The sequence below is a fragment of the Bubalus bubalis genome, chromosome 9, assembly GCF_019923935.1.
Source record: "Bubalus bubalis isolate 160015118507 breed Murrah chromosome 9, NDDB_SH_1, whole genome shotgun sequence".
In the NCBI taxonomy this organism is placed as follows: domain Eukaryota; kingdom Metazoa; phylum Chordata; class Mammalia; order Artiodactyla; family Bovidae; genus Bubalus; species Bubalus bubalis.
This window is the reverse complement of record NC_059165.1, coordinates 48,944,405-49,016,493: the sequence shown is the minus strand read 5'-3', so window position 1 is coordinate 49,016,493 and position 72,089 is coordinate 48,944,405. Positions and strand designations below refer to the sequence as shown.

The 72,089-nt window shown below is 39.1% G+C and overlaps 1 protein-coding gene across 7 annotated transcripts; it reads right to left on the bottom strand.

Moving 5' to 3' along the window:
- Window positions 1-30,535: 30,535 nt before the first annotated feature.
- Window positions 30,536-63,822, bottom strand: ZNF300 (zinc finger protein 300). 7 transcript variants are annotated; one of them, XM_044947439.2, is made up of 8 exons: window positions 62,549-63,822; window positions 43,414-43,728; window positions 40,084-40,457; window positions 39,492-39,525; window positions 38,613-38,656; window positions 33,901-34,027; window positions 33,535-33,657; window positions 30,536-32,407 (listed from the first exon to the last, which is right to left on the bottom strand). In XM_044947439.2, exons 3-8 carry the CDS (start codon window positions 40,102-40,104, stop codon window positions 30,828-30,830), a joined length of 1,929 nt encoding a protein of 642 aa, XP_044803374.2. In that variant the 5' UTR covers window positions 40,105-40,457; window positions 43,414-43,728; window positions 62,549-63,822; the 3' UTR covers window positions 30,536-30,827. The 7 variants fall into 7 exon arrangements, with proteins under 7 accessions (XP_044803374.2, XP_025148182.3, XP_044803377.2 ...); XM_025292397.3 differs by having other exon boundaries at window positions 40,193-40,457; window positions 62,549-63,821; XM_044947442.2 differs by having other exon boundaries at window positions 39,328-39,525; window positions 40,193-40,457; window positions 62,549-63,820.
- Window positions 63,823-72,089: the final 8,267 nt, after the last annotated feature.

The following is a 72,089-nucleotide window of genomic DNA, read 5'->3' as shown; positions in this document are numbered from 1 at the left end:
TCACAATAGCCACTATATTCGGAGGCCAGCATCAGCAGGTCTGATTCACCGAGATTTCTGGCTAACAATGCGGGAAGACACCATGACCACAAAGAAGTTATAAGAAGTTATAAATTAACCTATCAAAATTACTGGGTGATTTAGTCTTTACATAGTTGCTATTTTATCATAGAATCCATCTCATTTCTGACATCTCAACTAATGTTCACTAACTCTTACAATATTATCTCTAAGCTCCCAGGCCAACCTTTTCTCTAACAACCACCTTTTCAGCCACAGACAATCCTAGGTCATCTTCTCTGCCCCTACAGAATATGCAATATTAAGTAACATTTAATACACTTAATGGGCTTCCCAAGTAGCTCGAACGGTAAAGAATCTGCCTGCAATGTGGGAGACCTGGGTTCAATTCCTGGGTCAGGAAGATCCCCTGGAGAAGGATATGGCACCCACTCCAGTATTCTTGCCTGGAGAATTCCATGGGCAGAGGAGCCAGGTGGGCTACAGTCCATGGAGTTGCAAAGAGTCAGACACCACTGAGTAACACTTTCACTTTCACTACACTTAATACCTGCAGCTACCTAAATCCTTTTCTCCAACACAGAATGAAGAAATTGTTATTCAAGTAATTCAGCAGAATTGACAGAACTGTTCTAAATTTGGGGGACATCTCCAAGAACAGTGATGAGAGAGTGACTTAGAGTACTAGGATCAAAACCAGGGTAACAATAACTACTGGAGAGGAAATGTAGAAAGGGAACCCTCTTGCAGTGTTGGTGGAATGTAAATTAATACCACCACTATGGAGAATAGTATGGAGATTCCTTGCAAAACCAAGCATAAAACTACCCTATGATCCAGCAATCCCACTACTGGGCATATACCCTGAGAAAACCATACTTTAAAAAAACACATGTACCCAGTGATCATTGCAGCACTATTTAAAATAGCCAGAACATGGAAGCAACGCAGATGCCCATCGACAGATGAAGATAAAGATGATGTGGTACATGTATACAATGGAATATTACTCAGCCATAAAAGGAACACATTTGAGTCAGTTCTAGTGAGGTGGATGCACCTACAGTCTGTTATACAGAGTGAAGGAAGTAAGAGAAAAACAGCTACTGTATATTAACACATATATTAGGAATCCAGAAAAATGGTACTGATGAAACTATTTGCAAGACGGGAATAGAGATGCGGATAAAGAGAACAGAGGGCTTCCCTGATAGCTCAGTTGGTAAAGAATCTGCCTGCAATGAAGGAGACCCTGGTTTGATTCCTGGGTTGGGAAGATCTGCTGGAGAAGGGATAGGCTACCCACTCCAGTATTCTTGGGTTTCCCCTGTGGCTCAGCTGGTAAAGAATCAGCCTGCAATGCGGGAGACCTGGGTTCGATCCCTGGGTTGGGAAGATCCCCTGGAGAAGGGAAAGCCTCCAGTACTCTGGCCTGGAGAATTCCATGGACTGTATAGTCCATGGGGTCGCAAAGAGTTGGACACAACTGAGCAACTTTCACCTCACTTAAGAGAACAGACTTGTGGACACAGCAGGGGAAAGAGCGGGTGGGACGAATTGAGAGTGTAGCACTGAAACACACACATTACCATTTGTAAAACAGATAGTAGAAAATTGCTGTATAACACAGGGAGTTCAACCTGGTGCTCTGCGATAACCCAGAGGGGTGGGATGGGGTGGGAGGTGGGAGGGAGGTTCAAGAGGGAGGAGATATATGTATACATATGGCTGATTCACATTGTTATATGGCAGAAATCTATACAATATTGTAAAAAAATTATCCTCCAATTAAATTAAAAAAAAAAAAAACCAGGGTAGTAGGAATTCTTGTTATTTTCCTTCAAATAATATGAATTACTGTTCATGTTTCTTCAAGAAGAGCTGATATACAACTTCAGTGTGTTCTAGGCATAATGTCAAATTTTAGGATTTTCTTAAAGGTATACAATTTTATAAAATGCATCAACATATAAATCTACTGAAAGAATACTAAAACAAAATATATATGCTCTATAAATGAAAAATTTTATTACAAGATAAAAATAATTGAGTAAATAGGTGTGTGTGATATATTACATAATTTTAGGTTCCATTGCAAAACGGTAACATGGGTACCCTTGTTCAAAACTCAAAGAAAAGATTACTGAAAATTCTAAAATATAAAGATTTTACCTTTAAAATGTTTATTACTTAGAAAATATAATAGAGGTAATAGTGATATATTAGAACATAAATTTTTAAGTTGTAAAAACTATTTAGACATAATTTATATAAAATAATGAATAAAATACTATACTCTTGTGACTTTAGCATTGATTTTTTTGGCTTATCTTTCTGCAAATTTATTAGGTCATCACAATTTATAGCTTTAGCAACTTAACTTTCACATGGGTATAACTGAAAGCAATATGAGGTACTTTTAGTGAATGTAAGATTGTACCTGATTTTTTAAAGTATCTAACTTTGAAAACAATCTTTCTGCTACTGGAACTGTTACTGGAGCTGTGATTATTTTTTTGGTGGTGACAACCCTGAAACATATTTCTGATAAACTATTTTGAAGGATAAACTGTAGTTCATGTAAAGTTGTTAAGTCTGACATAACACTTTTTCTGGAAAGATTTAACTCTTTATACAAGTGAGTTTCTTGTCTGAATTGAAAGGTTATGCAATGGAAATTTAATGAACTACAAGGAAAAATTAATTTTCAAGGTGCCTTCTGAATAATTGGTTTATGCAAAGTTTCATATAAAAATAGTGCTTTTTTCTGTTAAATTGTGTGATCTTTAAATTTAATTTCTATCTTTAAGCCTATGGGTACTCGCTTGTAATGACTCAGCAATTTCCAAAACCAGAATGATACTAATAACTTTCTGATATGTTTTATTGCAATGTCTATGTATATGATGTTATTTTATAATAATTTACTGACACAGTTTACAGGGTGGGCATCTGCAGTACCTGTCCCAGTGCTCAGCCCAAGAGGTAATCATTGCAAACACTTAGGGATGAGGTCTGGAAGCAAACAGCCTACCACCCAGGTCCTGTGCTGTCCCATTTGAAAGCTGTGCCCCCTGTACTCTCTTGGGGCTGTGCCCACGGCCACTTCTGCTGCTGCTTTGGGGCCTCCCATCTTAGGGCCCCTGCACATATACAGACACAACCACTAGGCCAGGTACTCAGGGACAGTGTACCTGCCTTGCTCACTGGCTGCAATCAGCAACCACCATTTATTGCTGCTCACGACTCTGTGGATTAGCTGGGCTCACCTGAATAGTTTTTCTCTGTGTGGTGTGAACTGTGGCTGCAGTCATAAGGCTCAACTGGTCTGGAATATCCACGATGGCTCACTGGAGGTTCAACTGATTTGGAATGTCCCCGATGGTGGCAGTTGGTCTATGCTGTTGGCTGGAATCTCAGGTGAGGCTGTCATTTGGTGCACTCTGCTTCTCCTCCATGTGGCCTCTCCAGGTGGCTCACATAGGTTTCCTTAAAAGTATTGTAGTTTCAGGATAATCATACATCTTCCTTATGGTGGCTGGACCCTGGGCCCTGGCAGTACACAATTGGAAGCTGTTAGGACTTCTTAAGGCTTAGGACAGGAGTTAGTCCAAATGTACTTCTGTAGTATTCTACTATTTAAACAAGTCACAAGACCAGTTTAAATTCAAGAGGAGGGGACTAAATGAGGCAAACTCTAGGAGTTGTTCATTAGTGGCTATCAGTGTAAGAGACAACCACAGCCAACCAGTCTTTCTCTTTCAAAATGGGGAATGTTCACTGTGGTTGGTCTGTCTCTGTTCTTTTATTGAATGCTGGGAGGCAGGTAAGTTGTAATTTTTAGTTCACAGGTCTCTGAATTAAGAGAAGGTATATCTGACACTTATATAGAAACTATGATGAAATCTTGAACCTTCAGCCTTAGGCCAAAAAGATGGAAATTTTGGTTGCCTCCTTTTGGGAGGGGGTGAGGATATTTTGCATGCTAAGTTAAAGGAGGTAATACTTGTGGCCATACAAGTGGACCACACAAATTTAATTATTTTTCAAAAATTTTCTATCTTATCAGAGCCTTTGAACATTGCTATATTATGAGTATTATTACATTAAAAATTACCCAAAACTCATGATTAAAAAAAAATACAGGTTTGCTATTTCATAGATTTTGTAGCTCAGAAGTCCAGGAACAATTTAACTGGATCCTTTGCTTCAGTGTTTCTCATAGATTGTAAGGAAGTTGTCAGTCAAGGCTGGGGTTCATTGAATGTTCAACTAGACAAGGATGTACTTCCAAGCTTACTTGTACTTCCAATTCATTTTTTCACCAGTTTTCTTCCTTGTTGGCTGTCAGGTAGACCCTCACTCAGTTCCCTGTCATGTGGCACTCTCTCCACAGTGCAGCTCTCAGCATGAGCAGAGTACTTCATCAAAATTAACAAGGAAGAACTTCTACTAGTACCAGATTTTCATCTTTGTTACATAATAACAGAAGCGACACCCTGTCACCTTTGCCATAGTCTATGTTAGAGGCAAGTCACAGATCCTGTGACCACACTCAAGGGAATCGCACAAAGGATGACCATATAAGTGTTGGTATAAACGGGGACTGTCTTCAAGTCTGTCTGCCACATGAAGTCCCTCACTGAGGGATAATTAGACTTTTGTACCATTTAAGACCTGAACATACGACTTATTTCAGCTAATGGATGTGAATTATGTGCTCCTTTGAAGAAGGTCTTTAAGAATCATCTTTTACCACTTTCTCTTTTTTTTCCTTCCCTCTAAGACGAGCAATATCCCAGATAACCCATCAACCTGCATCCTGGAGCTGATACACTCTAGGTATGTAAATGGAATAAGAAATAAACTCTTTGTTGCAAATCACTAAGATTTTGGGGGAGGTGTTTATCTGCAACATAACTTAGTTGAAACTGACTGACACAGCTGATCCAAGAGAGACATCCCTGGGGGTGAAGCATCCTCTGGCTAGCAACAGGGGAGAGCTACTACTTCCCAAGACCAGGAGGGATGTGGGAAGTGGGGGAGGGACAGAAAGCGTGAACACATTGGCCTGCTCTCTGATCTTGGACTAAGGCTGCCCCTTGACAGAAAAGGACTGAAAGTCAGAGCCTAGCAAACGTTAAATAACCCTTCTGGGACAGATGAAGGAAGGAAGAATAATTTATAGGGGAGCTGAGAGGAAATGACCAGAGAGGAAAAAGGAAAACCAAAGAGTGGTGGGATGGAAAAGAGTGATAATGGAATGAATATGCAATCACACTGAAAGACTCTTCTCAGGGTTGCATTAATTTAAGGTTAGTAGTGTCTATCAGATTTGGAAAACAGATTCTTACATGTGATACAAAAAGAGAGATATGTAATTGCCATGAAACAGAGTATGGTGATATGATGTATTGAAATGACTAGTCAATAGTAAAGTTGTAGAAAGGAGTTCTAGACCACCTTTGAAAAAAATTTGGGAAGAGATGCAATGATTACCCTTGGATAATTCTGAGATTGGAGAGAAAAATAAAATGATTGGTTTGCAGACAATTTTGTGTGTTAGAAGATGCAACATGAATGAATTCCATTCATGAATACCTCTTTTTTTCTGGAAGAATCAAAGTAGGCTATCTGCTAGATAAGGTAGAAATAATGTCTCAGAATTTAAATTGAAGAGCAAGTATGATGAAAGTAGGTTACTGTGACACGTGCAAAGTTGGGAAGATGTACTCAAGAAATGTGATGTCAGAATACAAAATAACAAATGTGGAGCAGTAGGGTAAAAAATAGTATTTGGAGGGTAGCCACAAGAGTGGGAAGCCGAAGGTGAATTGAGACATGAGACAAAGATCATTGAAACTAAGCAGAAAGATAAGGATTCAGATTCACTTTCACCAACACTGATATTAGTAATGCTAGTATTATTAATAATATCAAATACTACTGAATGCTGGCTCTGATGCCAGGCACTATGCAAAGAGATTGACATTTATTATTTAAGTCTTCGTAATGTCTATAAAATTAATATTATCCCCATTTTACAAATAGTGATAGTGAAAGTAGCTCAGTCATGCCTGACTCTTTGCGACCCCATGGACTAGGCGGTCCATGGAATTCTCCAGGCCAGAGTACTGGAGTTGGGTAGTCTTTCCCTTCTCCAGGGGATCTTCCCAGTCCAGGTAGTGAACCCAGGTCTCCCACATTGCAGGTGATTTTACAAATGAAGACACTGAAATTCAGAGACATGACATAATTTACCCAAAGTCATAAAGATAGAAAATAAATGATTTGATGACATGTCTGTTTGATTGTAAAGCCTAGATATGAAGTGTTAACACTATCCTTTCTAACATTAGCTTACTTTGGGTGAAACGGGTATACTGGGCTAGTTTAGGAATGACAGAAAACTTGTTGATGGAAATAATGCAAATATTAATTTTATAGTCTTAAATAATAAATGTTAATCTTTCTGCATACTGCCTGGCATCAGAGCCAGCATTCAGTAGTATTTGATATTAATAATACTAGCATTACTAATATCAGTGTTGTTGAAAGTGAATCTGAATCCTTATCTTTCTGCTCATTTTCAATGATCTTTGTCTCAATTCACCTTCAGCTTCCCACTCTTGTGCCTACCCTCCAAATACTATCTTTTAGCCTACTGCTCCACATTTGTCATTTTATAGTCTGCTTTCAGAACTTTCTTTAAACTCTCTTGCAGTGCACGTCTGTTGGTGATAAATTATTTCAGCTTTTGTAGTTCTGAAGACATTTTCATTTAACAATTGTTTTTTAAAATATATTTCTAATGGGCCAAGATTTCTATATGGACAGTTTTCTTTTTTTTAGTAATGTAAAGAAGTTACTCTATTGTCTTCTGGTTTGCACTATTTCCACCGACAAGGTTTCTGTCATTCCTAAACTTGCTCATCAGTATATAACACATTTTTATTCTCTTTCACAGTCATTCTGCCTATATATCCAATGTTCTTTTCTCTCTGTTGAATACACCTAAGTTAGTTCTTATTGCCAGTCATGCAAGATTGATAAAACAACCCAACACTATAAAGCCATTCAAAGAAAGCATTTCTATTATCCCCAAACTCTTCCAGTTGTATATATTAAATATGTACAGCTTTTTTTTTTTGAGTCATACACCAATAAACTGGTCTTAGGGGAAAAAACACTATTTTTCATTTCTCTTTTGCAAAGAAGTAATATCTCATTAATACTTACCCTAGATCAGTATCAAGGGGGGAGTATCAAGAAAGACAGGATATAAGGGAAGAGAAATGTATTGATGGCAACTTTTATGCCACTTATAAGGTAAATAACAGTTGACCTTATTTAATAAAACTGTCATTTTGGGAGTAGTCACACTATCAACACTATTTTACAAATTAAGAAAGCTGGACCCTGAAAGATTGAATGATCTATTCAGGGTACACACCCAGTGACTTGCAGAGCTATGATTTGAACCCAGCTGTGCTGATGGAAACACTTAAGCCCATAACTCTTCTCCAAAGGTTACTGTGGGCTCTAAGGACAGGTAATGGGTTCACAAGTCACTGCTACCAAATCCCCTGATTCATAGAAAGCCTCTGCCTTGCTCACCCTCTGCCTTTTTCATCTCCCTAATTCTCTTATTTTCGCATAGCACCTGTCTGGTCTAAGAAAAGAACTCTCCTATCTCCTGCATGAGTGCTGTCAAGAATCCTGACTCCCCACAAGGAGTCTGAAGGGTCAAGTTTCAACCAAACATTCAATACAGAGAAAAGGACTAACTAGGACTTTGTACAAGTGTAGCAACAACCACATGTAGAGTAACAAGCTGGACCAGCTGGAGATAGGACACTGCTACTCATTTAACCTCTCCTGGCCTCAGTTTCCTCTGGGTCTTCTGAGAAATGCAGAAGAAAGCAATACACCCTAATGTGTTGTGGATTCAAATCTGTCTCTGCGCTTTAACATTTGTGACCCTAGGCAAGTCCCTCCTCTCAGAGTCTCATGCCTTTGCACACTGTTCTGAGCCACAAGTGAAAGGTATCAGGAGTGCATTTGAAATTGCTGTGCAAAGTGCTAAATGGAGATAAGTGATCATCTGATGGTATTGATTTGGACTGTTGATCCATATGTCCATGATATTTTACATGACACAGTTTGGTGGTAAAGAATGTGACTGGAGCCAAAGTTCCTAGCTTGGATGCTGGCTCTGCTATTTGCTATCAGTGTAGCCCTGGCAAATAACATACATTATATGCTCCCTAGTTTCCTTTTATTTAACAAGGGGACAATAATCATATTTAAATCATAGAATTATAATTAAGAATTACATGAGTAAGTACACATGAAAGGCATAAAAGTGTTCCTGGCAAAAGCAACCAATTATATATTCATTTACATGAAATTTATATAAATCAATATAATATATATAATATGCTGAAAACTTGTTGGCAGTAAATGGAAAAACCAGGATGATATAGGGGGTCATGATGAGACCTGCTAGGCTGGGTAGCAGAAGATGAGGATGGGGTTCACCTTCCTCATTTTCCCTTCTCCCATGCTCCAGAACCCTTTGTGATTGTTCTGTAGCTCTGTGAAGCAGGTCTGGAAGTCCAGACCAGAGTGGGTATTCTCTGTGTTCAGCTTCCTGGGGTATAAGTGCATTTTAAGTGATAGAAAATTTGGCTGGTTACTTCTGAAATTTATTGAGTCCTGGTGCAGTGGTTCCATCCTTTACTTTTGCACAAAGTTGGGGTCTCCTTTCTGCCTTGATACTGCAGCCAGTGGTGTACATAATTATAAATGTTTGAAAAAAAAATAGGCATTTGTCAGATAAAGGAACTCTAGGCTTAGTCCACAATAGAGACTGACTTATTTTTCCTTTTCCTATTCCCACTATTCTAAATCAATTATTGGAATGGAGAGATAACAGGAATGGGAGTTCTCAGGAGAGATTAATATATATTATTTGACTAACAAGACTGGTTGGGTGGACAACAGATATAGTGGAGACTAGGGTTTCTAACCAAAGTTCACAGACCATGTGCTTAGATGTGGTAACTGTGATTCATGGACCATGGATTGGTTCCTAAAGAGAGTTCAGGGCACCTGAAGAGAACAGGCCCTCAATGCTTATTCAGCAGCTGCCTTCCTATTATAAGTGTTACCTGGCCAAGCCTCTCCCTTGTTTTGGGGCTGACTCAAGAGAGCAATGTTGAGCCTCTAAAAGGCTCTAATACACATTCTACTCATGAAGCAAAATCCTACAGAATGGAGCATACACATTCCAGAAAATGTGAGTTTCTGTGCCCCTTTACAGTAGACTACTATCTGAAATACCAACTGAGGACAAAGGCAGTAAGTCATTCTTTGAGTGTGACATAGAAGACTCAGTTGAAAACACACACCTGTGTCTGCCTTATGTATGCAGATATGCACTGTACCTATGTCTGCCTTATGATTTCTCACTAACCTTTTGACATTAATCTTAATTCCTGGGGCTCTCAGGGAAAATTTTGAAATAGTCCTTCTAGCTGAACATTCTACAAAGCTTCTTATAAGATATCTTTCTCCTCCTTTCAATATGGAAACAGTACAGATTTCAATTTTATCAGTATAGAATGTCACTGTACTCATTAACGAATGTCTGCTGCTTGCTTAGAATTGGAAGTATAAGAAATGGATCCCCTTCTTCATTTTTTCCCTTGTTTTTCACATCAACTCAGTGGCAGGAGGAGAAAGTGGGAACTTAAAAAGCTAAGGTTTTGCTATTCAACCCAGGCCTCTCCAGGGGATATCTTTTTGCTCCTTTCATGAGATCTCAGGTCCACAATTGTTGGGACATCAGTTCCTAAAGCCAGCCTTCAAAAAGGATAGCCCCCTGAGGAGAGCACATTGACAGTAAATCAGAAACTGACACACTTCTAATCCCTTCTCTCTCCTCCACATGAATTTCAGTGGAGCTGGGCAGTGGGTTGCGCCCATGGAGTGGTGGTGTGAGATGGCAGAAGCAGTATAGGTTGTTTTGGAGGCAACATTTTGGGACCTGACTTTGTACAAGTTGTTAACTTTCATGATATTCAGCCTCATTCCTTGAGACAGCATCTGGCTTGCCACCCTCACAGGAATATTGTGATTGTCAGTTGGGATCAATGTGCATGGAAGCACTTTGTAAATGACACAGCACTGCACCTATGTCTGCCTTATGATTTTCTCATTGACTTTTTGACATTATGTCTTAATTCCTGGGGCTCTCGGCAAATTTTGAAATAGTCTTTTCTCAGTTGAACATTCTACAAAGCTTCCTATAAGATCCCTTGCTTCTTCTTTCAACCAATAGGCTATTTTCCTAACTTGAGAGCTTCCCTTAAAGGCACCAACTTTCTCTTTGGAAAAAATTAATCTCTTATTTTTCCATATATCCTTATTCCTGGCTTGTTTCTGGAAATTCCAGGACCCCATAGGAGTTGGGATGGCACAAAAAGGGGACATATGGAGAATGGAGAGTGAAAGGAAACCTTGGGTTGAGATAAGGGTACCAGGAAATGTGGAGAAACATGCCATTTGCCAGGTCTGCTACGCCAGCCTGTCTCCATTCTGCTCTTGGATGCTATTTTTACCTCTTGTCTCTTACAGGCACCCTGCACAAGCTCTTTTGATGTGGCTTTTTAGAGCAGCCAGAGCAAGATCCTGCCCTGAGGAGTGTAAGAGAGCAAGGGTAGAAGGAGATACTCTGTTGCAGAAGGATCTGGGAGAAGTGCTGTTCTGACTCTGTCTCCTCTGGGACTCATGAGTCATCACTCTCTCTGGCCTCCAACTTCCCACTGGACTGAACTACCCTCTTGGTTTCCTTGTTTTTACTATCAACACTGGGTGCCCAGCTTCCATCAGAGTTCCATTTCATGCTGAATCCAACAATATCGATGGACCTTCTTTCACATCACCTCTTCCCTTTTCCTTCCTACCCCCCAAAAACACTCAGATTCTGGACCCTATTTCACAACTAGACCCCTTTTGCCTATGTACCCTAACTCCTCCCCTGACCTCACACTTCTGAAGAGACCTTTCCCACTTCAGCCATCTATATTTCAAAGGCTGACTATATAGCTAAAGCCACAAGCCCCTTGGGGGAAACCCTTAAGCAGATCAAGGAGAAGAAAAATTTCATCTCCTGCATGCTTACCTGTGGGTGAAGAGGGCCAGATGGCCACATAGTCATCCCCCTAAGGTTTTGCTCATTGGCTCAGGCTGGGGAGGGGATCAAATAGGAGAAGAATCTATCACCAGCTTAAGAGAGAGAAGATCCTAAGTATCATAGGAAACCCTTAGCTAGAGAAAAGCAAAAAGGGAATGCAGAATTGGAGACCTCAAAGAGGACAGCCTCTATGCAGGACAGTCTTATAGCAGGGACTTCTAGTAACATGTCATCCTACTACCTACCATAAGGCTGACAAAAGAGTACTTAGAAAACAGGACTAGACATGTGATCCAGTGGTTTTATCCACTGAATAGAAGACAGATTCATGGTACAAAACCAGGGCACTGTCAACTTCTGTGCAGAGCTCAGATTTACTAGAAATCAGAACTGCATCTATGTGCAAAGGGGATATTGAAACTCAGAAGAAAAGTCAGCCACTGGCTAGATCCTAAAGAAAAACTGAGATTAGGTACAGAACTAATCAAGGAAAGAAAGTCTGCCTGAGTAACTCAAGGCCCAGGCTGAGTTCAAAGAGATATTTTCCTGTGATTACAAAGATCCCTACATCACTGTGGAAAAAAGGATGAGGAACACAGCCTGACCCATTCAAGTAGACTCTTACATTGCTAAATGCTCTAAACAATAGGCAAGTCATAGAATCATAAAACTCATGAAAATTGTGAGCTTCCAGAATGAGCTACTGTGTTTGAACCTTGTCAGGGAGCCTGGACCAAGGATGCCAGGTCCAACAGACCATTCTCATACCTGCCCCAGGATCCGTCTCTGGGGGAGGATATTTCTTCAGTCATAAAGTCCTTCTCTATTCCCTTTCTGTTGCCTGCAAAACTTCTCTCAAATGTTTCTATACAATCAGAGAAAATTAGCTGGTTCTCTCACTACTGAAGAGATTGTGCTCAGTTTTTCATAGTCTCAAATATATTTATTCTAAAAGGAGAATGGTGTCCTTTGTCTCTGCTGCATTTGTGACATTTAGAGTATCCCAAGAACTGGAGCTTAGAGAAAAGCAAGCAGTCAGTTTTTCTCTCTGATTGAGAGCTGGCTTAACTTCTTGAAGTTGATGAGAGTTAGGGAGGGCCAGTGATGGTGGCATGGTACCCACTACCCTCTCAAGTTGCTCCCTTTACCTCTCTGAAGATACCCTGCTTAATACTTATTATAATACTACCTTTATAAAAAAATTCAGAGCTTTGAAAAATGAGAAACCCATTAATTCCATGCCCAAGAGCTGGACTTAGCTCTCCCCCTCTTCCATGATTATTTTGAACTGTATACTACCAGGTTGGAATGGCTGGGGTTACACAGGCATCAAAAAGGGCCAACATTTCCTACAGAACCCCTCCAGGAATAATAAACAACAAACTTCACATGCTCCCAAAATGGAACTGGAGTTTGGGGGTCCTAAGTTTAGAATGGTAAGGAGGAATTCTCCATGACCACGAATACTTGGGTGGAGAAAAGCTTCCACCTGTACTCCCAGAGCTCCTTACATTCCTGATGTAGGCTACAGATTCCCTGGTGGCTCAGAGGTTAAAGAATCTGCCCTCAATGTGGGAGACCTGGGTTCAATCTCCGGGTCAGGAAGATGCCCTGGAGAAGGGAATGGCTACCCCCTCCAGTATTTTTGCCTGGAGAATTCCATGGACAGAGGAGCCTGACAGGCTACAGTCCATGGGGTCACAAAGAGTCAGACATGACTGAGCGATTAAGTACATACACACACAGGTTGGGGAAATAAGCACTGTTCTCCACTTCTTATAGTGATCTTAAAATGTACAGTGGACCACAAATTACCCTTTCCTCTCTCCATGCAACAGGCTCTGGAGCAGCAGGAAACACAGAACCTCTAGCTGTTTTCTAGTGAGTAGATCAGAGGAAAGTAGAGTTCAGTTTAGTTCAGTTCAGTTTAGTTCAGTCGCTCAGTCTTGTCCGACTCTTTGTGACCCCATGAATCACAGCACGCCAGGCCTCCCTGTCCATCAACAACTCCAAGAGTTCACTCAAACTCATGTCCATCAAGTCGGTGATGCCATCTAGCCATCTTATCCTCTGTCGTCCCCTTCTCTTCCTGCCCCCAAGCCCTCCCAGTATCAGGGTCTTTTCCAATGAGTCAACTCTTCACATGAGGTGGCCAAAGTATTGGAGTTTCAGCTTTAGTGTCAGTCCTTCCAATGAACACCCAGGACTGATCTCCTTTAGGATGGACTGGTTGGATCTCCTTGCAGTCCAAGGGACTCTCAAGAGTCTTCTCCAACACCACAGTTCAAAAGCATTGATTCTTTGGCGCTCAGCCTTCTTCACAATCCAACTCTCACATCCATACATGACCACTGGAAAAACCATAGCCTTGACTAGACGGACCTTTATTGGTAAAGTAATATCTCTGCTTTTAATATGCTATCTAGGTTGGTCATAACTTTCCTTCCAAGGAGTAAGTGTCTTTTAATTTCATGGCTCCAATCACCATCTGCAGTGATTTTGGAGCCCCAAAAAATAAAGTCTGACACTCTTTCCACTGTTTCCCCATCTATTTCCCATGAAGTGATGGGACCAGATGCCATGATCTTAGTTTTCTGAATGTTGAGCTTTAAGCCAACTTTTTCACTCTCCTCTCTCACTTTCATCAACAGGCTTTTTAGTTCCTCTTCACTTTCTGCCTTAAGGGTGGTGTCATCTGCATATCTGAGGTTATTGATATTTCTCCCAGCAATCTTGATTCCAGCTTGTGTTTCTTCCAGACCAGCGTTTCTCATGATGTACTCTGCATAGAAGTTAAATAAGCAGGGTGACAAGATACAGCCTTGACGTATTCCTTTTCCTATTTGGAACCAGTCTGTTGTTCCATGTCCAGTTCTAACTGTTGCTTCCTGACCTGCATATAGGTTTCTCAAGAGGCAGGAAAGGTGGTCTGGTATTCCCATCTCTTTCAGAATTTTCCACAGTTTATTGTGATTCACACAGTCAAAGGCTTTGGCATAGTCAATAAAGCAGAAATAGATGCTTTTCTGGAATTCTCTTGCTTTTTAGATGATCCAGCAGATGTTGGCAATTTGATCTCTGGTTCCTCTGCCTTTTCTAAAATCAGCTTGAACAACTGGAAGTTCATGGTTCACGTATTATTGAAGCCTGGCTTGGAGAATTTTGAGCATTACTTTACTAGCATGGGAGATGAGTGCAATTGTGCGGTAGTTTGAGCATTCTTTGGCATTGCCTTTCTTTGGGATTGGAATGAAAACTGACCTTTTCCAGTGCTGTGGCCACTGCTGAGTTTTCCAAATTTGCTGGCATATTGAGTGCAGCACTGTCACAGCATTATCTTTCAGGATTTGGAATAGCTCAACTGGAATTCCATCACCTCCATTAACTTTGTTCATAGTGATACTTTCTAAGGCCCACTTGACTTCACATTCCAGGATGTCTGGCTCTAGGTGAGTGATCACACCATCGTGATTATCTGGGTCGTGAAGATCTTTTTTGTACAGTTCTTCTGTGTATTCTTGCTACCTCTTCTTACTATCTTCTGCTTCTGTTAGGTCCATACTATTTCTGTCCTTTATCGAGCCCATCTTTGCATGAAGTGTTCCCTTGGTATCTCTAATTTTCTTGAAGAGATCTCTAGTCTTTCCCATTTTGTTGTTTTCCTCTATTTATTTGCACTGATTGCTGAGGAAGGCTTTCTTATCTCTCCTTGCTATTCTTTGGAACTCTGCATTCAGATGCTTATATCTTTCCTTTTCTCCTTTGCTTTTCACTTCTCTTCTTTTCACAGCTATTTGTAAGGCCTCCTCAGACAGCCATTTTGCTTTTTTGCATTTCTTTTCCATGGGGATGGTCTTGATCCCTGTCTCCTGTACAATGTCTTGAACCTCCATCCATAGTTAAGTAGAGGGTTAAGGTCTTAGAAAATCTGAGAATTGAAGAATTTAGTTTTATCAGGTTTGGAAAATAAACTCCCTCCCCCCCCACCCCATATCTTCAGGTAGCACTCAGCTCACTCTGCAGCCAGTGGAAATGAGCTGAATCCAGACTGATAGACATAAACATCGATGTATGTCCTGAGTCAACTTCATCCATTCTGCAGAAGACAGCCCCACTCTGAAAGTGTTTGACAATGAGACTGTTTTCCAGAAAACAATGTTTTTTGAATGCTAGAGAAATTAAGCCCATCCTATGTACACAGAACTGGATGAGCTTGAAAGTGTCTGATATCTGGCAGTTACGCAGAGGTGGATCATCACATGGGTATGAAAAGACCAAGGAACAAATTAAGGACTGAGTCTATGCAATTTACTGGTCTCAAAAAAAAACCTTTGAACTCAATGAATTCTCCCTGCTGAGTGGAGATCTTATGGAAGGAAGCCCCATTCTACAGTGCTTGACTTGATGATTCATTGCAGGGCAAACCGATCATACAGCCATACAATGAAGGGATGATTCATGGGGCCGTCACACAGCATCTACAGAAAAATGACAAGTATAGGGAAAAGTTGGGCAATGAGTGCAAAAGGAAAAAATAATGCAGCTAGTGGGAAAGAATGGGACATTTCATCATCATTAATCCCTACCCCACCACACAACCTACAAATACACACCCCTCCCCCTTAAGTTGTTTATGAGGGTCTCAGACACCACAGAGTGTGCCTCAGTTCATGGAGCTAATGTATCACAGAAGGTTAGAAGAGAATTTAGATTTATCACAAGGAAATAAGCATTTTTATCTTTCTAGGTTAGGTGTAGAACATCAAATTTCTAAGTGCTTCATTTTATTAGGCTCCAAATTTATTAAGATCCAAATCTGGGCTGGATGAAGCACAAGCTGGAATCAAGATTGCTGGGAGAAATATCAATAACCTCAGATATGCAGATGACACCACCGTTATGGCAGAAAGCGAAGAAGAACTAAAGAGCCTCTTGATAAAAGTGGAAGAGGAGAGTGAAAAAGTTGGCTTAAAACTCAACATTCAGAAAACGAAGATCATGGCATCTGGTCCCATCACTTCATGGCAAATAGATGGGGAAACAATGGAAACAGTGACAGACTTTATTTTGGGGGTCTCAAAAATCACTGCAGATGGTACTGCAGCCATGAAATTAAAAGACACTTGTTCCTTGGAAGAAACGCTATGACAAACCTAGACAGCTCATTAAAAAGCAGAGACATTACTTTACTAACAAAGGTCTGTCTAGTTAAAGCTATGGTTTTTCCAGTAGTCATGTATGGATGTAAGAGTTAGATTATAAAGAAAGCTGAGCACCAAAGAATTGATGCTTTTGAACTGTGGTGTTGGAGAAGACTCTTGAGGGTCCCTTAGACAGCAAGGAGATCCAACTAGTTCATCCTAAAGGAAATCAGTCCTGAATATTCATTGGAAAGACTGATGTTGAAGCTGAAACTCCAATACTTTGGCAACCTGATTCGAAGAACTGACTCTTTGGAAAAGACCCTGATGCTGGGAAAGATTAAAGGCGGGAGGAGAAGGGGACAACAGAGGATAAGATGGTTGGATGGCATCACCAATGTGATGGACATGAGTTTGAGTAGGCTCTGGGAGTTGGTGAGGGACAGGGAAGCCTAGCATGCTCGAGTCCATGGAGTCGCAAAGAGTCAGACACAACCGAGTGACTGAAGTGAACTGAAATTTACATTTTAATATAACTTTTAATGTGATCATCACAGTAAAATTATAAATATAAAAATTACACAAGAATTTCACTTGGGAAAGCACTGTCTAGCAGTATGTACAAAGACTACATATTGCCACATCGACAGGCACATAAATGAAACTGGTAATAATTGTTCATATGGCAATTTCAAATAGGGACAAGGGGAACAGTGAGGTGAATGGGTCCCACTACTCTGAGACCTAGTGCTAGTATTCAGGCTGGGCCACAGTTAAATGATGCAGCAGCTGGCCAGGCTGAGGGCACAGCAGCTCCTCCTAGGGTTTCCATTGGGTGGTCACAGAGATGGTCTTTGCACACAGATGTAGCTGTCACATGTTATTTTTCGAGTTCTAGCTCTTTATTCCATTCAATTCAGTGGTAGTGTCTGTCAGGTGATGAGAGAAAAACTAAGCCACCCAATTCTGGAGGCTGCCCACGTTTCCTGTGGAGTTGATGTGAATTTCCTACATGAAGTTCTCATGGACTTTCACACTAGAAAACAGCAAGCCTTTCTGTGGATCAATGATGTACTTGGTGCTCTCATGAAGCTAGGAGAGAGGTAGAGGCTCCTGAGTTTCAACTTCTCAGTGAGATGAGTTACAAAGTTGCAAGAAGCACATGGCCTATGCACCTGTTGTGGCTGCTGTAGCCACATGGTTCTTACTGGGCTGGCTTTGCCACTTGGCGACTCAGCTTGTGCTAGTCCTGCTGTCCCCTCACCACCAGGAGACCCCTTACTATCACCCCTTGGTGCCTAGAGTAGGTGAACTGGCCCATCTTAAGGTGTGGCATCTCTGGCCTCCGAGAGACTGCAGCTGGAGCCCTGGCCCTGACTTTTCCTCCAGTGGAGGCATTTGTGGGCTGTACCCAGAGAAGTCACATTCATTTTTAACCTGCTCAGCTTGGCAGGCAGATTTTTATCTATGTCAAACCAGTCATTAGATCACCTTTCCTCATAGATCTGGTTGAGGACAGCAGCATTCTTCCTGGGTTTCAGGCAGTTGGTCACAGATAGCTTCTGGGGCAAAACCACTTGTGTTGAGAGGGACATGGGTCTCTTTTTCTTCTTCCACATTGAACATACACTTCTGCCCACTGGCCAGGAATTTCAAGTTTTTAGGCAGCACTGTGATGGACATGAGCTTGAGTAGCCTCTGGGAGTTGGTGAGGGACAGGGAAGCCTAGCATGCTGCCGTCCATGGCGTTGTAAAGAGTCAGACACAACCGAGTGACTGAACTGAACTGAAATTTACATTTTAACGTAACTCTTAATGTGATCATCACAGTAAAATTATAAATGTAAAAATTACATTTTTACATTTTTAACCTAGCCTGGTTAACTCAGGGAAGTCTGAAATTCTGAAAACAGGACACAACCAACAGCTCTGTTTTTTGTATTCACATGTGATCCAAGAAAGCTGGACAAGAAACCTCTGCTACTAACCAAAGGAAGGAGACTAAGTTTCCACGTAAGTGTAAGTTCTAAAAAGGAGGAAATATCCAACAAATACAGATACTAGAGAAGCTTTTCCAAATAATGCTTTATAATTACTTATGAAGATCATTTTCTAAGAGATCAGAACCTCAGAACACTATGAACTATTATTTGAAAATACAAAGAAAGTTGCATCTTTCATAGTCTGTTCTTTTAGTATAAGTTTCATTTCTAATGATATATTTTTTTAATTTATAATATGATTTTTTTATTGTCTTGTTTCTTTCCTTGTGGTATATATGTATTTTTTCCTTTGGCTGCACCATGCAGCATGTGGGATCTTAGTTCCCTGACAGGGACCAAAACTGTGATCCCTGAGGTGGAAGCCCAGAGTCCTAACCATTGGACTGCCAGGGAGTTCCTGTTGTGATATAATTAACCCATACTGAAGTGCAGAGTTTTAAATGATATTGTTTGATGAGTATTAAGAAATGCATAACCATATCAGAATACACAACATTTCCATCAAATGAGAAATTTCCTTTATGTTCCCTCTCAGCTAATCCACTCACTGAGGCAAACGATGATTTATTACACCATAAAATTGTGTCTATTTCAGAATATTGTATAAGTGAGGTCATCTAGATTTTACTAACACTAAGCAATACTACACTGTCTTGATACTGCAACTTTAAAGAAAAACATGAAATTATGTAGTAAGTTCTCCAAATTTATACTTCCTTTATAAGAATTTTTTGGCTATTTTAGGTCTTTTGCATCACCATATGAATTTTAAAATCAGTCGTCAAATTCTACCAAAAAATAAAGTTGTCTGCTGCGATACTGGTAGGGATTGTGTTGAATGTATAGACCAATTTAGAGAGACCTGATATCTTAACTATATTGAGTCTTCTAACCAACAAATCGGATATATTTCTCCATTATTTTTGTCCTTTTTGTTTCTCTCAGCAATGTTTTACAGATTTCAGAGTATAGGTACAATACTGTACACATTTTGTTAGTTGTATTCATATCTCATATTTCTAATGCTATTGTAAGTACTGCTTTTTAAATTTCAATTTGTGTTTTTAATATGTGGCTATAATTTGATTTTTGTATTTTGATCTTGTATACGATGTCCTTGTTAAATTCACTTTTTAGTTCTAATATCTCTTTTTGTAGATTACTTATGATTTTCTATATAGATGAGCATATGATGTATGAATAAGGAGAATTAAAATTCTTCTTTCCCAAACAGGATTTCATTTTACTTTCTTGGCTTATAGTACCAGCTAGGGTCTCCAGTACATTACTGAATGAAAGTAATAGAAGAAGTCATCCTTTTCTTGTTCTTGATGTTAGAGGGAAAATGGTTCATCTGTTCCCATTAAGCATGATGTTAGCTCTTAGTTTTGCACTTGTTGTTATCTGAATAAAGAAATTTGTTTTCACAGATGTTGAACTTTTCAGGTACTTTTTCTACATCTACTTAGATACCATATTCTTTTTTAGTTTATCACTGTGGTGACTTCCACTGACTGAATTTCAAATGTTAATCCAACCTGGCACTTCTGAAATAAAACCCACTTGCTGCTGCTGCTGCTGCTAAGTCGCTTCAGTCGTGTCCGACTCTGTGCAACCCTATAGACGGCAGCCCACCAGGCTCCCATGTCCCTGGGATTCTCCAGGCAAGAACACTGGAGTGGGTTGCCATTTCCTTTTCCAATGTATGAAAGTGAAAAGTGAAAGTGAAGTCACTCAGTCATGTCCAACTCTTCGTGACCCCATGGACTGCAGCCTACCAGGCTCCTCCATCCGTGCAACTTTCCAGGCAAGAGTACTGGAGTGGGCTGCCACTGCATTCTCCAAAAACCCACTTAGTCTTGATGTATTATCTCACTTATATAATGAAGGAATAATTTTGATAAAATTTTGTTTAGAATTTCAAAATCTATTTTAGTGAGGGAGCCTGGTGGGCTACCGTCTATGGGATCACACAGAGTCAGACACGACTGAAGCAACTTAGCAGCAGCAGCATTGCTCTGTTTTATCTTTTATATTATCCCTGGTTTGTATCAGGGTAATGCTGGCCTTCTCAACTTTTGTGTTAATTTTTTCTATTTCTTCCATTTAATCCTTGCTGAACTCAATTATTTCCTTTCTTCTGATTTATAATGGGTTTCACTTTTTTCCTTTTTCTAATTTCCTAAGGTGGAAACTGAGTCATTGATTTATGACCTTTCACCTTTTCCAATGTACACATTTAGCACTTTATAATTCCCTCTAAGTATTGCTTCAGAGGCTTTTCAAAAATTTAGATCCATTGTGTTTAATTTTCATTTAGTTCAGAATACTTCATTTCCTTTCTAATTTTTTTTATGACCTTGTAGTATGACTTACTAGAGAAGGCAATGGCACCCCACTCCAGTACTCTTGCCTGGAAAATCCCATGGATGGAGGAGCCTGGTGGGCTACATTCCATGTGGTTGCTAAGAGTCAGACAGGACTGAGCGACTTCACTTTCACTTTTCACTTTCATGCATTGGAGAAGGAAATGGCACCCCACTCCAGTGTTCTTGCCTAGAGAATCCCAGGGACGGGGGAGCCTGGTGGGCTGCCGTCTATGGGGTCGCACAGAGTCGGACACGACTGAAGCGACTTAGCAGCAGCAGCAGCAGCAATATGACTTACCTTGGTAAATGTTCTGTATGCAGAGGTGTATTCTGCCATTGTTGGGTAAAATGTTCTACAAATGTCAGTTAAGTCAGGTTGATTGATAGTGGTGTTCAATTCTATCTACTATATCCTTGCTAACTGTTTATTTCCTTGTTCTATTAATCATTAAGAGAAGGATTAAGAGCTCCAACTACAACTGAATTTGTCTGAAATCAACAGTTAACACGACAGTAATGGGATTTTCACACCCCATTCATCAATGGACAGATCAACCAGACAGAAAAACAATAAGGAAACACAGACCTTAAAGGACATGAGACTGGGTGGGCTTCACTGATATTCATAGAGCATTCCTTCCAAAAGCAGCAGAATACACATTCTTTTCAAGTGCACATGAAACATTTTGCAGGATTTAGCACATGCTGGACCACAAAGCAAGCCCTGGTAAAATTAAGAAAACTGAAATCATATCAAGCATCTGTTCTGACTACAACACTATGAGATTAGAAATCAACTACAAGGGAAAAAAAAAAAAAACCCAAAACACAAACACCTAGAGTCTAAACAATATGCTATGAAACAACCAATGGATTATTGAAGAAATGAAAGAGGAAATCAACAAATACCTAGAGACAAATAAAAACAAAAGCACAATGACCCAAAGCCTAGGAAATGCTGCAAAAGCAGTTCTAACAGGGAAGCTTAGAGCAATACAATCTTACCTCAGGAAACAAGAAACAATCTCAAATAAACAACCTAATCTTCATACCTAAAGTAACTAGAGAAAGAAGAATAAACAAAACCCAAAGTTAGTAGAAGGAAAGAAATCATAAAGGTTAGAGCAGAAATAAATGAAATAGAGACAAAGAAAACAATAGAAAAGATCAATGAAACTAAAAGCTGGTTCTTTGAAAAGACAAAAGGGATAAACCTGTAGCCAGACTCATTAAGAGAAAAAGGGAGAGGGCTCAAATCAATAAAATTAGAAGTGAAAAAGGAAAAGTTACAACTGGCATTGCAAAAATACATAGGATAATAAGAGACTACTACAAGCAACTATAAATCAATAAAATGGACAATCAAGAAGCAATAGATACATTCTTAGAAAGGTACAATCTCCCAAGACTGAAGCAGGATGAAATAGAAAATATGAACAGACCAATAACAAGCACTGAAATTGAAACAGTGATTTAAAAACTTCCAACAAACAAAAGTCCAGGACCAGATGGCTTCACAGGCAAATTCTATCAAACATTTAGTGAAGAGTTAGCACCTATCTTTCTGAAACTCTTTCAACAATTTACAGAGGAAGGACCACTCCCAAACTTCTGCTCTGAGGTCACCATTAACCTGATACCAAAGTCAGACAAAGATACCATAAAAAAAGAAAATTACATTCCAACATAACTGATGAAAACAGACACCAAAGTACTCAATGAAATACTAGCAAACCAAATCATACACCATGATCAAGTGAAATTTATCATAGGGATACAAGGATTTTTCAATATCTCCAATCATTCAGTGTGATACACCTCATCAACAAATTGAAAAATAAAAACCATAAAATCATCTCAATAGATCCAGAAAAATCTCTTCACAAAATTCAGTACCAATTTACGCTTAAAAACTCTCTAGAAAGTGGAAATAGAGGGAACCTACCTCTACACAATAAAGGCCATATATGACAAACCTACAGCTAACATTATTCTCAATAGTGAAAAGTTGAAAGCCTTTCCAGTAAATTCAGGAACAAGACAAGGATGTCCATTCTTGCCACTTTTATTCAACATGGTTTTGGAAGTCCCAGCCATGGCAGTCAGAGAGAGAAAAAAAGCAAATAGAATCCAAATTGAAAAAGAAAAAGTAAAACTGTCACTGTTTGAAGATGACATGATATTATACATTGAAAACTCTAAAGATGCTACCAGAAAACTACTAGAGCTCATCAAAGAATTCAGTAAAATTGCAGAGTACAAAATTGATACACAGACATCTGTTGCAATAGTATACACTAACAATGAAAGAACAGAAATTAAACAAACAATTCTATTTACCACTGCATCAAAAAGAATAAAATTCCATAGAGATAAACCTACCTAGGGAGGCATAAGAACTGTAGTTGAAAAACTCTAAGATGCAAATAAAATAAATTGAAGATGACACAAACAGATGGAAAGATATACCATGCTTTTGGATTAGAAGAAAAAATATTTTTTTAAAAGACTATACTACCCAAGGCAATCTACAGATTTAATGCAAACTCTATCAAATTACCAATGGCACTTTTCATTGGTAATCTGATTGAACCAGAACAACAAAAAAAATCTTAATTTGATTAGAGGTACAAAAGACCCCAGATAGTCAAAGCAATTTTGAGAAAGAAAAGTGAAAGAAAAACAAAGCTGGAGGAATTATGCTTCCTGATTTCAGACTACATTACAAAGCTACAGTCATCAAAATACCATAGTACTGGCACAGAAACAGAAATACATATCAGCAAAACAGGAGAGAAAGCCCAGAAATAAACCCATACATCTATTGTCACTTAATCTATAACAAAAGAGGCAAGAATATACAATGGAGAAAAGACAGCCTCTCAATAAGTGGTGCTGGGAAAACTGGACAGCTACATGTAAAAGAATGAAATTAGAACATTCTCTAACACTATACACAAAAATAAACTCAAAATGGATTAAAGACTTAAGTTTAAGACCAGATACTATGAAACTCTTAGAGGAAAACATAGGCAGGACACTCTCTGACATAAACTGCAGGAATATCTTTTTTGATCCATCTCCTAGAGTAATGAAAATAAAAATAAACAAATGGGACAAATTAAACTCAAAAGCTTTTGCATAGCAAAGGAAACCATTAAAAAGAGAAGACAAGCCACAAAATGAGAGAAAATATTTGCAAACAATGCAACTAACAAGGGATTCATCTCCAAATTTTACAAACAGCACAGGTGGCTCAAAATCGAAAAACACTCTAATCAAAAAATAGGCAGATTCCTTGATAGACCTTTTCTCCAAAGAAGACATAGAGATGGCCAAAAGTCACATGAAAAGATGCTCAACATCACTAATTATTAGAAAAATACAAATCAAAAGTACAATGAGATATCATCTCACACCAGTCAGAATGACCATCATTAAAAAGTCTACAAGTAAATGCTAGTGAAGGTGTGGAGAAAAGGGAACCTTCCAACACTGTTGGCAATGTAAATCTGGACAGTCGCTATGGAGAACAGTATGGAGGTTTCTTAAAAAACTAAAAAACAATACAAATTAACTTATATAAAAACAGACTCACAGACTTTGAAAACAAACCTATGGTTACCAAAGGGGAAAGATGGGGGGAGAGGGATAAATTGGGAATTTGGGATGGACATATACACACTACTATATTTAAAATAGATAACCAACAAGGAGCTACAGGGAACTCTGTTCAATATTCTGTAATAACCTAGATGGGCCAAGAATTTTAAAAAGGATATATGTATATGTATAACAGAATCACTTTGCTGTACACCTGAAACTAACACAACGCTGCAAATCAACTGTAGTCCAATGCAAAATAGAAATTTAACAAGTGGTGCTGGGAAATCTGGTCAACCACTTGTAAAAGAATGAAACTAGAACACTTTCTAACACCATACACAAAAATAAACTCAAAATGGATTAAAGATCTAAACATAAGACCAGAAACTATAAAACTCCTAGAGGAGAACATAGGCAAAACACTCTCCGACATACATCACAGCAGGATCCTCTATGACCCACCTCCCAGAATATTGGAAATAAAAGCAAAAATAAACAAATGGGACCTAATAAACTTAAAAGCTTCTGCACATCAAAGGAAACTATTAGCAAGGTGAAAAGACAGCCTTCAGAATGGGAGAAAATAATAGCAAATGAAGCAACTGACAAACAACTAATCTCAAAAATATACAAGCAACTCCTACAGCTCAACTCCAGAAAAATAAATGACCCAGTCAAAAAATGGGCCAAAGAACTAAACAGACATTTCTCCAAAGAAGACATACAGATGGCTAACAAGCACATGAAAAGATGCTCAACATCACTCATTATCAGAGAAATGCAAATCAAAACCACTATGAGGTACCATTTCACGCCAGTCAGAATGGCTGCGATCCAAAAGTCTACAAATAATAAATGCTGGAGAGGGTGTGGAGAAAAGGGAACCCTCTTACACTGTTGGTGGGAATGCAAACTAGTACAGCCACTATGGAGAACAGTGGAGATTCCTTAAAAAACTGGAAATAGAACTGCCTTATGATCCAGCAATCCCACTGCTGGGCATACACACTGAGGAAACCAGAAGGGAAAGAGACACGTGTACCCCAATGTTCATCACAGCACTGTTTATAATAGCCAGGACATGGAAGCAACCTAGATGTCCATCAGCAGATGAATGGATAAGAAAGCTGTGGTACATATGGAGTATTACTCAGCCATTAAAAAGAATACATTTGAATCAGTTCTAATGCGGTGGATGAAACTGGAGCCTATTATACAGAGTGAAGTAAGCCAGAAGGAAAAACACCAATACAGTATACTAACACATATATATGGAATTTAGAAAGATGGTAACAATAACCCTGTGTATGAGACAGCAAAAGAGACACTGGTGTATAGAACAGTCTTATGGACTCTGTGGGAGAGGGAGAGGGAGGGAAGATTTGGGAGAAAGGCATTGAAACATGTAAAATATCATGTATGAAACGAGTTGCCAGTCCAGGTTCGATGCACGATATTGGATGCTTGGGGCTAGTGCACTGGGACGACCCAGAGGGATGGTACGGGGAGGGAGGAGGGAGGAGGGTTCAGGATGGGGAACACATGTATACCTGTGGCGGATTCATTTTGATATTTGGCAAAACTAATACAATTATGTAAAGTTTAAAAATAAAATAAAATTTAAAAAAAAAAGAAATTTAAAAACAAATATTTGTACAGGAAAAAAATAACCTATCCATGTCTCTAAAGTGTGCTTTTCATAGGCAGTATATCATTAGGCTGTGTTGTTTTAGCCAATATAACAACCTTTATTTAACTGGTGTGTTTGAACTGTTACGTGATAATTTATAGTTAGATTAAGTCTATCATCTCCATTTTATTTCCTATTTGTCCTATCTGTTCTTTTTCTTTTTTTCTGCCTTCTGTTGGATCAAATTAATGTTTGTTCTGATTCCTTTCTATCCCCTTTATGATTACTAACTATAACTGTGTTTTACTTGAGTGATTTATTTAGCATTTGTAGTATATACCTTTAGCTTATCCCAGTTTACCTGCAAGTAGTATACCACTTCATATATAGTATAAAAGTCTTACAATACATGGTCATGTTTTGCCATTATATGAACATATGACCCCTCCAAAGATTGACTTGGCCTACCTCTGGTAAGTACAATAGTGGATGTGACACTCTTCAGACAGCCATATCTGGGAGCTCTCCAAGAATCTCCTTACATAAGGAATCCCAGAGCAATATGAGGCATTAAATTTCCTCCTGATCATCTCAACAAAATCTGGAGCCAGTATCTGTTGGTACCACCTGCAACAGAGTATCATCAATCAGGACACAGTTCCTAAGGGACTATACTTCTAGATTTTTCAACTTTGAGGCCCAGAGCTTAGGAGGGTCACTGAAGGCATAGTATCAATGGCTTCACCTATGTTCTTCAGATTCTGATTCTCTGAGCTCTTTTAAAAATCCATGATTTTATTTCCATGTTTATCAACAAGCTATCTCATTTCTAGGATCTAGGAGAGCACCTTTCTGAACATAAAAAATTAGAATTAAATCTTTAAAGCAATTAAAAGTGAATTTTAAAGATTTTTTTTCAATAATTAAGTTTGGCTAAATACAAGGGGAGTACCTTTGTGCAGGCATCAAAACATACAAAATAATAACAGTTCAAGAAACAATCTACAATGGAAAAGGGGGCAGTCTAACAGTGGTTAAGTGTGTAGACTCTGGCATCAGAATATCTGGGTTTGAATTATGATTTCTGATGGTTGGAAACCAAGTTACTCTTTTTGCTTTGCTTTTACTCTTAATATCTCGACTTTCTCTTATGTATAAAGGAATTAAAGACAGTTTTTCTGTTTTCTTTTAAAGATGGAAAATGTGTGCTGACCTTTGAAGCAGTTTTCTGGCTTTAAAATACTGATACCAGCCTTTGTATAAAGATGCCCTCTTTTCGTTTGTTGAAGATTCTGAGAGGAGGCTGTGGTGACAATGGCATGCACTGGTAAACAGATAGGCCATGATGAGTGTGCTGCCTATTACCAACAAGGTGATGATGGTGCGAAAGTAGTTCAGTCCTTTAGGAGACTGGAGATGATCCCGGATAACCATCTCAAGGATTACCTGAGATCCCTCACAGCTCTAAATTCACAAAACTAGCTGCTGGACAGTAACAATGATTTCCTAGAGAATTCTATGAATTTTCAATCTCCTCACCAAGTCAGAAATTCAGTATTTCCCTATCACAGAAATGTATTAAAACCTCTGTAATTCAGTTAGAGCACAAGCCATTAGAATGCAGAACCCTCAATTTGCATCATATGTTGTACCACTGAAAGTCCTCATCAAAATGATTGAATGGATTCCTCCGGGGCTACTGCAGATAAGGACTCAAACATTGAGAGACTTAACCAGCACAAGAAGAAGGTGAAATTCCTGGCTATAACTACATGATTAGAAATGATACTAACCTGGCTGTGCCTGGTGTGTAAGCATTATGATGTAGACATGGCAATAACAAAACAAAAATAATACCTAAAATATTAAGAATCAATGTGGGGAAGTATGTCAAGAATTCATCTGCAAAGATAACATAAAGAGAATTTCATGGGTATTTTATGCTCATGATTTTTTTTCAAATTGATTTTTATATGAGTATGAGCTAGGAATCAAGGGGTTTTGTTTTGTTTTTGCACATGGATTTCCAAATGTTCCAGCATTGTCTATTGAAAAGACTATCTTTTGTCCATTCAGTTACCTTGACAACTTTGTTAAAAATCTGTTGTATGTGTGGTTTAATTTCTAGATTATACTATTTCATTGACCTATCTATTCTTATGACAATACTTATGACACTAGTTGATTACTCTAACTTTATAATAAGCCTTAAAATCAGGTAATATGAGTGTGTTTCTTTTCAAAGATATCTTGTTTATTCTAGGTCTTTTACATTTTCATATAAATTTTGGAATATGGTTGTCAAATTCTACACAAATGTCTGCTGAGATCTTTTCTGTGGGTGATTGCAATAAATATATAGATCAATTTGAGGAAAGTTCATACCTTATCAATATTGAATCTTTTCATCTATAGAGTATCTCCTTGTTTACTTAGATATTTTGTGAAGCCCATTTATCAGGTCTAGTAGATTTTTAAAAATTAACTTACTTTTCAGCCACATCATGAGGCATGCAGGATTTAAGTTCCCCAACCAGGAATCAAACCTGTGCCCCCTGCATTGGGAGTGTGGAGCAGTGGCCCACCAGGGAACTCCCTAGAATTTTTATAACTTTTGAAATCTTCTGTGTAGACAATGTTGTCTGTAAATAAAGACAATTTTATTTTCCCTTCCTGACTATACTCCACTCCCCTATTCCACTCCACTCCCCTATTCCACCCCACTCCCTGCCTTTTTGCTTTCCCTACTGCACTGGCTAAGACCACCAGTACAATATTCACCAAGGAAAGTAGAGCAGACATCTTTAACTTTTTCCCAATCTTGAGGCAGTCTTTCACTATTAAATATACTAACTTCAGATATTCTATAGATGTCCTTCAACTATTTGAGGAAGCTGGCCTTTATTCTGTTACTGGGTTTTATTCTAAATTGATACATTTTTGTCAAATAATTTCCCCCTATATATAGACATGACCATATAGTTATACTTTCTAGGCTCTTGGTATGTGGAAGTATACCAAAATCTTTTCTTTGTATACTGGACCAACTTTGCATTCTTGAATGAAACTGTACTTGGCCATGACATACCTTTTTTAAAAAATATATTTCTAGATCTGATTTGCAAATAGTCTATTAAGAATGGCTATGGCTATGTTCAGGAAAAATACTGGCTACTAAGTATTTTCTTGTAATATCTCTGGCTTTAGCATCAAGATAATGGTAGTCTCATAAAGTATGTCAGGGATCACTCCTCTTTTCTGGAATAGATAATATAGAATTGGCTTTTTTTCTTATTTAGTTGTCTTCAAATCTTTTCAATAACTTTAAGTCTCTGTAGAACCTGAATATGCCTATGATTTCTTTTTCTTGCCTAACTGTACTGGCTAGCTCCTCTAGTAAAATGCTGGGGAGAAATAGAACTGGTAAAGGTTAAACAAGAAGGCAAAGTGCTAAATCTGAAATGAGATTTTATAGAAATCTATTAACAGATCATTGAGGCTGCCTGGGAGTTGTGATGGTGGAAGGATCAAACAGGAAGTCTATAAGGTGGAACCATGAAACTGTTCAAACCTACATAAGGTCCAAAGCTGTCACTATATAAAACACCCTCCTCACCAAATTTCTCTATATTCTCAGTATGATCCCTAATCGTTCTCATGCCTCCGTAAGAGCAGTTAGGACATGTTTCAAGAGGAAGTTTCAGAGTAGCTCAATCTTAGACCTTCTAAGATATGAATGGTCAGTTATATTTGATGTCAGTGCTTTCAACTCAGTGTTCATACTGAGATCAGAAATTTGCCCACACAGGTTCCCACATTCCTCTCTGTCAGGTATGCTTTCTCCCCCTGCAGAAATTCTCATCCAGTTTTATAACAGATAATTCAGCCATGCAGGAAACAGATAAGGTGGGCATGAAATGTGAAGGAATCAAGTGGAAACTGAGGGACAAAAGATAAAAAGAACTAATGTTAACTGAAAATGTGCTTTATGCTGTACTTCTACTCACCAGTAAGAAAAAATATTCAGAAAGGTAAAGCAGGCTTGCCTGAAGTCATACAATCTTTTGACTAGTTGAGCCAGGATGAAAACCCAGACAATGTGGTTCAGTACCAAAGTCTTTCCACGATACCAAATTTTTAGTAAGGAAAAGTAAATGTTTCAAGAGGAATAGGAGACATGGTCAAGAAGCATCGGTTTCAAAAGGATTCTTCCAAAGATACAGATCAACTTATATGCTTGAAATGGGAAAATGTGCAACTATCACCCTTGCTGAATCTTATCAACCTATCCTTCCATCTTTGTATAAGAATTTTACATGTATCTTTAGGGGTCATGCTAAGCCCCTCACCCCACTTTTTTTTTTGGTCACACTGTGCAACTTGATCTTAGTTCCCTGACCAGGAATTGAACCTGGGCCACAGCAGTGAAATTGTTGAGTCCTATTATCAGGGAACTCCCAAGCCTTTCCTTGTTAATGCAGTTTCTTGGAATTGATTTTTTTAAATCAAGCTTTCTTCATGTTCTTTATAGGAAATTAATGTATATGACCAAAATGATGCCAAGTTAATATTAACAATTTTACAATGTTTATTGTTATGGGGCATAATAAGGAATATATACTTTGACAACATTCTATATACATAATTTGCTCTACTAACCATTCAATTCATAACTTTAAAAGCTCTACATGCTATGGTGAAAATGGCCTTCATTTATGTAATTATTTTCCATCATGTCTGCTGAGTTAGGTATCACCACACTACAGATGTGAATTCTCTTGTAAAATTTTCTCTATAAAGATGCTGTCAAAAAATTTATCAAATTAATCAAGTTCCTGTTGTGTATTAAGCCTTGAGCTAATACTGAAAGCTTGTCTGTGTTTTTAGTTCACTATGATTTTTACCACTGCTATGAATTCTCTGATGTACAGTGAGTTGTGATTTCTGGATGAAAGCTTTCCCACATACAGCACACCGATAGGGTCTTTCCCCAGTGTGAATTCTCCGATGTAAAACAAGATCTGACTTCTGAGAAAATGCCTTTCCACATTCAGCACATACGTATGGTTTCTCTCCTGTATGAATCCTCTGATGACCTGGGAGGTGAGACTTTTGAGAGAAGGCTTTCCCACATTCAGTACAAACATAAGGTTTTTCTCCTGTGTGTATCCTTTGATGTCCAATGAGATGTGATTTCTGACAGAAGGCTTTTCCACATTCATTGCATTTATAGGGTTTCTCCCCAGTATGCGTTCTCTGATGTATAATGAGCTGTGACTTTCGGGAGAAGGTCTTCCCACAAGCAGTACATTCATAAGGTTTCTCCCCAGTATGAATTAACTGGTGTGTAATGAGTTCTGTCTTTCTGCTGAAGGCTTCTTCACACTGAGCACATTTGTAGGGTTTCTCCCCGGTATGGATTCTTTTATGTATAATGAGGTGGGACTTCTCACAGAAGGCTTTCCCACATTCAGTACACTCATAGGGCTTCTCTCCAGTATGAGCTCTATGATGTATAATCAGTTGCGACTTCTGGGAGAAGGCCTTACCACACTCTCTACATTCATAAGGTTTCTCTCCAGTGTGAATTCTCTGATGTATAATCAGGGGTGATTTCTGGGAGAAGGCTTTTCCACATTCACTACATTCGTATGGTTTTTCTCCAGTATGAACTCTCTGATGTATAATAAGGGATGATTTTTGAGAGAAGGCTTTTCCACATTCAGAACATTCATAAGGTTTCTCCCCAGTATGAGTTCTCTGATGTACAATGAGGTGAAACTTCTCACTGAAGGCTTTCCCACATGCACCACAATCATATGGTTTTTTCCCAGTATGAATTCGTTGATGTACAATGAGCTGTGACTTCTTAGCAAAGGCTTTTCCACATGTAATACACACACAGGTTTTCTCCTTGGTTTCAACATTCTGATAATGAATAATGGATTGTTTCTTGCTGAAAATGTTTCCATGCTCATTATCATTACAGGGAATTACTCCATTGTGAAGCTTCTCAAGGTTAGAATTGGCCACACTGTGGATGAATGATTTTCCACATTCAAAACTCTCATCAAGGTTTGTTCTTGAATTGTTCTTGTTACAACTAGGTAGGTCAATATTAGATTTCAAGTTCTTTGTAAAGGCATCATAGTTATAGGGTCTTTGTCTTGAAGCATCTGACTCTATGCACTCTTGAAATATTTTCCTCAGTGCATCATATTTGTAGTCTGACTCTACAGTCATTGTTTTGTTGTTGACGACTGTTACTTGTCTGGAAAGTCTATTTTTCTGACATTTCTGTAACTGGCCATCACTTTGACAGACTTTTAAAATGGAGTATAATGAACCATCCTTTATGACTCCTTTCAATATCTTATTATGGAAGGAAACAGACCCCAAAATACATGATTGGGGGTTGTCAAGGTTACTCTTCCTGTCTAAAAGAAAGGAAAATTAAAAAGTCATAAAGAATAATTAACAGAACACAGAGGAGTATAAAAAATGATTGATCTAATAAAAGTGATGAACCCAAACAGGGATGAGATGCCATTTCAGAAGACAATAAAACATACACTATGATCAGGGTAATGAATAGACAAAGATGTTAAAGAGAAATATTCATGAAAAAACTAGACCTGAAGGAGACAGAAAACTATCTGAGTTATTATCACTCTAATCTTGGATTACTCTTTTAGAATCTTCCCATTTCTCCTGCTTTCAGAATGTAAATGCTTTTCACCATTCAAATTCATTTATTTTATAAACCATATGCTATATACTTGGCTAGTATTGTCCTGTCACCTCTAGCTGAAGAAACAAGGTCTCTTCTGTACTCAAAATATTGCATCTCCTCTCATTCTACTTTCCTAATTAACAACTAATATAAACAAGAGAAATACTCAAGATCATGCTGTGGATTCAGTATCAGAGTCACACCAAGAATCCAAGCTTGAATTCCACTGTTCCTTCTATATATTATCAAATAAAACTAGCAAAGTTCTCCCAGAAAAGCTGTATTTCCCTATCTTCCAGGTTTTGTTCATATATTCTTCTTGCCCACCTCTACCAACAGTTTTGCCTTCACCTCCCTTTCTCATCATCATCAATACTCAATTTATCTTTCAAAGCAGCTACAGTTGCATGCTCTGAAAAATGCCTTTTCAAATTCTGTTGCATTTCTTTAGACTCTAATTTTCTCTAAACTTTTAAAAACAGTAGCAGTATCTGACATTTAATTTTGTAATGCAACCTGTGTTTTTAGAAGAAATTTGCCTTCTATTGCCTATTAAGCCTTTTCATAAAATGCATTAAATATATAAAACAATATATATTTAATACAAAAGATAGAATATATAGAATAGAATCAGTAAGAATAGAATATAGAATCAATAAGAAATAGCTATCCCCTATAAAGGTTCACAATTATTTAATTGATTAATTATTTGTTGAGTGCCTACTAAATTTTCAGTACAGGAACAAAGAGTAAGAAAATTCACTATGGAGAAAAACACAAGCCTCAGACATCAATCAACCAAAATAAAAACAAAACAGATATTTCACTTACCTAGTCGCCCATCTGCCTGACCTTCATATGGACAGATCCGATTTGGTATGTCTCTCTTAATGATCCATGGATCTTCTCCCTGCTCCAACTTGGAAATGACATCTGGTTTGGAAACTGGATGCCCTATTAAATAGAAATCAGAGGAATTGCGATAGACTGCACAGAAGGCAAAAGAGAAGATGCAGTTTAAGGAGGTCTACAATGAAGTAGTTCATTTAACCTTCAGAAAGTAATGACCTCCATTGGGGAAGGTATTAAGATCATCAAAGTCATTATATACACTTCAGGAACCACCTAACTATAGTGACTGGTAAGGAAAGGTACTTGACTGGTCAAGTCTGAGTTATATAGGGAAGTCACTCTTACCCATTGAGACCAGGTGGCTATAGTTCTCCAACATCACATCCCTGTATAGGGTCTTCTGAGCAGGGTCTAGTTGCTGCCACTCCTCCTGGGTGAAATCCACAGCCACATCCTTGAAAGATACTAATCCCTGTAACAATAATATTCCTGTTCAATCTAAAGTCATCATTCTTATCATTTCTACTATAGCATGCAAAACTATACCTACACTTAGTTTTGTATCAGAGTATTTGGGAGACTCAATGTCAAATCCTGCCTTTAACAAGAGCCAGACAGGACAGGAAAACAAAAGAGGTAAATCATAAAATGCCTACCTAATACAAATGGTAATTTAGTAAGTGATAAAGCAGCATTAAAATAGCTGAATGGAACATGTATTAGCCAATGAATAGTACTGAAACAACTGGAAAGTTAACAGGAAAAGAATAATATTGAATTCATATGCTAGAAACTGAACTGTATACCCTAGAAATTAGTAAGTTGAAGTTCTAACCCCTAGAACATCAGAATGTGACCTTATTTGGAAACAGGGCCTTTACAAATGTAATTAGTTATATGAGGTCATTAGGGTGGACCCTAACCCAATATAACTGATATCCATATAAAAAGGAGATGTTTGAACAGAGTCACACACACATAGAATGAAGACACCTGAGGAAAAGATAAGTTATCTATAAGCCAAACAGAGAGACTTAGAACAGATCCTTCCCTCAAGTCCACAGAAGGAACCAACCCTGCTGATAAGCTGAATTTGACTTACAGCCTCCAGAACTATGAGATAAAAAATTTCTGTCATTTAATCCATGCAGTTTGTGGTACTCGGCTATGCCAGTTCTAGCTGTCATAACAAAGTATATCAATTATAATACAATGATATCATATGTCTTAGAAAAAAGAAAAATATATATATTCTGAATGAGGAAAAATTTTAATTTTAAAAATACCCCAAACTATAAAATAACAACAAAACCTGACTGGGAGGATTTTTATTAATAATTATAGAGAAGGATTTTTAAAGTATAACACATAAAAATTTTTTGAGAAGAGCCACATTTAGAGAGTCAGAAAATGTCAGAGTTCTTGAAGATGCTAATCCAATCCCCTCATTTCATAGGAAAGAAATCTTAGCTTCTTCTAAATCTAACAATTCTCCTACATATATGGAATAGCTAGGAATATAATGAAATACATCAATTATAATAGCAATATTGAAAAAGAATACACTTAAGAAATATGCAGGAAACATTCATGAAAAAGCCAAAATAAATTATTGACATGACACTGAAATAAAGGACTTGGGTAACTGTAGAGCCATAGACATTTCTGGAGGGTAAACTAATGGTTTTAATTATGTCACCATTATGTATGTTCACAATAGTTGTCACCTAATGCTGCTTCTGCTGCTGCTAAGTCACTTCAGTCATGTCTGACTCTGTGCGACCCAATGGACGGCAGCCCACCAGGCTCCCCCATCCCTGGGATTCTCCAGCCAAGAACACCGGAGTGGGTTGCCATTTTCTTCTCCAATGCATCAAAGTGAAAAGTGAAAGTGAAGTCGCTCAGTCGTATCCGACCCTCAGCGACCCCATGGACTGCAGCCTACCAGGCTCCTCCGTCCATGGGATTCTCCAGGCAAGAGTACTGGAGTGGGGTGCCATTGCCTTCTGGAATCTAAATGATTTGTATTATTTAAAACTATTTTTAAGGGTTTTCCCCTAATTATTCTCTTATTATCAAATGCTTCTTTCAAAATGAAAAAAATTAAATATCAACATTCCCTTGCTTAAAAGATTCCTTTGGTTCCATCTATCTATCTATGTATGTATTTATTCTCATCTCAATCATGTCAATCTTAAGGTTTCTCTCATCCCACACCATCAACCTACCACACATTTAGTTTGTTCCCATAACAATCCCTTTAGTTTTCCTACTTTACATACGAGATAACTCTCATGAGAGATAACTCTCATAATACAATGGTTAAGTCACTTTGTGCCAAAGGTTACACTAAATATACATGACTGGTCAACTGTCAGATTTAAAAACAGGTATCCTGACTCAATACCTTGGTTTTTTGACCACTGTACTCCACAATGCCTTCCTTGATACTGTAATTAAGACTTTTTATATTTTATTACATTAATATCACCTTTAGACAAACTTTCCACAAAACACCTCCACTTTAGTATTCCTCAAATTCTCAGCCTTTTCTACTTTTGCAAATGCTGTTACCCATCCTCATCCTACTTCCTTCATGATCCAAAGTTCAATCATTTTTTAAGCCTCTCATTCTTGCTTTCTCTATAAAGCTGGCTGCTCTTCCTTCATCACTATAAAAGTTCCTTGCTCTCATTTCTATTATAGAGCTTTTATGTATTTGTGTTAGTTTCCACATCTGTTTGCCCCATTTTTCTCTGTATTCTTCCCAAGAAAGAACCATACCTAAATTTTGAGTTATTTCACAGCTAGCCAGCATCTGTGACATATACTGAATATTCAAGACATGTCTGCTAAAAAGGAAAGAATGAAAATTATAGAGAATAAAGCTCATACTTAATTTAAAATGGTTTTGCACACTTTGAATAATATTCCTGTGATCTAAAGGACAGTAACATGAGAAAGATAATAAATGTAGAAAATAGAGGAAATCCATTCTGATAAGAAAATTCATAAATGTAATGCTAACATTCTAATTTTGCTTTATCAATAACACTAGAATGCTTTAATATACCATATATGTATAAGCTTTGTTAATTTTGAATAAAATACAGCACATTATCAGTGGAAAATTGTATTTTTTATATCAGTTACAAGCAATTTTTACAGCTTGAGTGACTGAGAGAATGGAAGAGATGGAGGAGAAGGAAGGGGGATAGGTGTTAGAGGGAGAAAAGATATATGTGTATGAAAATGATGACTTCTACTTCTGGACTGTATGGAAAAAATACAAATCTTTAATCCTAAAGGAATAAGCAAGTTAATTAGCCATGGTAATTGAATCTATTGGGCCAATAAAAAATCCATACTCATCTTCAGAACATCAGGAACCCCTGCTTTCCAAAGCTTTGCAAGACAATTATATATTTTTAAAAATTATTTATTTATTTATTATTTTTTTTTTTTTTTTTAGTTCTACCAGTTTATTGCTACCAACCCGTGACCCTCCACCCTCATGCACACATGATCAGTCATGTAACCCCATGGACTGCAGCCAGCCAGGCTCCTCTGTCCATGGACTTTTCCAGGCAAGAATACTGGAGTGGGTTGCCATTTCCTTCTCCATAAAAATTATTTATTAATAGTAATTTTTTAGATTCCATCTATTCATATAAGAAGGTAACCTTCATGTAAAGTTATGATTATCTTTTTTATTGGCGTATAATCGCTTCACAATGTTGTGTCACTTTCTGCTGTACAATGAAGTAAATCAGCTATATGTACACATACATCCCCTCCCTCATGAACCTCTTTCCCATTTTCCCCCAATCTGACTGCTCTAGGTCATCACAGAGCACAGAGCTAAGCTCTCTGTGCTATACAGCAACTTCCCACTAGCAATCTATTTTACACAGTTGTGTATACATCAATCCTACTCTACCAATTTGTTTCACCCTCTCCTTCCCACCCCATGTCCATTTTCTACGTCTGCATCTTATTCCTGTCCTGCAAACAGGCTCATCTGTACCATCTTTCTATTAACAGATTCCATAGAGATGCATTAATATATGATATTTGTTTTTCTCTTTCTGACTTAGTCCTTCCTATGACGGACTCTAGGTCCATCCACATCACTACAAATGACTCAGTTGTGGATCTTAGTTCCTCAACTAGGGATTGAATCTGTGCCCCGTTCAGTGGAAGCTCAGAGCTCTAACCACTGCAAGGGAATTCTTGACAATTATATTTTAAGGACTACTTTTTGAAAGAAAGAAATATTTTGGAAGACCATTCAAAACATATCTATTCTGTATTATCTAGACTTTGTTGATAGATAAAACTGGACAACAGGAAGCCTCTATACTCTATCTAGTCCTTTAAAGCAGAGGTCAACAAATTTTTTCAGCAAAGTAGATATTTTCAGCATTTCAGGCCATATGGTGCTTATCCAACTCTACCACTGTAGGTCAAAAAAAGCAATAGACAATATGTAAACAAATGCCATGGGTGTGCTGCCAGTAAAACTTTATTTACAAAAACAGTTAGAAAACTGAATTTGCCCCACAGGCAATAGTCTGATGACTCCAGCTCTAAAGGATAAAGTTACAGAGTCAGGCTATGATGCTATGATAACTTCCTTCTAAAAGAAATCACTCTATGATACAGTTACAAATTGATTATTGCATTTACCACAGGAGTGTTGGTGAGAACACTGTATATCCCATTACTGAAAGGAAGATCCAAAACTGAAAGTTGTTTCAGTTTTATATGGCAAAAAATAATTTCTTCCTATGGGAAATGTATCTTCTTTCTCTTTAGAGGACGGCAAATCATGTTAACTGATGATGTCAGCAAAAAGATAAGAAAAATTGTACACCAACTTTTTAAAGTGGTTTCAAGCCAAATTATCTGCATATTACCTAGCAATTTTTCTAGGTCTGGATCTTTATTTTGGCTATCTTTCCCTGATCTAAATTTTAGCTATCTTCACTTTTCCATTTGATTGTATTTAGAACCAAAAAAGGAAATTTAAAGAATTAAAAATTAAAGCAACTCACCTGGGACTTCATCTTTTTCTGCTCTCCTCTAAAATGGCAGATGCCTAAAAAGGCAAAATTGGTGATTAGAAGGGTATTTTCATAGATTGGATGCAAAATGCAGCTTCTATATTCACCAGTCTAGAAACAACCACCACAGAAGTTAGGGAGATGATAAGCAAACCTGTGGGAGAAGATAGTTTGGTCTTCATGGAAAAATTAGCAAATATAATGTGAAGTAAGCTCTCTTGTAACTACATACTTTGATCATGCAGAACTTGGACAAGGTTTTTTAATTGTATGGATGTGAAGATATGTCTTTTTGATTTATTAACAACTTATTTCCCCCCTGCTATTAATCAGCAATTCCATTCGCAGGAGTTCATAAGGCAATACACACATACACACATACACACACACACACACACACACACACACACACACACACAAACACATACACACACACAAACATACCAAGATAAGTTCCCCAACAGCTAATGAGCAAATCAAAAACTGAGAAATGTATTCCCTTATTCCCTAGAAAGGAATAAGCAGGTAAAGTCTAATCTCCCAAGAGCTCTTATATTTTCTTTGCAACTCAGCAGACACTTCTGCCAATCAATATGTTTAAACTTTTCTTGTTGATTCCAACAGTATGGATGTCTGCATATAAAAATAGTAGTAAGTTGGGACCATTGATACAAGGGAATATACCCTAATACAGGAAGATACATACCTGGTAAATCCTTCTCAGTCCCACAAGGAGTCAGATAGACAAGATTTAACTGGTTCAGAGGAACTGAGTACTCCTGCCACAGGGATACTGTTTTATATGGGGTATTCTAAGCTTTGTCAAAATAGATCTGTAAGGAAACAATTGGGAGAAATAGTCATACTTACCTCCAGGCACCCAGCAGTTGTTTAATAAATGTTTCTTGAATAAAATATAAAATGATTTCAATAAATTTAAACAGAGGTAGGACAAAAATCATACTTTTCATAATAATCCTATCCTTTCTGATTTGTTTGTTACTGTTTCAAAATGATCATTTTTGTTAGGGGTACCAGGTTAAGGGCATAGTGATGGGTTGAGAAGGGATGTGACCTGAAAGGTTGCCTGTGACCTGTGGAAATTTTAATGTATGTAAACGAAAACTAGGCTATCATCCAGGACACCCTGGTCATTACTTCTCCCTCCAAATCTCTGAATCCTGGGGCGAGCAATCACATACTCCACAGAACTCCCCCATGCCCACCACATCACTGCCTGCCACATGGACACCCTCATCATTTAGTCCACAGCCTCCTTCATCAATCACTGATTCTTCAGTGTCCCCTAGATTCCTGACCCAGTCAACACCAGTCAGTCCCCCTACACACCATTTCTGATCCCCCAGATAATCCCATCACTGACACACCGTTATCCAATTACTAATCTTATAGCTAACCCCATCCCTGATTCCCAAATAAACCCAACCCTAATCCTACATACCTTCCCTACCAGTGACTTCATCAGTCTCCAATCACTGACACTCAGGGACCCCTCTTATCCCATTACCAATCCAAAAGACACTCATCACCACACATGTCCGCCTTCTGACCTGCAGTTCCAGAAACGCCCATCACGGCTTAACCCAAGACGGCTGAGTTCTCCCGCTTCCTGTCTGGGTGAGCAAAGCGCGGGGCTCCCCGGCGTGCGCTGTTCCGTACGGTGGAGTTTTGCCCACTCTGCACCCTGGGCGGCTTTGTTCAGGAGGCAATATGGCCACTCCCATGCTATATGTCTCGGTGGGAGCCGCCATCTTGCGAGACTGGTCAGTTCCGTACAAGCAGAGGAATTCAGTTTACTCAGCGCCTTTGTCTGGGCTGTACCACAGAGGCAGCAAGGGGAGGGGGAAAGATAACATAAAAGCGGATTATACAAACCTATAACGTACAAAATTTTGCAGAGAGATTTTACAGGATTGGGTAAGAAGTCTGAGTGATAATGTCCCCCATTAGAAGGCTGAGTTTGGTAAAAGACGAATAATTTGGAATAGTAAAATATTCTCACTGGCGACTTTACTTAAAAGTGTTTGTAAATGGCGCAACCCTATACCAGGAGATTCTACTTGCTGAGAGGGGTGAAAATGTGGAATGGAAAGTCCACTGTGGGGGAAACCCGCCAAAGTGGTGGAAGAGTTCACCGAGGAGCAAGGAAATAGGATATACATTAATAATGAAATTTACGTTAAGAACGATTATAAGGAGTTCTCTAGGGTACACTGTTACTGCAGTAACTGCAAAGACCGACTGAAGAAAATAAAAGTGAGAGAAGTTGAAGGGAGGGGAGGCCTCTGTCATAATGAAAAAATAAAAAAGCCATAGCGAGATATTATTTCTCTTCTATTACCTTGTTTTTTTAAAAACAGTATGCTAAGTTTGGAAATACAGAATGTTAGTAAGAATGCCATGGGAACTTGGAATTCTTATATATTACTAATGGGACAGAAAAATGACATAGCCCAATATAGAGCTGGGCTTCCCTTGTGGCTCAGCTGGTGAAGAATCTGCTCGCAATGCGGGAGACCTAGGTTAGGAGGATCCCCTGGAGAAGGACAAGGCTAACCACTCCAGTCGGAGAAGGCAATGGCACCCCACTCCAGTACTCTTGCCTGGAAAATCCCATGGATGGAGGAGCCTAGTGGGCTACAGTTCATGGGGTCGCTAAGAGTCGGACACGACTGAGCGACTTCACTTTCATGCATTGGAGAAGAAATGGCAACCCACTCTAGTGTTCTTGCCTGGAGAATCCCAGGGACAGGGGAGCCTGGTGGGCTGCCGTCTATGGGGTCGCACAGAGTCGGACACGACTGAAGCGACTTGGCAGCAGCAACCACTCCAGTATTCTGGTCTGGAGAATTCCATGGTCTGTATATTCTATGGGGTCGCAAAGAGTCGGACACAACTGAGGAGTTTCACTTTCACTATATAGAAGACTTGGCAATAGGGTAGCAGCAGTGGTAAAGAATCTGCCTGACAATGCAGGAGACCCCAGAGATGCAGGTTTGATTCCTAGGTCAGGAAGATTCCCTGGAGTAGTAAATGGCAACCCAGTCCAGTATTCTTGCCTGGAAAATTCCATAGACAGAGGAGCCTGGCGGGCTACAGTCCATGAGGTCGCAAAAAGTCAGACTGGACTCAACTCATAACTATATGTATTTGTTACCTATTGCTGTGTAACAAGTTACTAGAAAGTAGCAGTTTGAAACTATAAGTGTAATTAACTGTTTCACTGCTTCTGTGAGTTGAGAATGTAGGAACAGCTGACCTGGGTGGTTCAGATCTAGTCTGTCAAGAGGTTGCTGCACTCAAGCTGTCGTCAGCCAGGGCTGTAGTTATTTCAAGGCTAAATAACTGTAGATGTTTAAACTAAATTTCAAGGTTATGCTTCTAAACTCAATGAAGAAGCTGGTGATAAGCCTCAGAATTTCAATTTCCAGGCTCAATTGCCCATCATAAGGGCATCCCTCGGCTACTCAATTATCCTCATGACATGGTGGGTCTTCCCTCTCTCAAGCCTGCCTCATAGTATATAAGCTGGCTTCTATGCAGACCAAATGAGTCAAGGGAAAGACAGTGAGAGAGCACACACAAGATAGATGCCATAGTCATCTTATAACCTATATTAGAAATGACATCTCATTACTTCTGTATTCTATGTGCTGAAAGTGAATCATTAAGGGTGCCCACAAACAAAGGAATGGGAATTAAGCTCTACCTCTTAAAAGGAGGAGTAACAAAGTCTAAAACCACAACACTACATGTAAGTTTTTGCTTCTGAACTCAGAAACTCCATTCCAGGAATATATCCCAAATATACATTGCCCTCCCCCCAAAAATAGGTTACTCACTGAAGTACTATTTTTTTTAATGGTGCAGTACTATTTTTAATACCAAATACAACAATCAACCCAAACATTTGCCAACAGGTCCAGCTGTATAAATTACAGTATACATATAAAACAGTAGTATTCAGCTGTAAGAGAGAGACAGAAATATCTCTATGTATTGCTATGGAGGTAAAGAGAATATAATGTTCTATGAGGGGAAAAGGTAGAAAAAATGAGAATAGTTTGTTATTATCATTTAGTTTCTAAAATGTGAATATGTATATAGTTAATTCTTCTTATTCATGGTAGCTATGTTCAATTAAGTTGCTGCAAACACAGAACTAGTGAATACTGAACCATACCTCCAAAGGGAAATAAATCAATATAAAACAGATTTCAAAATCTTAAATTACAACTTTGTATAATTAAGATTATAACCTTAAAAAACAACTCCTGTTGGTGGATTCTATTGTCTTTATTTTACCAGAAAAGCAAAGTTCAAAAGAGTTAAGTGATTTGCCTGAGGTCCAATAACAAAGGCCAGAATTATATTCAAACCCTGTCTGGCTGGCCCTGGAGCTGGAGTTTCTGGCACCACGTTGCACTGCCCCTACTATCTTCATCATCTGTTCACCTCTGTGTAAGAGCTGGAACAAGAATGCAGAGCACTCCCTTGTTTAAACTCAGCTGGGAATGTGTGCATGGGGCAACTCAAATTTTTGGTACTCTGGGCATGTCTGCCTATGACTGAAAAAGCACTGAGTTTGATTTTTGAGGTTACAAATACATTTTAGCAAGTAGGTGAATTTGTAGATACAGAATCTGTGAATAATGAAGATCAACTGTATATGTGTTTACCTTAAAAAGCAAATGATGGAAAAATAAGTCACCAAATAAAATATAATCTACAAAAGGTATTATTAGTTATCTTTTGAAATAGAGCAACTTACCCAAAACTTAATGGTTTTAAACAACACACATCTATTGTTTCAAAGTTTCTGTGGGTCAGGAATCTGGATATGGATTATCTGAATCCTCTGCTTTGAGGTCTTCTACAAATCTATAATCAAGGTATTGATCCAGGCTGGGGTCTCTCATCTGAAGACTCAAATGACTCATTTGCAAGCTCAATTACATGATTGTTGGTAGAATTTAATGCCTCAAAGATTGCTGGACTAAGGGCATTCATGTCCTTGCTGATTGTTGTGAGGAAGCCACCCTCAGTATCTTGCCATACAGGACTCTCCAACTTGCAACTTGCTTATCTAGGGAGTCAAGAGAGGAGTCTGTAAGCAAGATGGAAGTCACAATCTTTTATAACCTTATTATATATGTGATATCCCCTCAATGTTGCCATATGCCGTTGGTTAGAAGCTGCTTACTTATGCGGAGTATTTTATCAGGAGGTGGGACTCATTGGTGGCTATCTTAGACACTTGCTACCACGAGAGGAAGGAAATAAGATAGAAGGGACACAGATTGGATCTTATATTCTCTGAATATACCATAGTTCTGTTGATTTGAGTATGTAACCACAAAAAATATTTACATATTTATAAAACAAAATTAAATTTGATAAACCAATTCCAAATTCCTGCTTCTGACCAAAGTGAAGTAATATGGAATGGGTGGGAACATTCACCTGAACCAATGGAAAAACCAGACAAATGCATGAAATAATGATTTTAAAGGTATTAGACATCAGGCTGCGAAGGACAGTGATCCTTGAGAGATGGGAAACAAATTGAGGTGACCCTTCTGATTGCCCAGTTTACTGCCTTGAGAACATTTCCAGGTATGACATGAAAAGCGAGTCCAGGCAGGGGCCAATAGACTTCCAGAGTGGTATAGAAACACCTAACAGTACCGAGAGACCAAGGCAGCTATAGTCACAGAGCAGAGATCAAAGAGGAGAAAGCTGCACATAATGAGAGCTCCAGAGATTTGCAGAGGGTCCACTTCAAGTATTCAGGAGAGTACTGGTCAGTGCATGTATATAAGGAAAATTAGTGTCTGGGAAAAGAGACACTGGAGAGGAAGGAGGAAACAGTAACTGGAGTTCAAGATTAAGCCAAGATTAATGCCTGTTCCCATCAGCCAGACTAGAAAATTTCACAATTCACTGGGAAGAATACACAGAAAGGTCTTGCCTCAATAGTGGGAAATCATTAGTTCAACCTTTAAATCTTACTCTGATGCCAGTTAACAACTGTTTCCAAGTAACTTAGCTGAAATACAGAAAAAAGCATCAAAATAGGCACTGGAACACTAAAGTATCTTATCATCCAACATGATAAAATTTACACTGTCTGCCACCAAATCAAAAATCATCAGGTATGTATAGAAACTGGAAAATGATACTCATAACGAAGAGAAAAATAAACCAAAGAAAAAAAATACAGTTCAGAATTAAAAAGAGGTTGGAAATTGTAGAACTAGATATTAAGTTACTATAGATCTTGCACTCATTGAAACAATCATGTGAGAATATTATGAACTTCAACCTCATAAATTTGGCAGGGTAGAAGAAGTGGACCATTTCTTCAAACACCAAAACTCAACTAAGATTAAAGAGATCATTTGCATGGCTCCATAACTAGAATTCTACCAAAATCTCAGTATTCCAAACCATTTTATCAGGAAATTATTACCAAAACCATACCAAGGCAGTACAAAAAAAAAAAAACAAAAAACCAACTACAGACCAATGTCTCCCATGAACTTAAAACATAAAAATACTCAATAAAATATTAGCAAACCAAATATAGTAATATAGCAAAAGAATTATACACTATAACCAAGTATAATGTATTTCAAGTATTCAAAGCTAGCTAAAAATGGAAAATTAACCAACAAGATACAAAGAAAAAGTAAATGGTTATGTCAATTGACAGAGAACTGGCATTTGCTAAAAATCTAGTACACATGCATGATTAAAAACACAAAACAAAAAACCTCTCAGCAAAATAGTAACAGACAAGAATTTTCATAACTTAATAAAGAGCATCTACCAAAAAAACCCCACAGAAAATATAATACTTAATGATGAAAGACTGAATGATTCCGCTCTTAGACCAGGAACAAGAGAATGATGTTTGCTATCACCATTTTACTTCAACATAGTAGTGGAAATTCTACCCACTGAAATAACAAAAGAAAGCAAAATTAGAAGTGTACAGATCAGAAAGTAAAGAAATTAAACTGTCCCTACATAGAGATGACATAAATGATTGTTTATGTAGGAATTTACCAGTGTTATGCCTAAAACTAGTAAGTGAGTTCAGCAAAGGAACAGGATACAAGATACAAAAGTCAATCACATTTCTATATACTAATAATAAAAACATTAAAACAGAAATAAAAACATTAATACCATTTTTAATCACTCCAAAGAAATAGAAACACTTATACTTATCAAAACATGTAGAATCTTTGGGAATAAAATCACAAAATGTCATTAAAAGAAATAAAATAAATAGACATACCATGGTCACTGATTTGAAGACTATAGATAGTAAAGATATTAATTATCCCCAAAATTGAGCTACAGATTTAAAGCAATTTGTCTTAAAAATGACAGTAAATTATCTTTTGTAGACTTAGACAAAACTATTTATATGGAATTCCTTAAAGAACTAAAAACAGAGTTACTACATGATCCAGCAATCCTACTCCTGGGCATATATCCAAAAAAGATGAAAACTCTAATTTGAAAAGATATATGGACCCTAATGCTCAGAGCAGCACTATTTACAATAGCCAGTTCATGGAAGCAACCTAAATGTCTGTCAACAGATGAATGGATAAAGAATATATGGCATGTGTGCGTTTGTGTGTGTGTGTGTGTGTGTGTGTGTGTAAAATGAACTGGAATATTACTCATCCATAAAAAAGAATGAAATAATGCCACTTGTGGCAACAAAGATGGACCTGGATATGATCAACTAAGTGAAGTAAGTCAGAGACAAATATCATAGGCTATCACTTTTATGTGGAATCTACAAAAAGATACAAATAAACTTATTTATAGAACAGAAAAAGACTCACAGACATGGAAAACAAACTTACGGTTACCAAGGGGAAAGAGAGCAAGGAATAAATTAAGAGTTTAGTATTAACAGATAGACACAACTATATATTAAACAGATAAATGAGGACCTACTGGGAACTAGATTGTCACAGGGAACTAGATTCAATATCATGTCATAACCTATAATGGAAAAGAATCTGAAAAAGAATATATTTAAATATACACATATATAAAAATTAATCACTTTGCTATACAACTGAAACTAACACAACACACAACATTCAACTATACTTCAATAAAAAGTTGGTTTTGGGAAAAAAAAAAAAAACATACATGGACAGGAACAGGTCCTATTATAGCTAAAATAATCTTGAATAAAGTGGAAGGAATTACTCCCACAACTTCTATTAAACATTGTGTTGGAGGGTCTAGTTAGCACAATAAGGCAAAAAATATATTAAAACTATTTGGTTTGGAAAGGAAAGAGTAAAGCCACATTCATTTGTAGATAACATGATCTTCCATGTGGAAAATCTAATGCACTCTACAAAGAAAATGTTACTAGAACTAATCAGTAAACTTATAAAGGTTGAATATACCAGATCAATATGCAATAATTAATTGTACTTCCATATATAATCAACAAATAATCAGAAATTGTGGGGGGAGGAGAGGGTGAGATGATGGGGAGAGTAACATGGAAACTTACATTACCATATGAAAAATAGATAGCCAATGGGAATCTGCTGTATGACTCAGGGAACTCAAACAGGGGCTCTGTATCAACCTAGAAGGGTGGAATGGGGAGGGAGATGGGAAGGAGGTTCAAGAGGAAGGGGACTCATATATACCTACAGCTGATTTATGTTGGTGTTTGACAGAAAACAACAAAATTCTGTAAAGCAATTATCCTTCAATTAAAAAATTAATAAATTTTTTAAAAATCAGATAATACCATTTTAAACATCTATGACAAATTTTTAAATATGAATGATCTGGGGGCATATTTGACAAGAGATGTGAAACACCAATATACCAAAAACTATAAAAAATACTAATAGAAATTAAAGAAGACTTAAAGGAACTATATGACATTCATGTGTCAGAGCCCTGGTGTTATCATGTCAAACTCTGCAAATTGAGTTATAGCTTCAGTGCAACCTATTCAAAATGGCAGCAAGCTTTTGAGGAGAAACTGACAAGGAAAGAAATAAAACTGTCCCTATAGAAAAAGGACAGTTTTATATTCATATGGAAAGGAAAAGAACCAAGAATTGCCAAAAGAGCTTTGAGGAAAAAATTAAGTTTGCAGCTTAACACTACCTGATCTCAAGAGTTATTATACACATGCTACAATAATCAAGAAAGTGTGGTATTCGTGTAAAGATTAAAAAATGTATAAATGAAACAGAGTAGGACAGTTCAGAAATAGATCCAGCTGATATAATCACAAAGACAATTCCGTGGGGGGAAAGAATAGCCTTTTCAACAAATAGTGCCTAAATAATTGAGCTGCTGCTGCTGCTAAGTTGCTTCCGTTGTGTCCGACTCTTCGCGACCCCATGGACTGCAGCCTACCAGGCTCCTCAGTTCATGGGATTTTCCAGGCAAGAGTACTGGAGTGGGTTGCCATTGCCTTCTCCATGAATAACTGAATATCTATAATTTAAATTGAATCTTACTCCATTCTTCATACTACATACAAAAAAAAAAAAATCAAAATGGATTGCAGTCCTAAATATAAAATGCTGCAGTCCATGGGGTTGCAAAGAGTTGGACACAACTTAGCAACCAAACAACAAAAACTATAAAATTCCTAAAATCAAATGAAGGAGAAATTCTTTGAGACCTAAGATGAGGCAAAAATTTCTTAGCTAACACCAAAAGCATGAACCATAAAATAATAAAGGATAAACTAGACCTCTAGTCATCAAAAGACACAATTTAAGAGAGTGAAAAGACAAGCCACAGACTAGGAGAAAGTATTTCCAAATCATACATCTAATAAAGAACCATCAGCTAAAATATATGAAGACCTCTAACAAGGAAATTATTTAAGACTGAGCAAAAGACTTAGATACGCACTTCACCAAAGACATACTGATGTCAAATAAGCACAAGAAAAAATGCCTAACATCATCAGTCATCAGGGAAATGCTAATTTTAGAGAGTGAGATAGCATTAATCACTTACTAAAATGATGAAAATTTTAAAAACTAATTATTACCAAGTACTTGGAAGGATGTAGAGAAATGAACTTTTACACACAGCCAGTAGGAATGTAAAATGCTGCAATCCCTTTGGAAAACAGGGAATTTCTCAGGTTAAATATTCACTGACTATATGGTGCAGCAATTCCTTTTTTAATGTTTATCCAAGAGAATAAGTATTGGGCATGTACACATACAACATACAATATCCAAGACATAAGCATAGAGACATCTGTACAGGAATGCTCATAGCTTCATTTGTAAAAGCCAAAACCTAAAATTCACTCAAATGTTCATCACAGACAAATGGATAAACTATCCATACAGAAAAATACCAATCAGCAATAGAAAAGAATGAACTCTTGATATACACGGAAAATTACATTAAATTCAAAATAAGTGTGCTGAAAGAAATCAGTAAAAATAAGAGTGCATACATTATGATTCTATTTACATCAGACTCTAGAAAATGCAAATGAATATATAGTGGCAGAAAACAGGGTTAGTGGTTGCCTGGGGATGAGGCAGAAGCCAGTCAGGGAAGAGGAATTTCCAAAGGATAAGAAGAAACTTTGGGAGATGATGAATATTTTCATTATCTTGATTGTGGTGATAGTTTCACTGGTGTATACATAAGCCAATGTTATCAAAATAAATGCAGTTTATTATTTGTCCATTAAACTTCAAGAAATCTGCTCTTTTAAAAATGCTATAGCATGCCTTAAAATGCCCTACATTATCTTCTTCCAATTTTTGGACATCATTATAAACCACTTCCTCTCATTCATTTAACATCAGACATTCTGTTCTTCCTCAATTCACTTTCACCTTAGGGCTTTCAAGAATGCTCCTATTACTAGTATATAGATTTATCACTACTCTCACCAATTACTATAGTAAATAAGGAATATTTAGATTACCTCACCAAAATGAAAACACCCTTTTCTTCTGGTCTTCTCATCTTTTTTATTCCCAGCTTACCCACACCTTAAAAGCTTTGTGATGTATGGAATTTTGGAATATAATTTCACGAAGATTATTAAACCAGTAAAACTGTTCATTCATTCTATCATTTAGTTGTTCAGCAAATACTCAGAAAACACCTATTTGTCATGTACTCTTCTAGAGCTTGAGCTGTATCATTTTAATACAGTTAAATATTCCTGACCCATTTGTGCTTAAATGATTCCAAAGTGAATAAATAATAAACAAAATAAACTACAATATGATAAAAGTATCATTTAAAAAGTGAAATAATCAAGGAAAGTTAGGATTGCTTAGGAGAGAGTTACTGTATCACACATGGAGGTCTGCTAATCTTAAGAGAATTCTGATCCAATCAGTCATCTAAGAATACAGACTCATAACACAGTGTAATTCTACAGTGAAAAATACTATATAATGGGACTTCCCTGGTAGTCCAGCAGTTGAGAACCCACCAGCCAATATAAGGTTCAATCCCTGGTCTGGGAAGATTCCACATGCACAAGCAACTAAGCCTGTGGGCCACAAGTACCGAGCCTGTACTCTAGAGCCCACGAGCCACAACTACTAAGCACACATGTCACAACTACTGAAGCCCATGCACCCAAGACCCTGTGCTCTGCAACAAGAAGCCACCGCAATGAGAAGCCCACACATCGCAACTACATAGTTGCAACTCAGTGCAACTAGAGAAAGTCCATGCACAGCAATGAAGACCCAGCACAGCCAAAAAAAAAAAAAAAAAAAAAAACTATACAGTGATAATTACAAGTGAATGTTCCCCAAGTCTACCAGAAGAAAGAATAATGAAGATTAGAGCAGAGATAAACGAAAGACAATAAAAACCAATAGAGAAAATTAATGAAACGAAGAGTTGGTTCTTCAAAAAGATCAACAAAATCGTCAAACATTTAACTAGACTAAGAAAAAACAGAAAAGATTCAAATAACTAAAATCAGAAATGAGAGGACATTACAACTGATTTTATAGAACTAGAAAGATATTGTAGGAGAGAACCACTAATATGAACAACTGTACACCAACAAATAATCTGGATGGAATAGACAGATTCCTACACACTCAAAGCTTACCAATACTAAATTATGAAGAAAACCTGAATAAATTTAAACCCATTAAGGAGACTGAATAAGTAATCAAAAACCCTGCAACAAATAACCCTGACTACAATTGTTGCTGGCACTTTCCTCTACATTAGAAGTCAAGGAAACATGAATATCATACTTCACCCTTGTTAGAGATGAAAGGTTCTGAAACCCAAAGAAAAGCAAGATCTAGACAAGCAAGACAGTCTAGAAGATGAACACAGGCTAGAACAGTCTAGAAGATGAACACAGGCTAGAAGATGAACATAATATAGACTGAACTTTAGGAAGCTGAAAAAAAAAAAACCAATATGAGGAAGTCATTATACCCAAATCATGTGTGCGTGTGCTAAGTTGCTTCAGTAGTGGCCGACTCTGTGCAACCCCATGGATTGTAGCCCAGCAGGCTCCTCTGTCCATGGGATGCTCCAGGCGAGAATACTGGAATGGGTTGCCATTCCCTTTCCCAGGGGATTTTCCTGACCCAGGGATCAAACCAAATCTCTTATCTCTCCTGCATTGGCAGGCGGGTTCTTGACCACACCTGGGAAGCCCCATATCACAGAACAAGAAAATGAAGAAAAAAGGGGGAAATAAAAGCAGGGTAAAGAGAAGAAAGAAGAAAAGAAGAAAGCAGAAACATCTAGATAAATGATAGATACATAAATAGATAGAGCAAATAGATAGACAGACAAATAGATAGAGCAGATAAATATAGACAAAAGTACTTCAGAACATGAAAGATTTATCAGCCATATCTCCCAAGACAAAAGAAATAAAAGCAAGGGCAAACAAATGCAACATAATCAAACTTATAAGCTTTTGCATAGCAAAAGAAGCTATAAACAAAGTGGAAAGACTGGAAGAAAATATTTGCAAATGATGTGACTGACAAAGGCTTAATTTCCAAAAGATATATACAGCTCATATAATTCAATAACAAAAAAACAAACAACTCAATTAAAAATGGGCAGAACATGTGAATAAACATTTCTCCAAAGAAGACATACAGATGGCCAACAGACACATGAAAAGATGCTCAACATCACTAATTGTTAGAGAAATGTGAATCAAAACTACAAGGTACCACCTCACACCAGTCAGAATAGCCATCACTAAAAAGTCTACAAGCAATAAATGCTAGAGAGGGTGTGGAGAAAAAGAAACCTTCTTACACTGTTGGTGGGAATGTAAATTGGTACAACCACTATAGAAAACAGTATGGAGGTTCCTTTTAAAACTAGAGTTGAAATATGATCCAGCAATCCCACTCTTAGGCACAAACCCAGACAAAACTATAATTTGAGAAGATTCATATGTTCATAACAGCACTACTCGCAATAGCCAAGACAGGAAAACAACCTAAAGGTCCATTGACAGATGAATGGATAAAGAATACACACACACACACACACACACACACACACTGGAATGCTACTCAGCCATAAAAAAGAATGAAATAATGGCATTTGCAGGAATACAGACGCAACTAGAGACTATAATACTAAGTAAGTCAGAAAGACAAATACCATAAGATATCACTCATGCAGGATCTAAAATATGACACAAATGAACTTATCTAAGAAACAGAAAATTCTGTTTTGTGGAAAATTCTTCAAGAGATAGGAATACAGAACCACCTCACCTGCCTCCTGAGAAATCTGTATGCAGGTCAAGAAGCAACAGTTAGAACCAGACATGGAACAACAGACCGGTTCCAAATTGGGAAAGGAGTACATCAAGGCTGTATATTGTCACTCTGCTTATTTAACTTATATGCAGAGTACATCATATGAAATGCCAAGTTGGATGAAGCACAGGCTGGAATAGGGAGAAATACCAATAACCTCAGATACGCAGATGACACTACCCTTACGGCAGAAAACAAAGAAGAACTAAAGAGCCTTTTGATGAAAGTGAAAGAGGAGAGTGAAAAAGCTGGCTTAAAACTCAGAATTCAAAGAATGAAGATCATGGCATCTGGTCCCATCACTTCATGGCAAATAGATGGGGAAACAATGGAAACAGTGACAGACTTTATTTTCTTGGGCTTCAAAAATCACTGCAGATGGTGACTGCAGCCATGAAATTAAAAGATGCTTGCTCCTTGGAAGAAAAGCTATGACTGACCTAGAAAGCATATTAAAAAGCAGAGACATTACCTTGCCAACAAAGGTCTGTCTAGTCAAGGCTATGGTTTTTCCAGTAGTCATGGATGGATGTAAGAGTTGAACTATAAAGAAAGCTGAGCACAGAAGAATTGATGCTTTTGAACTGTTCTGTTGGAGAAGACTCTTGAGAGTCCCTTGGACTGCCAGGAGATCAAACAAGTCCATCTAAAGGAAATCAGTCCTGAATATTCATTGGAAGGACTGATACTGAAGCTGAAACTCCAATGCTTTGGCCACCTGATGTGAAGAACTGACTCCTTGGGAAAGACCCTGATGTTGGGAAAGATTGAAGGCAGGAGGAGAAGGGGATGACAGAGGATGAGATGGTTGGATGGCATCACCGACTCAATGGACATGAGTTTGAGCAAGCTCCGGGAGTTGGTGATGGACAGGGAAGCCTGGAATGCTATGGTCCATGGGCATGGAAAGAGCTGGACTTGACTGAGTGACTAAACTGACTGAAGTGAAGAAACAGAAATAGACTTTCAGTCATAGAGAACAGACTTGTGGTTGCTAAGGAGAGCTGGGTGGGGTGGGGCAGGGAGGGATGGGTTGAGAGTTTGAGAATAGTAGATGTAAACTCTTATACACAGAATGGGTAAACAACAAGGTCCTACTGAAGTGCACAGTGAACTGTATTCAATATCCTGTAATAAACCATAAAGGAAAAGAAAAAAAATATATCAGCCTTACAAACCAGAATCAATTTCAACCATTCCATCCTGTTCACTTTCTACCATGAACAGTTAACTCTATGATTCAAGTCATCTAAACACGTCAAACCACCTTGTAGGTATAACTTCTGCTTATTCCAAAAGATTAATAAAAGAAAATGAAAAAGAGGGAGAAAAGAGAGAAGAAGAAAAAGGAGAAAATAAATTAGAGACTAAATCAATCAGAGAGCAACAGTGACAGAGAAAGAAAAGATATATAGGAGTTTAATTTTGGACACAAGAAAGAAATTAAAATGAAAAAAGAACATCCAGATACAGATGGGAGACCCAATAAGAAAGAAATTCAGATGAATTCCATTTCCAGATGTGAAACAAGTTCCATATCATCTAAGGATTGGTCTAATTCCTTGCTGAGTTGTTCTCGATCACACAGTTATTAGAAAAAAGAAAGACTTATGGTAGTAGGCTAGAAAAGGATGACTCAATTGACCTTAAAAAGCTTTATGAAAAAATTATAACTAAATATGAAAAACTGAAAGCATAGCTACATGATACATATATGGAACTGATAGATCTTAAACTGTAGTTGGAAGAGGCCACCCAGAGACAATAAAGATTTCCAGATAGGTCACTATTGGCAACTGGGGGAAACTGGGGACAAAGAGCTCTAAAAAGAATTGATATGGTGGTTTAGTTGCTAAGTTGTATCTGGCTCTTGGAACCCCATGGACTGTAGCCTGCCAGACTCCTCTGTTCATGGGATTCTCTAGGCAAAAATACTGGAGTGGGATGCCACTTCCTTCTCTAGGAGATCTTCCTGACCCAGGAATCGGCCCGGGTCTCCTGCATTGCAAGCAGATTCTTTACCAACTGAGCTATCTGAAGTGAAAAAAGAGCTCAAAGTGTTACCAGACCTAAAAGCAGCCAATCAGAGGCTAAAGAATGAAAACAGGGTCTTAATCAGTGATAAGCAAAATTTCCAAACTAAATAAAAAGCAGCAAGTGATGTAATTACACATATTCAGAACCCAGTGGACCATAACTAAAAATCACTGGAAACTGGGAAGAATCCTTGGAGACTATCATTTTTTAGATATCCTGCCATGTTCTTCAGATATGTAACCAGTAAGCCTTTTTGTTGTTGTTCAGTCACTAAGTCATGTACGACTCTTTGGGACCCCATGGACTGAAGCATGCCAGGCCTCCCTGTCCTTCACTATCTCCTGGAGCTTGCTCAAACTCATGTCCATTGAGTCAATGATGCCATCCAATCATCTTAACCTCTGTTGTCCCCTTCTTCTTCTGCCTTCAATCTTTCCCAGCATCAGTGTCTTTTCCAATAAGTAGGCTCTTCACATCAGATGGCCAAAGTATTGAAGTTTCAGCTTCAGCACCAGTCCTTCCAATGAATATTTAGGGTTGATTTCCTTTAGGATTGATTTGTTTGATCTCCTTGCTGTCCAAGGGACTCTCAAGAGTCTTCTCCAACACTACAGTTCAAAAGCATCAATTCTTCGGCACTCAGCCTTCTTCACAGTCCAACTCTCACATCCATACATGATCACAGGAAAAACCATAGCCTTGACTAGACGGAACTTTGTTGGCAAAGTAATGTCTCTGGTTTTGAATATGCTATCTAGGTCGGTCATAACTTTCCTTCCAAGGAGTAAGCGTCTTTTAATTTCATGGCTGCAGTCACCATCTGCAGTGATTTTGGAGCCCAGAAAAATAAAGTCTGACACTGTTTCCACTGTTTCCCCATCTATTTCCCATGAAGTGATGGGACCTGAGGCCATGATCTTCGTTTTCTGAATGTTGAGCTTTAAGCCAACTTTTTCACTCTCCACTTTCACTTTCATCAAGAGGCTTTTTAGTTCCTCTTCACTTTCTGCCATAAGGGTGGTTTCATCTGCATATCTGAGGTTATTGATATTTCTCCCTGGCAATCTTGATTCCAGCTTGTGTTTCTTCCAGTCCAGCGTTTCTCATAATGTACTCTGCATAAAAGTTAGATAATCAGGGTGACAATATATAGCCTTTTCCAATTTTGAACCAGTCCATTGTTCTATGTCCAACTGCTGCTTCTTGTCCTGCCTACAGGACAAGGTAATGTGGTCTGGTATTTCCATCTATTTAAGAATATTTCACGGTTTATTATGATCCACACAGCCAAAGGCTTTATCATAGTCAATGAAGCAGAAGTAGATGTTTTTTGGAATTCCCTTGCTTTTTATATGATCCAGCCTAAGCTGTCCATTTGATCTCTGGTTCTTCTGCCTTTTCTAAATCCAGCTTGTAAATCTGAAAGTTCTCAGTTCACTTACTGCTGAAGCCTAGTCTGAAGGATTTTGAGCATAATCTTGCTAGCCTGTGAAATGAGTGCAACTGTATGGTAATTTGAACATCCTTTGGCATTGCCTTTCTTTGGGATTGGAATGAAAACTGACCTTTTCTAGTCTGAGTTTACAAATTTGCTGGCATAATGAGTGTAGCACTTTAACAGCATCATCTTTTAGAAGGCATAGACTTAGATTACTGTGATGTTGAATGGTTTGCCTTGGAAATGAACTGAGATCATTCTGTCATTTTTGAGACTGCAACCAAGTACTGCATTTCAGACTCTTTTGTCGACTATAGGGTTACTCCATTCCTACTAAGGAATTCTTGCCCACAGTAGTAGATATACAAAATGCATAAGGTGGCCCAAGATGTAAGACTGTAAACAACACTGCTGTCCTCCCAGGTTGATACGGCAAAGATTTTATGCCTTTCCTGGTCTTTACTATTGCTGTTTCTCCCCCTTGGCTGTTGATGATTTACAATTAACAAAAATGGCTTACCCATTGTTGTATCACTCTGGAGCAATATAATTTAAGTGTGCAACTTAAGCACACTGTAATCATAAGCTTTAATAATCAGTCTATGGCTTTGTCGGTGGATTAACTTGTGCTTTGTACTGATATAATACTAGTTTAATTTCAAACACTGAATATTATGATCATGTTTTCTAAGAGTTCAGATAATGAAAATTTATACCAATTTCAGCATGACCCAGACATCACTAAAAAAGACTTTTCATTGGGAGCATGGTTGCTTTATAATGTTGTGTTAGTTTCTGCTGTACAGCAAAGTGAGTCAGTTATACTTACACATATTTTAGATTTCCTTTCCAATTAGGTCACCACAGATCATTGAGTAGAGTTCCCCATGATACACACAGGTTTTCATTAGCTGTCTATTTTATACACAGTAGTGTACGTATGTCCATCCCAACCTCCCAGTTTGTCCCAACTACTCGCCCTCCCCCCCACTCCCCCCCACCCCCCGCCCTTCTCCCCTTGGTAACTATAAGTTTGTTCTCTGTAGCTATGATTCAAAGACTCTTATTTTAATATTTCAATATATAAAAACATATTCACATCTGGATTAGGGAAGTAAATAACTAAAACAGTGCAAACTGCAAAACACACAAAAAAAGAATTTGGGGTTGGATATGGTGGAAGAGAATGAAAGCACATATGAGAAATTAAACTTAAAATTCAAGGATGAGACAGGGAAATACTTCTAAGTAAATAAAAGGATTTTTGTTTTTTGGGTTTTGTTTGTTTGTTTGTTCTGGTCTCCCAAAAAGACACCAATGCTGAGTTGAAAATAGTAGCTGTTGAATTAGACAGATCACTCCTAAAAGTAACCTAGGTAGCAGTGAAGAAATCTGTCAATAGGCCCACAGTGCCCTCAACATTAGACACACCTCTCACCTGGTTGGGGTTGCCTACCAGGTGTTTAATAACCGAGATATAGAGGGTTAAAAGGCCCAGAGGCAAATCCACCTACTAGTTGTGAGGCAGAAAGTTGATGGGCCCCCTGCCCCCCAGGGTAAAGCGATTGGAGATTCATTCCCTATGGATTGAAACTCCAAGAAGAGAATAGCAGGACAATCAAGGGAGAAGGCTTGGCCCTGCCCAGATCAATTACTTTCATTCTAGAAGTCAGGAGATTTCCCTGACCACAAATGCACAGATAGGCCCCTTGGGGGCCAAAGGGGAGTTATGTCAAGGGATGTTCTACCAGATGCCTTTCGGTAAAATCCATCTTGGTTAAAAGATGCATGCACACATGGGAGGATCCTGAGATATACCAAATATGGACTGTGAACCAGGCAAATCAAAATGATTGGTCAAAGGAGAACGAAAGAAATGCCCCATAAATGTGATTCAAACTGTCACAAGGTCATGACTCAGCAACTCTCTCTCCCTGAGTCTGGCTATGTGTCTGTCCACATGTACTGTACTCTTTCCTCTTAATAAATACTTCACCTGCTTTACTACTTTCCATCTTTGTAGGAATTCTTTTCTGCAAGGCTGAAGGCCAGGGCCCTTGTCACTGACCACTGATCTAGTGGTTAGGATCTGTTACTTTCACTGCTGCGACCCAGTTTCAATTTCTGGCTAGGAACCCAAGCCCCGCTCCAAGCCATTGCATGTCGAGGCCACCCGAGATCAGTTGTTGCCCTTCAGTGTTAACCAGGTGGGAAGGGAATCTGGACTAAGTGCCCATGGAGATTCTCAACATGGTGAGTAGCCCCCTCCGCCTCCATTAAGGGATAGCAAGTCAAGGAAACTAGTACATGATCAGTGCCACATGTAAACAAGAAGGACACTGGAAAGGAAAATGCCCTCAGCGCCCCCAAAGGGGGATAGAAATGGCAGATCCCAGCCACTACCCTCAAATGCAGGTGGTCCAAATATATGAAGAATGATGGGGCCAGGGGCTCCTAAGTCGGCACTCCAACTGACCCCTCAGAAGCTCCATCTGAGACTGGTCATAGAGGGAAAGTCTGTTGAATTCTTAGTCGATACTGGTGCCACCAGTGTTCTCATTTTTAAACACCAGATAAGGCAAACTCAGTTACAAGAGTTGTAAAATTATCAGAGTATCAGGGAAGGCCCAAGAAGAGGCTCCCACAGAGTCATTAAAATGCAAACTGGACAAATACACTCTCACCCATTTCTTCCTATACATCCCCAAATGTCCTATATCCCTGATAGGAAGGGATATTCACCTAATGGGAGACAAACTGGAGACTGGCATTCCCCTAGACAGTGGGCACAAGATGTAAATGTTAATGGCTGAGGACAAACTTCTCTGGACAGATCCAAACAATTAAATCAAACTGCTAAGGAATGGTCTCTTTGCCTATAGGCAGTAGCAGCTACTGGCTAAAGGAGGTTGAGAAGTTAAATGTTTTGACAGTCAATCATCATATTAAACCCACACTGGTTTCAAGCGTTAATAAGCCCCAGGGGAAAAGAATGGGCTTCCCAAATGGCTCAGTGGCAAAGAATCTGCCTGCCAATGCAGGAGACACCCCTGGATCAGGAAGATCCCCTGGAGGACGAAGTGGTAACCCACTCCAGTATTCATGCTGGTAAAATCCCATGCACAGAGAAGCCTGGTGGGTTACAGTCCATAGGGTTGCAAAGAGTTAAACATGACTGAAATTGTTATTACCCAGAAAGTCAATTCAAGTCCAGGCTACATTTTTGGACAACTCAGTGGTTACTATAAAAACTTGGGAATTCCTTGGCAATCCAGTGGTTAGGACTCAGCACTTTCACTGGAGCATGGTGTGGCAGAAAGAAACAAAAATCTGTCAAACTTACTGTACCCTAAATCCTGTCATCTAACCACCTACAGAAATAGGGCCCTTGAACATGAGGCCCTTGAACAGTCTATCCCAATTGCCTTAACCTAGGAAGTGAGTCTCTCCTGAATGCTGAAGAGGATGGGTGTGGCTCTATGAGTGAGGGGAAAAGGCTAGTGGGATATGCGGTAACCTCCCAGACCCAAATCACAGAACCAAGAGACCTATGCCCAGGGACTTTGGCCCAAAAGGTGGAGCTGACAGCCCTTACCTAAAACTTAGAGATCAAGACAGAGAAGATCTTAAATATTTACACAGATTCCTGATATGCATATGCCATCCTACCCAGACATGGAGCTATTTGGAGGGGAAGAGTTACGCTTACTGCAGAGAATAAACAGGCAGTACATGTCTTAAGCATATTGAAGCAGTAAAAGTGAAAGTATAGTCACTCAGTCATGTCCGACTCTTTGTGACCCCATCAACTGTAGCCTACCAGGCCCCTCCATCCATGGGATTTTCCAGGTAAGAGTACTGGAGTGGGTTGCCATTTCCTTCTCCAGAGGATCTTCCTGAGCCAGGGATCGAACCCAGGTCTCCCACATTGTAGGCAGACGCTTTACTGTCTAAGCCACCAGGAAAGTCCCTATTGAAGCAGTACAGTTCTTATAAGTACAACTCTCATAAGTAGTACAGCTTCCAAAAAAAGTAGCAATGATTCATTGTTGGAGTCACCAAAAGGAGGATGCAGAGGTAATAATGGTGTATATAACAACATGGTGGACATAACTGCCAAACTGAAAGTCGCTCAGTTGTCTGACTCTTTGTGACCCCATGGACTATACAGTCCATGGAATTCTCCAGACCAGAATACTGGAGTGGGTAGCCTTTCCCTTCTCCAGAACTGCCAAAAAGGGTGGACCTAAACCAGCAAGTTGGCAACTAACCCACATACTTTGAAGGTCAGATCCATTCAATTATTCCCCAATCTATACAGAAAAGAATTACACAAAGCCCCAAAATGGGGCTTCAATAGGGATTTGGAGAGCCATGGGTGGCTAGTTAATGCCCTAAACTGTAGCTCGCCAAACCATCAGGGAGGACCATTAAGGATCTCACTATGGGAAGGAAGTCCTGCAGCTGCTGCTGCTAGGTCGCTTCAGTCATGTCCGACTCTGTGTGACCCCATAGACGGCAGCCCACCAGGCTCCCCTGTCCCTGGGATTCTCCAGGCAAGAACACTAGAGTGGGTTGCCACTTCCTTCAATGCATGAAAGTGAAAAGTGAAAGTGAACTCACTCAGTCGTGTCCAACTCTTAGCAACCCCATGGACTGCAGCCTACCAGGCTCCTCTGTCCATGGGATTCCCCAGGCAAGAGCACTGGAGTGGGGTGCCATCATCCTCTCCAGAAGGAAGTCCTATATATCAATTATTAGCCAGTTGAGATCATGGAGACCCCAGCCATGAAAAACATAAATCAATTGGGTAGTTGACACTTGCCCCATTGGCACAATAAATAACTCCAACACCAGAGGCCCCAGAGGCCCCCAAAGAAGACCTGTTCAAACCAGAGGGACATACCCTAGAGAACACTGGCAGATTGATTTCATTGTCATGCTGAGAGTACCAGGCAATTTCAGATATAAGCATTCCCCTCTAGAACTGAAAGGAAAGATGAAATGACTAAGGCATTACTAAAATAAATAATCCCCAGGATTGGGCTCCTAGGAGCCCTACAAAATGATAATAATTCAGCATTTGTGTCTCAAGTGATGAAGGGGATACTGTGATAGTGGACCTTATACTCATCAGGGAAAGCAGAGAGATCCAATCAAACCTTGAAATGGTCCTTAGCAAGCAAACTATGCCAGCAAACTCAAGAAAACTGGATTAAGGCGCTTCTGATTGCTTCGCTCCACATATGGTTAGTTCCAGGTAGGGATAAGTTAAACAAGTGCATTTGAACTCATGTATGATAGACCCATTCCCCAAGTCCCAGAAGGGACACCTAACCCCCTTGGAATAAAACAACTCAAGTTCTCCAGGTAGAAGAATCCATGAAAGGTCTCACAGAATATGGTAACCAGGAGGACCACACACACTGACCTGGCCCTATACTCCTTTGGGCCAGGAACTGGGTGTACCTAAACACATAGAAAACCAGCAGCCCACAAGAACAGCTCACTCCTAAGTGGAAGGGACTCCAGAGTGATCCTAACCATCCATTCCTCCTTGAAGTTGTAGGGGAATAACTCTGTGGGTACATCACACTTGAATGAAGATGGATCCTGAGCCCCAGCCTCCAGAGAAATAACCCAAGACAACAGAACCAACTGCCCCCATTCCCTCACCCCCAAAAATGACCCTTGTGAACCTCTCTCCAACCTGAAACTCCTTTTCTTAAAATGGCAAAAGATAAGTTAATCCTATATGCCAAGCAACAGGGATTTTAGGACAACTGGACTGCCCTTGATTATCAGTTAGCTGACCAAGGAGGAGTCTGTGAGAGGGTCAAAATGTCATGTTGCTTTTACATCAATATAAGTGGCCTAATCGAAGAAAGTGTAGACAGGCTACTAGAAAACCAACTTGGCTAACAAAAGCCATTGGCTTCCTTGATGGTAAAGAATATGCCTGCTGATGCAGGAGATGAGGGTTCAGTCCCTGGGTTAGGAAGACTTCCTGAAAACAAAATGGCAATGCACTCCAGTATTCATATCCTGGAAAATTCCATGGACAGGGAAGCTGGGCAGGGAGGGCGGGGAACGGGTGCATGGAGGGAGCTACAGTCCATGGGGTGGCGGAAGAATCAGAGATGACTTATTGACCAAACAACAGCAACAAAACAAGCCCTCACCTACATTTCCTGGGCCTCTTAATAAACTGTCCTCTTGCTGACATTTGGGCCATCTATTTTTAATTGTCTACTGTCCTCGGTCTCTAAAAGATTAGACTCTATAAAACTTCAACTGGCGGTCGCTCAGGAATACGAACAGTCAGGGCTGAAGCTCGTTAACAATATGACATATCTCAAGGCAGCACAGATGCTCTGCTCTTCCACATGGAAGACAAAAGCCAAACTCAGCAACAGTTAAAGAAATCAGACCTTCCATCGCCCCTTAGCTCCCCTCAAGCATGAGGAGAAAGTAAAAAGACAGAGAAGGGATTTGCCACCAGTAAAGGCTGCTAGAGTCCCTGGGAAAAATAAAAGAGAATCTAAGCTGTAAGTTCTAACCTCTTCTTTTGTGCTTAATCTAGTTTCCCTTACCTGTATAGGACACTCTGCAGAGGCCTTGCACCGAACCCATCGCATTACAGCTCCTGGTGCAGAACCGCTATGCTGAACCCCAACTCCGCCTGTGGTGAGCAGAAGCCTGCACAGGCCCTGCAACCCAAGTTGGCGGCAGCAGCATACAACAGGCCTGCACGTGTCCCTGGAGAACTGCTCCAGACTCGCGAGAACTCACCTAAGCTCGGAGAACACCGCTGGACTGCAGGCCGCCCCTCCCACCACTGACAAGAACCGCAGGAAGCAGCACCATTAATGGTCTTTCCTGGAGAACTGTGCTCCACGTGTGCCCTACAATAGCAGGTTGAACCTCTCCATTCTTCCGTGAAAGAATGGAGAGGTGCAACCAGGTGCTTCCTTTACTTCTGAAGTGGACCTTCTTGCTGCTGTCTCCAAAGGACTGGTAACACATCTTGATTAATATTGAACTGCCCTGAAGAGGAAAACTTTCTCCAAGCATTCTCAAATTTTTCTCTTTAAATATTACTCAGGCGAGTTGTGTAATCAATATAAATTTGTGTGTGTATGTTCTTAGCGATTATCCCACTCGCTCAGTACTAACTTCAACCACTGTTAGCTTCTATTTGCAGGTATTTTAAGGAAGCCTCTAAAACGTATCTCTCATTTTGTAACTTCATACTCACAGGCCCATAACGAAAGGCCTGGACTCAAACTCAAATTCCAGAGTTAAGTCCTCAAGTTTCTAGTGAAATGTGATCCTTCCCGGAGAATTCTTAAAATAGAGTAAGTCCGCAAGGTTGCCAGGGCACTGCGCGTGTGTCTCGTTCCGGGGAGACCCAGGCGCCGAAGCAGGCTGAAATGAGATAACTAGCCGGGACCACCCCTCAGGCGCCCCCTGGCCTCTCGTTGCGCATGTGCAGCACGGCAGCGCGGGCATTCTGGGAGATGTAGTTTGCAGTCGGAGGGAACTTGCTTTAGAGATCCCCGTGCGTGGCGGCTTCTTCTGTGCCTGTGTGCCCTCCAGGTCCTGATGATCGTGGCCCCCAGACAGGACTGAGTCAAGAGGGGTCAAGCCGCTCACTTAGCTGGCCTTCCTCGGGGCTGGAGGTTGAGCTGTGTGGAGAAAGATGGCATGGGTGTGAGGGAGCCGTGGTGAACAATGGGGCTCAGCCAGGCTTTGGGGTAGAGGCATGGACCTGTTGCAGGAAGGGGGAACCCCTTCCAGGGCCTGAAACTGGGCTCTTGTCTAACACTCGGAAATGAATTGTCCAAAGAGACACATATGCTGACAAAGCAAGAGATTTTATTGAGAAAGGGCTCCATGAGAACAGCTCTGCCATGTGTTTCTGCAGTCTCAGATTTTATGGTGATGGGATTAGTTTCCAGGTTGTCTTTAGCCAATCATTCTAACTCAGAGTCCTTCCTGGTGGTGCAAGCCTTGTTCAGCCAAGATGGGTGCCAGCGAGGATTCTGGGAGGTGGTCGGAACATATGTTGTCTCCTTTTGACCTTTCTTAAACTCTTCCGGTTGGTGGTGGCTTATTAGTTCATTGTTCATTACCAGGACCTTTCCCAGCCCGAGTTCATGAGTCCCAGGTGAGTGGGCTCCTGGGATTGGGAGATATGGGAGCTCTGCAGGTGTGGCACCCCAGAGAGCAACCTGTGGTAGCTAGGGCACACAAGTGTTTGACTCCATGTTGAGAAGCGCCCTCAGGGATGTGAAAAGAAAACCAAGCTTTACTGAATGTCTGAAATGTTGCCGGTGGAGTTGTTCAGTCAGTGAGTCCTATTGGCAAATTTGTCAGTAAGTAAGACAAATTTGGCCTTGGAGTACAGAATGAAGCAGGGCAATGGCTAATAGAGTTTTGCCAAGAGAACACACTGGTCATAGCAAACACCCTCTTCCAACAACCCAAGAGAAGACTCTACACATGGACATCACCAGATGGTCAATATCAAAATCAGATTGATTATATTCTTTGCAGTCACAGATGGAGAAGCTCTATACAGTTAGCAAAAACGAGACCGGGAGCTGACTGCGGCTCAGATCTTGAACTCCTTATTGCCAAATTCAGACTTAAACTGAAGAAAGTAGGGAAAACCACTAGACCATTCAGGTATGACCTAAATCAAATCCCTTATGATTATACAGTGGAAGTGACAAATAGATTCAAGGGATTAGATCTGATAGACAGTGCCTGATGAACTATGGACGGAGGTTCATGACATTGTACAGGAGACAGGGATCAAGACCATTCTCAAGAAAAAGAAATGCAAAAAAGCAAAATGGCTGTCTGAGGAGGCCTTCCAAATAGCTGTGAAAAGAAGTGAAGTGAAAAGCAAAGGAGAAAAGGAAAGATATACCCATTTGAATGCAGAGTTCCAAAGAATAGCAAGGAGAGATAAGAAAACCTCCCTCAGTGACCAGTGCAAAGAAATAGAGGAAAACAATAGAATGAGAAATACTAGAGATCGCTTCAAGAAAATTAGAGATACCATGGGAACATTTCAGGCAAAGATGGGCTGAATAAAGGACAGAAATGGTATGGACCTAACATAAGCAGAAGATAGTAAGAAGAGATGGCAAAAATACACAGAAGAACTATATAAAAAAGATCTTCACAACCCAGATAATCATGATGGTATAATCACTCACCTAGAGCCAGACATCATGGAATGCGAAGTCACGTGGGCCTTAGGAAGCATCACTACGAACAAAGCTAAGGGAGGGGATGGAATTCCAGTGTGCTATTTCAAATCCTGAAATATGATGCTGTGAAAGTGCTGTACTCAATATGCCAGCAAATTTGGAAAACTCAGCAGTGGCCACAGGACTGGAAAAGGTCAGTTTTCATTCCAGTCCCAAAGAAAGGCAATACCAAAGGATGCTCAGACTACCACACAATTGCATTCATCTCACACCCTAGTAAAATAATGCTCAAAATTCTCCAAGCCAGGCTTCAGCAGTACCTGAACTGTGAACTTCCACGTGTTCAAGCTAGTTTTAGAAAAGGCAGAGGAACCAGAGATCGAATTGCCAATATCCACTAGATCATCAAAAAAGCAAGAGAGTTCCAGAAAAACATCTATTTCTGCTTTACAGACTATGCCAAAGCCTTTGACTGTGTGGATCACCACAAACTGTGGAAAATTCTGAAAGAGATGGGAATACCAGACCACCTGACCTGCCTCTTGAGAAATCTGTATGCAGGTTGGGAAGCAACAGTTAGAACTAGACATGGAACAACAGACTGTTTCCAAGGAGTACGTTAAGGCCGTATATTGTTACCTTGCTTATTTAACTTGTATGCAGAGTACATCAAGAGAAATGGTGGGCTGGATGAAGCACGAGCTGGAATCAAGATTGCTGGGAGAAATATCAATAACCTCAGATATGCAAATAATACCACCCTTATGGCAGAAAGCAAAGAACTAAAGAGCCTCTTGATGAAAGTGAAAGAGGAGAGTGAAAAAGTTGGCTTAAAGATCAACATTCAGAAAACTAAGACCACAACATCTGGTCCCATCACTTCATGGCAAATAGATGGGGAAACAATGGAAGCAGCGACAGACTTTATTTGGGGGGCGGCTCCAAAATCACTGCAGATGGTGACTGCAACCATGAAATTAAAAGACGCTTATTGCTTGGAAGAAAAGCTATGACTGACCTAGACAGCATATTAAAAAGCAGAGACATTACTTTGCCAACAAAGGTCCATCTAGTCAAGGCTATGGTTTTTCCAGTAGTCATGTATGGATGTGAGAGTTGGACTATAAAGAAAGCTGAGCACCAAGAATTGATGCTTTTGAACTGTGATGTTGGAGAAGACTCTTGAGAGTCCCTTGGACTGCAAGGAGATCCAACCCCAGTCCATCCTAAAGGAAATCAGTCCTGAATATTCATTGGAAGGATGATGCTGAAGCTGAAACTCCTATGCTTTGGCCACCTGATGCAAAGAACTGACTCATTTGAAAAGATCCTGAATTTGGGAAAGATTGAAGGCAGGAGGAGAAGGGGACGACAGAGGATAAGATGGTTGGATGGCATCACCGACTCAGCGGACATAAGTTTAAGTAAACTCCAGGAGTTGGTGATGGACAAGGAGGCCTGGCGTGCTGCAGTCCATGGGTTTGCAAAGAGTCGGACACGACTGAGTAACTGAACGGAACTGAAGTCCTGTTGGATTCTTTGCGATCCCATGGATGCCAAGCTTCCCTGTCCTTCACTATCTCCCAGAGTTTACTCAAACTCTTGTCCATTGAGTCAGTGATGTCATCCAACCATCTCATCCTCTTGCCACCTTCTCCTCCTGCCCTCTATTTTCCCAGCATCAGAGTCTTTTCCAATGAGTCAGCCCTCCCCATCCAGTGACCAAAGGATTGGAGCTTCAGCATCAGCCTTTCCAGTTAATATTCAGGATTGATTTCCTTTAGAATTGACTAGTTTGATTTCCTTGCTGTGGAAGGGACTCCCAAGAATCTTCTCCAGTACCGCAATTCTATTCCACGCTCAGCCTTCTTTATGGTCCAACTTTCATCCGTACATGACCACTGGAAAACCATAATTTTGACTAGAGGGACCTTTGTGGCAAAGTGATATCTCTGCTTTTAATATGCTGTCTAGGCTTGTCATGGCTTTTCTTCCAAGGAGCAAGGGTATTTTAATTTTGTGGCTGCAGTCACAGTCTGCAGTGATTTTGGAGCCCAGGAAAATATTGTTTCCATTTTTTTACCCCATCTATTTGCCATGAAGTGATGGGACCAGATACAAGTGGAGTGCTACCTGCCTTACCAATGATGTCTAGCCTTAACTCCACAGCAACCCGTAAGTCAGTTTTTTAAACTATGGGTTGAAACCCAGTACAATAGTAAGAGGGATGAAATCTTTGTTAAGACTAATATTTTTTATTTGCCAGTTCTTTTTAAAAGTTGGGTTAAAATTTAAATAGAATAATTTGCATTTATCTATCTGCATTTATCTATCATGCGTCTATCTGTAACTCACAGAGAATAAAATGTAAAATTTGTTGTATACCATGCCATCAAAATGCAAGACATTTTAATATCCCCAGAAAGTTCTGCCCCTTTCCAATCAATCCTTTCCCCCACATGCTGAGAAACAACCAATTTTCCAATTTGTATCTTTATAGGTTAATTTTGCCTTTCTGGAACATCGTATAAATGGAATCTTGTATGTGACCATTTTAAAAAATAAAATACTGTAAAGTATCACATATGTATCCCATGTGATAAGCATTGTTTTATGAAACATATTGTGTGTGTGAGGTCGCTCAGTCGTGTCTGACTCTTTGAGACCCCGTGGACTGTAGCCCACCAGGCTCCTCCGTCCATGGGATTCTCCAGGCAAGAATACTGGAGTGGGTTGCCATTTTGTTCTCCAGGGGATCTTCCCGACCCAGGGATCGAACCCAGGTCTCCCGCTTTGCAGGCAGACACTTTAACCTGTGACCCACCAGAAGATTCATGAAACATATTACAGCTACATATATATTTTTTTCAATGACTAGCATCTATGAGCCAAACCCTCTTCCTGGTTCTGGGGATACAACATTAATCAGACAAAAACCCTTACCTTTATGAAATTTTACTTTTAGTAAGTAGTCAATAAACAGTAAGCACAATATATCAGTAAGTTACATAGTATAGTAGAGGTGATGCATGGTACACAAAGAAAAAGTAGATGGGGTACGGGAAATGGGAAGAGGGTTAAATTTAGATTAGGTAGGCAGGGAGGCCTCCTTGATCTTTGAGGAAAGTCTTAATGAAATAGTGGAAGTGTGCTGGGCAGAGGGAACAGTTAGCATGAATGTGTGCACCCACATACATTCCTACTTTAAATTAGGTTGTTTTGTAATGGCACCCCACTCCAGTACTCTTGCCTGGAAAATCCCATGGATGGAGGAGCCTGGTAGGCTGCAGTCCATGGGGTCGCTAGGAGTCGGACACGACTGAGCGACTTCACTTTCACTTTTCATGCATTGGAGAAGGAAATGGCAAGCCACTCCAGTGTTCTTGCCTGGAGAATCCCAGGGACGGGGGAGCCTGGTGGGCTGCCGTCTCTGGGGTCGCACAGAGTCGGACACGACTGAAGCAACTTAGCAGCAGTAGCAGCAGTATTTGTTACCTTAATTTTTTAAAAGGGGGAAGGGATAAAGTAACTAGTACAACACAGGTATTATTTCTAGTTTTACTGAGGCTCAGTAAGGTGAAGTGACTTGTCCAAGGTCAAATAGCCAGCAGGTAAATCCTAGCCCAGGTATTTGTCTTCAACTCTCATATTTCTTACAACATCTCCCAATCTAAAACACAGCATTTGACTGAACTCTGCTCCTCCTCAGCTGAAACCACAGGGACCTGCACCTCAGTTTTCCTGGGGAACATTCCAGAGAGACTGCTGAATGAATCTCACCATGTGTACACTGTATTTCCAAGACTACTGATGTCTTTGCCAGTTCCTGGGTCCTGCTGAGAACCTGATATTGTGCATCCTACCTTCAAACTCTAGCCTGTCTCTATTCCTATAGCCCTGGTTAGAGTCCACAGAAGGCATGCCTAGAGGGTCAGAGAAGGTGTACTGATGTTGATGTATACTCAACCACCATTTACATTTTGATAAATATTTGGCAACATCATTTTTGATGATTACAAATTTATTTGGGGGTATATATCTATTTGTTTAATCAGTTCTTTAATTTGTTCCAACTTTCAGTTTGTTAAAAAGTGCTACAACAAATATTATTGTAGCTAAATCTTAGTGCAAATCTATGGTTTTCTCTCAGTGAGGTCTGGAGGACCCAGGGGACATTCTCCCACAGTGGCTTCTTCAACCCTGTGTGTGGGTTGTCATGGTCACCTGTGTCAGGGTTTATTTACTTATCTAGGACATGCTGCATGGCTTGCAGGATCTTAGTTTCCCAGCTAGAGACTGAACTCGGGCCAGAGCAGTGCAAGTGCCGAGTCCTGACCATTGGACTGCCAGGGAATTCCCTATTTTTTCTTTTCTTTCTTTTAATGAAGTATGAATTGTAATGAAACATAGGGCATCCTAAAGAACTCTAAAGTATAAAATAAACTTTTTTCCTGTTATTTTCTTTTGCAAATATAAAGGACTTCTGCTACTTCTTGATCAATGATAGAGTATGTAAATGTATTGTTATTTACATAAAGTATATAAATATGAGATAGATATCATGAGAGAGCAAAAGAAAACAGCCATGGCCTCTTATAATACTTATTATAATTTAAATAGTTGTTTTGGGGGGCTAAATTACCCACTCTTACAACTGTTCATTGTCCCCCCAAATCCATACATTGAAGCCCTAACCCCCCAGTGCCTCACAGTGTGACTGCATATAAAGAACTCCCATTGAAAAGAAAAATAACTCAGTTTAAAAATAGACATAGGATCTGAAGAGACATTATTTCAAACAAAATATACAAATGACCAATAAGCACATGAAAAGATGCTGAACATCATTAACCATCAGGGAAATACAAATCAAAACCCCAGTGAAATACCATCTCATACCCACAAAGACAGCTGTAATTGGAAAGATGGACAACAGTAACTGTTGGAAAGGATGCATAGACACTGGAAACACTCATACTCTACAATGCTGATAGAAATGCAAAATGGTGCAGCTGCTTTGGAAAACTTTGAAATGTACACTTTAAATAGGTGAATTATATGTATGTGAATTAAATCTCAATAAAGCTGTTATATAAAAACGAAGGCAAGATATGAGCACTGAGTATGCTTGCTGCTATTGGAGTGTCCGTTTCTGGCCCTCCCAGCTGAGAGAGCAAAGAAACATATACGTTTATATTAACCCATGCATATAAGCATACCTATACATCTCTCTATATGCACTCATCTGAGTCTGCATTAAGCTAAACATCATTTCATACTGACATCTCCAGATCTAATCCAATATCATGTAGGTCATTCTAGCCTTCCGCACTAGCTTAACAGTAATCTCTCACTCCTGGGTTTCACCATCTGCCCTTCATTTATTTAATTATTCGGTTCCAAAATACATGTGTAGCAGCTTCAGGATGACTAACCTGAATGCCGGTGGAAAGCAACTTTAGCAACCAGAGTACAGTGCTTATATGTAGTTTACTTGACTCTAGTCTCACTTCACTCATGTCCCAAGATAATTGGGTCAATCCCTTTTCCTCTCACCTTGTATGGTGAGGTTATTTCATAAATGTATAATACACTTTATTTTATCAAAGTTTAAATTCCATTATGAGATTCCCTCTACTGCATAAATTATTTTTTAAAATTGAACATAATGTTCAAGGTTTTTGCTGTAAAGTTTCTATGGGTTTTGACAATTTCATAGTGCCATGTATATCCATCATTATAGTATCATGATATTAATATTAAGTATGGTATTAGTATAATAAATTAATAATAGCAGATACAAAATAGTTTAACACCCTAAAAAACCACTGTGCTTCACCTATTCAACTCTCTCCTCCTCTCTCAACATCCCTGAAAACCACTGATGTTTTTACTCTCTGTATAGTTTTTCCTTTTTCATAATGTCATACAAATGGAATCATGCAGCAGCAAGTTGCCTTTTCAGATTGACTTCTTTCATTTAATAATATGCATTTAAGAGTCATAAGCAATTATCCTTCAATTAAAAAACAAATTTTAAAAAGTCATAAGTTTTTGTGAAAATAAGCTCATTTCTTTTTGTTACTGGATAACAGTCCATTGTATGGATGTGCCTGTCATTTTTAATAGACTTGATTAGAGCAAATTCAGGTTCACAGCAAAACTGAAAAGAAAGTACAGAGTTTCCCTACATAGGCACAGCATCCAATAGTATTAACATCCTACAAGAGTGGTACATTTATTACAATTGATAAAGCTACAGGAGCACATTATAGTCACTCAAAAGTCCATAGTTTCTATAATGGTTTTCTCTTGCTGCCGTATATTCTACAGGTTTCTACAAATGTATAATGACATGTATCTACCATTATGACATCATACAGAATATATTTACCCACCTATAAAATTGTTTATTCTCTGCCATTGCTTCCCTCCCTCCTCCTAACCCCTTGCAACCACTGATCTTTATTACCGCTTCCATAGTTTCACCTTTTCCAGAATGTCATATAGTTGGAATCATACAGTATATGGGAGAAGGCAATGGCAACCCACTCCTGTACTCTTGTCTGGAAAATCCCATGGATGGAGGAGCCTGGTGGGCTGCAGTCCAAGGGGTCGCTAGGAGTCGGACATGACTGAGCAACTTCACTTTCAATTTTCACTTTCATGCATTGGAGAAGGCAATGGCAACCCACTCCAGTGTTCTTGCCTGGAGAATCCCAGGGACAGGGGAGCCTGGTGGGCTGCCTGTCTATGGGGTCGCACAGAGTCGGACACAACTGAAGTGACTTAGCAGCATACAGTATATAGCCTTTTCAGATTGGCTTCTTTCACTAAGCAATATACACTGAAGTTCCTTCCATGTCTTTTCAAGACTTGACAGGTCATTTCTTTTTAGAGCTGAATAATA

Bases quoted from the DNA above. Each gene is read 5' to 3' on its own strand.
- ZNF300 (XM_044947439.2), bottom strand. From the start codon at position 40,104: ATGAAGTCACTGGTAGGGAAG. The intron at 33,658-33,900 runs GTAAGAGTGACT...TCTATTTAATAG, and splicing joins TAGCCACCTGGTCTCAATGG to GGCATCCAGTTTCCAAACCA. The intron at 32,408-33,534 runs GTAAGTGAAATA...CCTTTCTTTTAG, and splicing joins TCAGGCAGATGGGCGACTAG to ACAGGAAGAGTAACCTTGAC.